This window comes from Euphorbia lathyris, chromosome 2, assembly GCF_963576675.1.
Source record: "Euphorbia lathyris chromosome 2, ddEupLath1.1, whole genome shotgun sequence".
NCBI classification, from domain to species: Eukaryota; Viridiplantae; Streptophyta; class Magnoliopsida; order Malpighiales; family Euphorbiaceae; genus Euphorbia; species Euphorbia lathyris.
This window is the reverse complement of record NC_088911.1, coordinates 10220440-10292528: the sequence shown is the minus strand read 5'-3', so window position 1 is coordinate 10292528 and position 72089 is coordinate 10220440. Positions and strand designations below refer to the sequence as shown.

Here is a 72089-nt window from a genome sequence, read left to right as displayed (position 1 = left end):
TATAAAATAGGCTAATGTACCAGAAATCCTTTAAACTTGGCTTTAAAATTCAATTGGCTCCTGAATTTACACAGGGGAGTAGAAGAAGGGTGTACAAGGAGTTCTTCCGCACAAGATCCCAAATTTAAAAGGACCCAATTTTTTTTATTATACAAATGTAAATAAATAAATTATTGTTATTAATTATTATGTGAAAAATTAAGTGAATGTTAACTTATCCAGAAAATTAATGCTCTAAGAGTCTTAAATGGCTCAATTTTATTTATTATTATACAATATCTAATTTAGGGGGTGTTTGGTAGCTGCTTTTCGACCTCCTGTTTGCCTTTTCACTTTGAAAAGGAGAGTTTAAGGTGTTTGGTTAGAGACCTCCTGTTTGCCTTTTGTAGCCGAAAAGTAGCTTTTTATAAAAGCAGAGAATCCCTGCTTTTTGGAACAACAGCCTTTTCAAACAGCAAACAGCAAACCGTAACAGGAAACAGCAAACAGCAACAGCAAACAGCAGGTAAAACAAACGGACCCTTAATTATTTTAATTATATTTATTATGTTAAAAATCAAGTTAAAAGTATTTTGGTGTTTCATTTTGTAGAAACGTTATATGTAAGTATTAATTTTTTTAATGAATAGGACCCAATTTTTCATTTAGCACAGGGCTCCAAAAATATTTAAGACGGTCCTGAATTTACAAAACATTTCATTAGCTTCTTTAAACTTGTTTAAAGTAGTATTATTAACTACTCAAGTTCACGTGACATAACAAAAGATCATTTGGACAAATTGTAATGTAAGTTCATAATGCCAGTGGATCACTGTAAACAAATTTAGGCAGTCAATGAGTCATTTTAAACAAATTCGGCTAGTCAGTAGATCTCTTTAAACAAATTTAGGAAACTAATAAGATACAATGTGCCTTAAAAGAACGAGACACTCAATAAGTTTAAAGAATCAATCCGCTTTTTCAACTAAATTCAAGGAAGCCTAATATGTATATGTAACAGATTTGGATCACAAGTTTAAGCTTATGAGGCCTGGCCTGAGTCCACAACAACTCAATCCATAAACAAGTCTCCTCTACAATTAGCATTCTTGGAAGGGTTTTCTGTGGTTTATTTTGCAATATACAACAAGATCTGGGTAACTTTTGTTAAATAATATACTAAAAGTTAACTACTGAAAAAATAAATATTGATTTGAAGTGTTAAATATTATTAATATTAAAAATATTAAATGTTATAACGGTTTGATAAATAAGAAAATTGGTATTAAATTTAAAAATATTAATTAATATATATAATTTATAATCATAAATTAAATATTTTGACTTTTTAAAATAAATACTTTTTTTTTTATATTTAGGTCAAATGTCTTCTTTGGAGCTAAAAATGGGATTATCTTTGGTCCTCGAAATTCTCTATTAGCGGAGGCTCTCAGTTTTCGTGAAGCGCTTAGTTGGCTCAAAATTAAGAGATATTCAGCAGTAGCTATTGAATCCGATTCTCAACTCTTGGTTGGTGCTTTTCATAGTAATAGTCAATCTGAGTCTCCTTTCGGCTTAGTCGTTGAAGATTGTAAATCCCTTGCACGGGATATTTCTCTTCTATCATTTTGTTTTGTTAAAAGATCAGCAAACCAGGTAGCTCATAGCTTAGCTAGAGCGTCTGTTTCAGTGCCTGATTGTGGTGAGTGAGGGTCTGTTCCACTACCCTTTATTTGTCCGGTTCTCCGTTCAGAACCGTAATAATATTTTCTTCCATTTTTCAAAAATATCAATGAACACTTGGGGTATATTTGGTTGAATTGTTAATTGATAGTTATTGTTGCTGTTGCGGTTGTTTATTATTAGTTGCTTAATAGTTAGTGTTCGGTAAAGTTGTAATGAATTATTACGGATAGTAATTCAATATTTAATATGGATTTGTTTTAAATTAGTCAACAAATAAAATAAAAAAATAGAAAATATAATACAAATATAAAAAAAGATAAATAAATAAATAAATAACTACATAATATTAGGATGCATAGAGCATTGGTGTAATGTAATGTTCAACTATTCATGGGCCTCAGAGGCCTAGTACCTGTCCAGACCTATATCTAATGGGCCGGTTAGATCCAGTTCCATATAAATTAAAGGAAAAATTACACACAAATTCATCTCTTAAAAATTATTTCCAATTATGTCAAGTCATAATTTTGGATTATGTCAAACTAGTAAAATCAGTACTTTAATATATTTTAAGGAGTAGAATTTATAAATTAGAAGTCTAGAATATATTTTCTAGGGTTTATAATTTATGAATTAGAGTCTAGAATTTTTAAATTATGACATAAAATCATAATATATAAAGAATAATGACATATTAAGAATTAAGTTTGGTGATACGACTTAATTATAATTTTATACTGATATTCATGTAATTCACCCATAATTAAACTTATAAATTTAAAGTCATGATTTATATAATTCTTTATTTAATTATAAGTAAAAAGTTTATTATTGAAAAATAATTTTTAAAATGTGGATTTATACGAAGAAGTGGGTTTGGGATTTGATTTTCATGTCGTAGCTAGTAAATTATTAATGGACTTGGCTAAACGTGTCTATTGAATAAGTGCTCATTTGGTTTGCGGAATAGATTCCAACTTTTAGTTGAATTTTTTGGATGGAATAGATATTCCATGGAATCCTTATTCATTGTTTTCATGGAATAGCTATTCTTCAATTTAACCAAGGAATAGTCTATAATTTACAAAATTATCCTCCATTAAATCTTCAATCTTCTCTCTATCCAATTTCTCAAATCCTATAAATTTTGGCGAATCTATAATTTATATCATAAAAAACGTGAAAAATGGAAAATTAAGGAAAACGTTAAAAATTATAAAAATACAAAAAATATGAAACACGAATAACGTGAAAACGTTACAAACGCGATAAAATGAAAAAAATGCGAAAACATGAAAAAACGTGAATAAATGCAAAAAAAAAAAAAAGCAAAAAAATAAACACACGAAAAAACACAAAACATGAATAACGTGAAAAAGTGACAGTATGAAATATACAAAAACGTGAAAAACAAGAAAAATGCTAAAACACAAAACCGTGAAAAACATGATAAATATGAAAATGCGAAAACGCAAACAAAACATAAAAACGTGAAAAATACGAAAAACATAAAAAAAAGGTGAATAACACAAAAAAGTAACAAAAACTAAAACGGCAAAATGCGAAAAAACGAAAAAATGTAAAAAAAACACCATAACGTGAATAAACACGGAAACGTGACAAAACGCGAAAAAATACGAAAAAACACGAATAACATGAAAAAGTAAAAAAAAAAAGCGAAAAAACGGAAAAGCGAAAAAAAAACGAAAACGCGAAAAAGGAAAAAACGAAAAACTAAAACGAAAAAATGCAAAAAAAAAACACACAATAACGTGAATAACACGAAAACGTGACAAAACCAAAAAAATACGAAAATGTGAACAAACACGAAAAACAAAAAAAACTTGAAAAACAAGAAAAAACGTAAAAAAATGCAAAAAAAAAACATGAAAATATGATAAAACGTTATAAACGCATTTTTACATTTTCATGTTTTACCGTTTTTTTTCACATTTTTGTGTTTTTCGTTTTTTTTTTATTTTTCGCTTTTTTCACATTTTTATGTTTTTCCACGTTTTTCATGTTTTAATATTTTTAACAAATTTTCACGTTTTTTTGCGTTTTTTCGTGTTTTTCATATTTTCCAGGTTTTCGTGTTTTTAATTTTATGTTTTGTTTTTTTTTTTGCATTTTCTTGTTTTCATGGGATTTTTTCTATATTTTTTCCTATTTTTACGTTTTCATAGCTTTCCATGTCTCTACATTTTTTTTGTGTTTTACCGTTTGCACATTTTTGTGTTTTTGCGTGTTTTTTTTGTGTTAACAAGTTTATATGTTTTCGCGTTTTCAACATTTTCCACTTTAATTTCATTTTTTTCTTTTGTTTTTGTGTTTTTAGTTTGCGCTTTTACATTTTATGCTTACCGTTTTCCACCTCTCTTTTTTCGTGTTTTTACAATTTTTTCATTTTTCTATTGTTCGTGTTTTTTTTCCGTGTTCCATATTTCGCATTTTCTGTTTTTTTATATATTTTTAAAATAATATATATTAAATATTTGAACAATTTTTAGTAATAATTAAAATTTTAAAAGAAATAAGAAATTACATTTGAGGGTAATATTGGCCTTCGAATAAAAAATTTATCTATTCCATCATATCTTATTCCACCAACCAAACATAAGAATAATTATTCCTAAAGAATTTTTATTCCATTCCTCACTATTCTATTCTTTTGGAATAGCAATTCTATTCCATTCCATTCTATTCCAACGAAGCAAACGGCACCTTAGTGTAATGCTATATGAAATCCATAACTTAGATTAAAGATGGATGATCTATCCCCGTTAAATTTTATTGTATATAATAGGATTCGAGGTCTATAGTTTAAGCAATCTGCTAACAACTCACGCCAATGTTAATTAGTAATAATATTTCATATTTTATGCCTAAAAGAACACATGTTACAAGGTGCGATTTTATAATTGATCAAACCTTTATTTCTTAATTAACACCAATTATTTATACATCTTTCTTTTAAGGGTTAATTACAAAAATAGGTCAAATGGGAGGCCCATTTACATATTTAACCCATTTACTCAACCTACTACATATCTAGACTGATTTTGTGTGACTTTCCCATAATACCCTCAATATTTATGCGCGGCTGTCTTCCTCCCGTCTGACTTCACAGAGGTTCACATGAACCCTGCGAAGCTAAATATGCGAAGCCTGCGAAGCTAATGTTTGGTTTAGTTGATGATTTTAGTTAACATATGCGAAGTCTGCGAAGCTAATGTTTGGTTTAGTTGATGATTTTAGTTAGCATATGCGAAGCATGTGAAGCTAATGTTTGGTTTAGTTGATGATTTTAATTAGCATATGCGAAGCTTGCGAAGCGAATGTTTGGTTTAGTTGATGATTTTAGTTAGCATATGCGAAGTCTGCGAAGCTAATGTTTGGTTTAGTTGATGATTTTAGTTAGCATATGCGAAGCCTGTGAAGCTAATATTTAGTTTAGTTGATGATTTTAATTAGCATATGCGAAGCTTGCGAAGCGAATGTTTGGTTTAGTTGATGATTTTCGTTAGCATATGCGAAGTCTGAATGTGTTTTTAACAAAATTCGCTAAGTGGTATATAACAAAAAATGGCAAACAACAACGGATTCTAATATTATTTAACAAAAAATCAGAACATAGATGAATACACCAACAATAATTCAGTGAGATTTATAGAATTAGGCATTTTCTCTGCGTTTCCCAATCTTCCGCCTCACGGAACGAGGTTGTCGTTCGCTCTAAAATCGCCCTCATTCTTCCCTTTTCTCTGTTGTTCGCCTTCTTCCTCGTCTTTTCTCTCACTGTTCACCTTCTTCTACCGTCTGTTCGCATTCTTCCTCTTCTTTGCTCTCACTGTTCACCTTCTTCTACCGTCGTTCGCCCTAAAATCGCCCTCTCGTTTTTCTCTACCGCCGTTCACTTCCCTTTTTTCTCACTGGAGTAGGAGTTGCTGGAGAACGCTGTCAAACAACAACGGATTTTGCAGGTTAGATCCCTGTGGAAGGAGGAGGAGCCATTTTGGGTGAAGAGGAAACCGTAAGGAAGAGGAAGAGGAAGATGAAAGATTGGGGGTATTATGGGAAAGTCACACAAAAACAGTCTAGATATGTAGTAGGTTGAGTAAATGGGTTAAATATGTAAATGGGCTTCCCATTTGACCTAGTTTTGTAATTTACCCTTCTTTTAATTGGTGGGGTGTAATGTATCTACTGGCAGAACTGTTGGATAAATAAGAAGTATGAAAGCTTATTTCTAACTTAGATTCTCATATAATTAGTTACCTGGAGTTTCTCTACATAAGCAGACGTTCTACTTATTCTATTTTTTACTTTCTTTCTTCATGTTTAATTGTAATCTTCATTCTTTAAGAGAATTCAATTCTCTTTTCTTCTTTATTCAAGATGGTATTTGATGTCTTACTTTTTGAAATGCAACATCTAACTGTCTTTGATGACCTCAAAGGATAAGAATCGTTAGAAAAGGGGTTGGAGTTTCGACGAACTCTTTTTGATGCTAAAGTCAAATAAGTACTTGAGGAAGCACAAAGTTAGCTTGTAAGTAGTGGGGTAAGAGAGAGAATGTTTGTGATTACGTACCTATAGCTATGATCCCCCAGACTATTTATAGGCAATAAAGTGTGCAGCCGGACACGTGGCAATGTCTGATTGGTCTTCAAACTTTATCTTTCCGTTCCGTGCTAAATACAAATTTGGGAGCGTGCCTTTGGGACGTGTCCCTTTAGCCAGTGCCCAAAGAAGCGTTATTCACCATCAAGTATCTGAATGGGTATGTATTCATGGGCTTTAAAGAACTTAGGCCCAAATGTTGGATTCAGGTCTAAACCAAAGTCGAAGCATTCAGGGCCCATACCACGTATCAGTATCAAAAGATATTAAATAAGTGTTTCTTTTTTTTTCATGATTCTTTCTTCATCTTCTTCCTTTTCTCGATCTTCAATCATTCTATTATGTTCTTCACAAATTTTCTTCCTCAAAATGGTGAACCAATGAATTGATGAATCAAATGCATATTTTTGTTAATTCATTTGAAAATCCTTCGCTCGTCTTAGTAGATTATGTGCATACTAGTCTTGCAAATTATCAAGAATGGATCAAAAGTATAAATATGACACTCATTTCCAAGAATAAACTTAATTTTCTTGATAGTACTCTTGCTAAGGCAACATTTACATATACGTTGTATCTTGCATGAAAATGGTGTAACAATCTTTTGTTAACCTTGTTGAATTTCTCCTTCAATTACAAAAAGTGTTCTTTGGTTTGACACTACAAAAGAAGTTTGGGGAAATCTATAGGAAAGATTTTCACAAGGGGATACTTTTCGCATAACGGAGTTACAAGGTGAAATCTATATAATTAAGCAAAGTTCTTAGTCTATTATAGATTATTTTACGTCTTCATAAGTTTTGTTGGATGAGTATAATGTTGTGACAGTATTGCCTACTTGTGTGTGTCAAGGGTGTTGTTGATACTGTAATTCCAACTTTGTGACGATATCCAACAAAAAGGGGATCAATGGAAGTATTTGGGATGCAATCGAACGAAAGTTAGAAGATCATAAGCAAAAGTGAAGCTACTCAAGGTAAAAATGTCAACTTTTTTATAACACACTTATTGAATCAATCTTACCGCAATTCATTTCATTCGCATTTGTTGGGAAAAAACATGCTAAAAACCTATGTCACATTAGAATAAGAGTAGGAGTAGTGTTAACTTAGATTCACAATCAATCAAAATTGATTCTTATTTATTTTTGTCTATTATCATTAATTGGTTTAATTATATTGTTAATATAATTGGGGATAAAGTGTAAAAATACCCCTAACATTGATAACCAGGAGTAATTTTACCTATAACATATAAAATAGTACAATTTTACTGCTAATGTTGGTAGCAAATGGCAAATTTACCCTTAACGTTAACAAGTTGACAAATAATTCATTAAATTATCTTCCTAGTCATGAATCATGACATCTATACTTCACATGTGTGTTATTTTATCACTCATTAGTAATATATCACAACTATAAGAATAGATGTAATTTTTTTTTGAAAAAAAATTAAAAAATTATATTGTACGAGCTGGATAAAAAAAATTAAATTTTTTTTATCGAATTTAAAAATATTAGTCTCAAATTCTATTATTAAATTATAATAAATGTGATTTTTTTTAGATCCAACCCATATGTAACTGGTGCAGAATAAGGAACAAAATATATATGTTTTATAATGATGTCTGAAATTGATACAATTTGTATTATAGATAAAATTGCTCCTGTCCACCAACTTTAGGGTTAAAATTACATAATTTTAGACGTTAGAGGTAAAATACTCCGATTGTCAATATTAGGGGTATTTTTGTACCTCATCCCTTATAATTGCATAATGTATGTTTTTAACTCCCGAAACAATGTAATGGTACCTTCTAGTCAATTGAATGCAATTAAGTCCAACTATTACAACCGTTTCAATTGAATGTTATTAATCCAACCGTTCCAAACGTTCAATCGAATATAATTAAATTGTAATTAATTTATCAATTGAATGTAATTAATTCCAACATTTCAAAAATTAAATGTAATTAATTAATTAATTAATTGAATGTAATTAATTTTAAATGGTTGTCTTTGAGTTTGAGTTTTAATTTTTCATTCGTTCTTTATCTGTTGTATTTATAAATCTTAAGTTGACAAAAATAACCCCACCAAAATACTACATTATATATTTTTCCAACAAAAAATGGCTCTTATCTCTCAATAATTAGGATATGTTTTTTTACCTTATGTCAATAATTCAAGCTTTGGAAATTATAGAGTACAACTGTTATAATATATGCCCAATATATGGAATTAAAATTTTGGAATTTTCCTTACATATGACAAAACAATGGGTAAATAATAAAATTCATAATTCGAAAATTACAATTAAACCTTTTCTATTCCCATATTAACCTCATATTACCAATGCACCTAAACAAAAGTTAAAGGACCTTTTTGTCTTTTACCATAACGGTCATAATTTACTGCCCCTTTTGAATTTCTCTCTCTGCTTCCTTCAGACAATCACTTTCCTTTCTCTCTCTTTCCTTGTCTTCAAAGTCTTCCTTTCTTCCTCTTCCAATCTCCCATTTCAGATTATCGAAAGCTCTATCATCTTCTTCAATGGCGGATTCGAGATCTTACACAAAACCTCCATTTTTACCTAAGGAGGCTCGATTAAACCCGTCAAAATCCCATTTTAGTTCTCAGGTATCGCACATTCTCTGTAAGTCTATCGTCTTTCTCGTCTTTATTATTGCTATTCCTTTGTTCCCTTCTCAAACCCCTGAAATTTTCAACCATACGTTACTGAATAAGTTTTGGGAGCTTGTTCATTTGCTGTTTATTGGTCTCGCTGTGTGTTATGGCTTGTTTAGTCGAAGGAATTCAGATTTGGAATTTGAGATGACTCACTCGAATGATGATTCTCAATCGTCTTTTGTGTCTAGGATTTTTCATGTTTCCCCAATTTTTGAAGATGGGTCTGAAATTCAGTCTGGGTCTGATGAGAAAAACGCTTATTTGAGTTGGAATTCTCAGATTTATAAAGAGGAATCTAGGTCTAGGTCTAGGTCTAGGGTTTCTGTTGATAATGATGAACAGGTTAAAATTGGGGGTTTTCCGAATTCTGAGATTTCTTTTGAGCAAGATGAGAACAATGTAGTTCAAGCTTGGAATTCTCAGTGTTTCCATGGTGAATCAGAATCAGTAGTTGTAGTATCTCAGGCAAACTATGCAAGTGAACATTGGGGGAAACCTCCAAATGTGGGTGGTTTTCAACCGTTAGGGTTGCCGGTTAGGAGTTTGAATTCGAGGATTCGAAACTCGGATAGTTCTCATCAGTTTAGTAATGGAAGTTTGTCTGATTCAAGCTTGATGGGTTCCTCAAATTGTTCCCCAAAGAGTATAGAGGAGGAGGAGGAGGAGGAGGAGAACTTTGGTGATCAGGGTCCGGTGAATTCGGATCAGAAATTGAATGAAAATGTGTTCTTACCTTCACAGAATCCATGGCTTCCTGGATCTAGTAGGACTGAACTGAGGGAGAGAGTAGTTCCTCAATCGAACCGTTCACATTTTCGAAAATCGAATAGTTCTCATCAATTTAGTAATGGGGGTTTGTCTGATTCAAGCTTGATGGGTTCTTCAAATTGTTCTCCAAAGAGTATCGAGCAGGACGAGGAGGGGGCAGAGGAGGAGGAGGAGGAGGAGAACTTTGGTGATCAGGGTCCGGTGAATTCGGATCAGAAATTGAATGGGAATGTGTTCTTACCTTCACAGAATCAATGGCTTCCTAGATCTAGTAGGCCTGAACTGAGGGAGAGAGTAGTTCCTCAATCGAATCGTTCACATTTTCGAAAATCGAATAGTTCTCATCAATTTAGTAATGGTGGTTTGTCTGATTCAAGCTTGAGGGGTTCTTCAAATGGTTCTCCAAAGAGTATCGAGCAGGACGAGGAGGAGAACTTTGGTGATCAGGGTCCGGTGAATTCGGATGAGAAGTTGAATCCATGGCTTCCTAGATCTGATAGGCCTGAACTGAGGGAGAGAGTAGTTCCTCTATCAAACCGTTCGCATTTTAGGCCTCGTTCGGTTGATGAAGCTCAATTCGAGTCTTTTAAGTCGCATTCTTTGAAGTCGAATGCCTCTTTCTCTTCACAGACTAGTTCAGTGTCTACTTCGCCGGACCAGCTCTCTCCTTCAAGCTCTTCTTGTTCTGATTCGCTGAATTCGGGGACAGAAGAACCGGTGAAAATGAAGGAAACGGAAGCAACATTGTCTCCTCTTGCTACCGAATCACCAAAACGAGAGGCACCATTGAATGCATTTCATTTGAGGAGGTACAGCAGTAGTGGCTCTTTGTTTCAGAAGAATACTCAGAAACGAGCGAAAGATGATTCGAAGAATCCGAGTCATAAGAGAAGGGAAGACGGGCAGCAGTGTTCTTCAAAACCGGATAAGAAATCTACTAACTTTGTTAGGTCTTCATCAAGGGGAAAATCTGTTAGGACTATTAGAAGTGGTGCATACACTCCAGAGACGAAAAGGACTGGCGATACGAGTAAAACTAACACGGATGACAATGTTGGAAAAGGATTCGATGTTGCCAAAGCAATCGATGCAACGAAAAAGAAGAATGTTGAGTCTAATTATAAGGTACCAAAGCCAACATTTGCAGAACACCAGATGCGAGAAAAGAAGGAAGCTCTCGAGAATGTAACTGTGGAGTCGGAACACGAATCAGAGCCTGAGATCGACAATGTTCGAGTGAGGCTACATCACAAAGCTCCTCCGCCTCTTTCTGCGAGCGATTCAGGACATGACCCTAATGAAGTTGATAAGAAAGCTGCTGAGTTTATAGCGAAGTTCCGGGAGCAGATCAGACTGCAGAAAGTGGCATCTATGGAAAGATCGAAGGTTATCCGGATGAGCAGTAAGTATTTACGATGAAACGTAAACAAGATAGAGTTGAAATTTAGTTATGTTTCTGATTGAGCTTTGTGTTCCATATCTACTTCTGTAGATAGAAAACATAATCCAGTTATGTTTCTGATTCAGCTATATAAGACCATACATTTATTTCCGTTTTTTACGTCTAAAATTGACGGATTCGTTTATATAATTGACAACCGGTGTGGATTCTTTGCGTGCATTTGTGCTATGCACGAGTTTTTCGTTACGAATTTTTTACTTACACTTGAGTCTAATCGAATTTTTTCCCTATTTCATAAACGAGAACGGAGATCTCTATCTAGACGAAGACGAGGATGGGAGAAGCAGTTTCACCCTACCCCGTCTCATTTGCAACTCTACTCGAATCTTTTACTAGGCAGGTAGATAGGAAAACCGTCGTTGCAGGGATTGGATTACTTATTACGAGTTAAGTTACTAACACGTTATCCCTCCCAACCAAACGACAAGTCGTTTTTGCAAGTTCTTACTAATAGTCTTCGAACATGACTAGAATTGCAATCCGGCATGAAAACTAAACTATGACCCTTCATTCAAATGTGCTAAACCTATGGGGGATAGCTCGGACTGGACTGGACCGTAAGGCGACTAGTTCAAGCGTTGGTAGAATTCCAACACGAGGTGTGATGAATGAAACATATTGATGGTTGTCCTTCCCGAGCTTACTCCCGTAGGAGGACTACTACGGGGGGAACAAACATATTCGGGATAGGATTTTCACTACTACCAGACCTATAAAATTAGATAAATGAGTACATGTTTGAATTCGTAAGATTTTCACTACTACCAGACCTATAAAATTAGATAAACGAGTACATGTTTGAATTCGATTATACTCTCGATTGCTAGGGGACAAACATATTCAAGGTAGGATTTTCACCGGACCTACAAAAATTGATAAACGGGTACATGTTTGAATTCAATTATACTCTCGAGTGTATCCATTGACTAGCTATAGATTTGGGAAAATATCGGTGCCACGCGAAACAATTTGACATGATTGAGTTTAAGAGGCTTGGAATCCAATAAAATAACGTGAACACAACATATTAACGAGAAAATTTATTATGGTCCCGGTTGATTGAAATTTATTAAAAAAACACGTGATAATTGTATAATTTTTTAGTAAAGTGGTATATATTTCATTTTTTTTATTGGTAAAGTCCATTGCGTTCGGTTTACGATAGAATTATTATCTTTTGACATTAAATAATAAATGGTGGTGGTAGTTAGAGATGAATTAGTTTAGGTCTTAAGTAATGATTTAATTGTATGTAGGGTAATTTTAAAGTTATTAAATCTTTAATCATTGGATGGATATAATTGAAGAAAGAAATTGTGAAATTAGCCTTAGGTTATAAGTTCAACATTTAATATTAATATATATTTAGAAAGAAATTGTGAAATCTTAATCTTAAATTTTAGTACAAGTCAAGTTAATTTGTTTTTTTAGAAATTAATTAGTGATTGATGATGTATGTTGTTAATTGACATGACTTTGATATGATAATACAATTTATATAATGTAAACCGTTTGATACGATCATTATAATTTTTGTGTGTTTTTCTTGTTTATATATAATCATGTAATATATAACCTCTTGAGCCCCTTTATTTGTCGGAAAATATTGTGCTAGAAAATATTTTTTTGATTTTCCGGTGTTCGTTTGGTTAGAAAAAAAGATCAACAGAAATTTTTAGCAACATAAAAGTTTGTGAAAGTGAAGGAAATGTTTTATCATTTTTTAAAGGTCTAATACATAAATAAACCCCTGAACTTGTCTAAATATTGCAACTGTCTCCCGAACTTTCAATTGTAGCAATTTACCCCTCAAACTTGTCCAATTGTAAAACATAACCCCAAATTGGGAATTCCCAATTTGGAGTTATATTTTACAATTGGACAAGTTTAAGGGGTAAGTTGTTACAATTGTAAGTTGGAGGGAGCAGTTGCAACATTTGGACAAGTTCATTTGGACAAGTTCAGAGGGTTATTTGTGTATTATGCATTTTTTTAAAAGAATAAAACATTTTCCTAAACATTTAGAGTTCTGTTTCATGTTTTCTTAATGAAGTTAGCATGCACGAATAAAGAAGAAAATAAAGGACGCCCTTTAACTCACTAAAATATCGTATAGTTAATATATATAAAAGAAAAAGAAGGGGTTGCGTATCAAGTATGAGATAGTTGGCCGAGAAGGCATGGGTCTAGTAGTGCCCATATATGAGAGCTCTGGGAAGTTTTTCGAGTAGGTAACCTAATCCACGTAAGATCCTTTCTCAAGCAAGATGAAAAGCAAACCACATAGAAGAAAAGATAGATTTTGAAATAATTTAAAGAAGAATGTAAGCCAAGTTTATTCCAACGGTTTTATCTTCACACACTCAGAAAACAATATTTATCCACCACTTTTTTCTGTTTTTTGATATTGTAATCGAACACGGGAAAATATTTATTTTTCAACCTAATATTTTCTAAAATACAAATATACTTTATATTGTAAATACAATATTTATATTACAGATATCCATTTACAAATCTGGTAACCACATGATATATACTTGTAACTAATCCAATTATTTATTATTAACAAAAGTTCTAATATCGTTAAACCGAATTAATTATATAAAAATATAGAATTGAATTTATAATTTTTTATAATTAAAATTAATGAGCTTCAAAATGGTAAGAAATAAACATTATAAGTAAAATAAAATTTGGAATATTAAAATAAAACATACGATAAGTAGAGAAACGAGAACATCGAACAAATGTATGAGTCAATTTGTTAGCTTATCGAGGTTCCAATATTTTAGTGACTCTAGGTGACTTTCATATTTTTTACAAATTTAAATTTAACATATATAATTTTTTTTTTATTAATTCTTGATTACACCAAGAGCTAAATATATATATATATTATTTTTTTTTTTTTGCAATTTGCAGAGAATAAAATAATTAACAATTGAAATAAGGTACAGATTTAGTCCTATAATTATTAAAGAATGGTAAATTTCTCCCATAACATACAAAATAATGTAATTTTATATCTGACGTTTACCAAATAATAATTTCAAGTCTCATTAATTAAACATGGACTTTTTTACATGTGAAATTTCATGTACTGGTTACCTTCAAATCTTTAAAATTCTGATCACCCAATAATACTTCAAACGACTCATTTTTTTTTTTTGTTAAAGGGGTTTAAAATTGCATTGTCATGTAAACGTTAATCTTAAAATTATATCGTTTTGTACATATGGACTAAATCCGCTCTCCCTCAATAACCATATGACTATGTTTGTAACTTATCTCTATTATTGTTAGCTGAACACATCAAGTCCCCCTGAACTTGGCTAGAAAAATTGATTGAGCTTTTGAACTTTAAGGAAATCCTAATAATCTCTTGAACTTGCTTGCAGTGACTCATTTGCGCATTATACTTGCTTAAATTGACATATATGTTTTCTGAAATGGTTCAATGATCTATTAGTCACACGAACTTGCTTAAAGTTGGGGGGTAATGAGATATTTTAAGCAAATTTAAGGGGCTAACGAAAGACCCTTAAAGTTTAGGAGGTCAATCAATTTTCTGGCCAAGTTCAAGGGGGTCGTGATGTATTAAGCTTTATTATTAAGAGGGAATTTATGAAATAAATTTGGAGGCTCCTTGTTGTGTTATCGTTGTGGTATATCTCTCCCTGCATGGAAAAACAAAAGAGTTTTGTTTATTATCACATAGATGATAGATCTGGTTCATTCAAAGATCATGAAATCCTTCCTGGACAAAAAAAAGACTTTGAAGTTGATTATGGGTGGACTGTGTTTTTCGCTGTTATGTCAAAAACAGTTTCAAACACTATCTACTATTATTCTATCACGATCTATGATATTGAAGCTACAAATTCAAACTTCTCTAATGCATTTCTAGATTGTAATTTTTAATTATTTATGTCGAGATGTAATATTTTTCTTATTAATGAAACATTTATCATTCTTCTAAAAAAATACATTTAAATTATTAATTATAAAAAATCAAGGCTAAATAATTTATTAATCTTCACCTTTATATGTAACAAATTGTTTTTAGGCCACCTATTTTGAAAAAACATATTATAAGATCTCGATCTTTTATCATAACAATGAACACTAAGAAAAGAATGAGCCGACTTGATATTTTGATATTATAACCACAAAGAAGAGTTTTCTGATTTTTTCTTTTTTTCGTATGGTAAAAAACTCTTGAATCATAGGATTATGAACCTTTGATCATTTTATCTATTTTTATACATTTTAAACCAAACATATCTTAGCTTTCAGGACAATCATAGTGTGATACAAAATGATCACGTTATTCTGTTGTTTTCTATCTTCATGTTTATGCAGAATTTAATGGTTAAAATTCTAAAAAAATATGCAGAATGACCAAAAGGTTAACACTGATAAAAGATAAGAACCTTGTAATGTAATGTGTTTTTGAAAATAGGAGGACTAAACGATATATTAAATAAAAAAGTTAAGATTAATAAATTATTTACTTAAAAATCAATTGTTGAAATTTAATTATTTAATAAATAATTATTTTTTAGAACCTAGTAATTAATTTCAACTATTAATTTTATATTTGATAGTTAAAATAAATAATTGAGATAATCCAACAATTATTTGAAAACATTCCACAATTTTAGAATACAACTGTAACAATTGACGGATAAATTTCATAGTGTACAACCTTTACTCCATTTCACAGTTTCGTGTACAACCTTCAATTTGTCTCATTAATATATATAAACTTATAGGTGATCTCCCACTTTGGTGTATGACCGGTTAAAATGACCTGTCAACCCAAAGTCAACATGCCACCTCATCATTTTTTAATTACTCATTTATAAAATAGGATCCACATATAATGAAATTACAAAAATAACCCCATTATTAAATAAAAAAGCATAATTTTTCCATTTTCCCTTTCTCTCCATCTTCCCCTTTTGCTGGAAATTTCTTCTCTCTTTTAACTCTCTCTCTCCTATTTATCAGATTGTTAAAGTTTGTTTCCATTAAAATCTTGTATCTGACATTTTCATTCTAAAATTACCAAGCTTCATCACTTGATATGTTCTATCACTTGATATGTTCTCTAATTTTTGTTTGCATTCAAATTGTGTCCACCTTGACCGGAATAAACAACTTATTCAGCACTATGTTTATCATCTTCAAACATCTCTGATAAAACAATAGCTACAGCAAGAGGCAATGTATGATTTGGATACTGATTTCTATAACTCATACCCATAAAATCAATTCCATTCAACCAATTGCTATCGAAACCAATAGATATCATTTCAACCCTAGAACAGAACTAGTGTCCGACATTGATACCTGGAAGATCACCAATTTTTTTCTCAGATACTTAACCGAGTTCGTTTCAATCATCCTCTTAATTACCTTTAAATCAGGACCCTAAACTTTTTCTTAACATCAATCTCTTCATCTATAGATTTCTCTTTCTTTGATTTTGGATTTTTCGAAGCTTTTTCATCGGTTCATCTTCATCGCCGCTGCCGGGATTTGCAACCATGACTTCACCTCTAGTCTTATCTTCTTCGTTTCACCCCAAAATTTCAGCTGGATTCTTCTTCTCCACCTCTTCAACATCTTCATTCTCTGTTCTGCCGCAGACACCATTTCTTTTCTTACCCCGACCACCGTTGTTCTCATTTAACAACTTGAGTCTCTTCCTGACTAATTCCTGACTAATTCTTCCTTCTCAGCTCTGTGCTTGGGAACCAAGGTCAGAAAGATCTTCGACTTGAGGGAAAAAAAGCCAGGAGATTAGGGATTAGAAAAGAGTGAAGAGAGAGAGAGAAAGAGAGAGAAACGTTTTCCAGAAAAAGGAAATACAGAGAGTGAAAGGGAAAATAGAGATATTATGTTTTTTATTTAGTAGTAGGGTTATTTTTGTATTTTATTATATGTAGGTCCCATTTTATAAATGAGTAATTAAAAAATGATGAGGTGGCATGTTGACTTTGGGTTGATCGGTCATTTTAACCGGCCATACACCAAAGTGGGAGGTCACCTATAAGTTCATAGGTATTAATGAGACAAATTGAAGGTTATACACCAAACTGTGAAATTGGGCAAAGGTTGTAAAATTTACCCAACAATTGACTATATATATATTCTCTAATTTAATACTAACTAATATATATCCTATAATATTTAGTTTAGCATTGACTTGTTTTACTCAAATTTTGTATAATTGATTCCATATATGATATTTGTGTTATTATTTAATATTTAACTCTAAATTGACATTTAAAAAAAAAAAACTATAGATTGACATCAATTGAAAATTCTATATTATTATTTGGTAATGTTACTATATTATGTGTTTTTTGTTTTGAAAAATAATATATTATGTGTTTATTGAAACAATATCATGTGTTTTAATATGTGTTTAGTTTAATTTAATGATAAAACTTAGATGTAGGCCAAGGTACTTATCAGATTGTTAAAAAAAAAAATGTATTCAATAGGCTGAGTTTGTAGAAAAATGATAATAAACCCGAATCGTTATATAAGTTCGTCTACTTTTATGTCGAGTTTAAAATTTATAAAATCGAACATACAAAAAGTGAGTCTATTTTAGATTGAATTAGGATTTAATTTTCGAATCTAAATTCTGTCCAATCCAAATCCAATTTAATTGATAAAAGATTAAACTAACTTCGGGGCGAGTATTTCATGAGAATCAATCCAACCTGACTCAACCTGGCGAGAGATTATACCATGATACAGTAGTTCCAGTTAGATAATCTAGTTGGAACTTGCAACCAATAAAAACATAATATCTGAATTCAGTAATACACATTATCCATGTTCACACTAAATTAAAAAATTAAAAATCTAAAACTAAAATCAGTCTTGTTCAATCATTGTTTGTTTTTTTTTTTTTTTGTAAAGTTATAAAGCTCGAGTTTTTGAAATGAATTGTTTTTATCAGATATTGTGCAAGCGCAATCATATGGATAAGGAGATTTACAAGCACCCGATTGAAAAGGCTAAAGAAGAACGATATGATTTGAGCAAGTTGCATGATAAGGATGTAAACTCTGTATTATTTAGTAACCTTTTAAGGATTTTTTAGTGTACTTTAAACTATTCTTCTTAGTTAGTTTGAGTCAAATGCACGTTTTGTCCTTATTTTCTATTTTGTATTGATTTTCTAGCTTTTTATGTTTAATTACAATTAATTTTAGTCATTTTATAGTTTCAATTTTAATTGTCGATTTTAGTCCATTTTTTGACTTGGGGTATTCGACTTTTCTATTTAGCACGTATTTCCTTTAATTTTATGTCTTAAGTCTAAATAGATGTAAGATAAATAATTAGTTTAGTTCTTTTTAACTTCAAATTTTAATTAAATAAAGTAGTTAGGATTTAATTAGTTTATTTGAAATTCAAGTTTGAAGTATATTTGATTTATTTTAGAGAGATCGTGAAATGCACCCTTGATGCTAATTCAAAATAGAAGATATTTGAGCTTAATTTTGTAGATTTTCGATTGAAAGAAGATATTAAGAACGATTGCCAAAATCTCCTCAAGCTCGCCAGCTTAACTAGTCAACATAACATGTCAAGCTACTGGCATGTTGTGTCAAGCCAGCAAGTGGGAAGGGATATTCACACAAGAATCCTCAGCACAACATGTCAAAATACCCAACACATCATGCCAAGGATTACATCCTTCTCCCTCTGCACCAACGATCTCAACACGGTGTACCAACTTTACTAACATGTCGTGCCAACGTCCAGTAAACCTCAACATTGCAGATAAGGGAGCCAAAATGCCATGTAGTCAGTTTTCAAAATGTTCCAATTTTTTTTTTAAATATAATTTAATTACTGATGTTCCACTAAGGCTTAGTTTTTCTGTATAAACTTACTTAGAATTAATTTCTAAGTATTTAGATTTTTAGATTTTGTATTCTCTAGTATCAGCCCGAGTTAGCTGTTATTTCCTTCATTGTATCACTCCATTGAAGAACTCTACCAATCCACCCTCTAACAAACGAATGGCCCTCTCGCATTCATACCGGTGGAACACTAATACTAGGTTAACAAGTGTCTAAAGGAAAAATTCTATTTCTTTTTCTTAGGACCTATAACATTTGGTTTTGGTAAGAAATTAAGAAGATGAAAGGGCAAGATGCAAATGTCCAACAAATCAATGAATAAGCAAACGGTTTAAAAAAAAAGTAATAAAAGACGCAACAAAATATTTGATATAAAAGAAAAAAATAGTAATAGATATAATTAAGTGCTTTCTATAAACAAATTTTTCTTAATGTGCCAATTAAGTCAAAAGACCTCCAAAACTCTTCTAATCAATTTCTCTCCGCTTCTACTATTATGTATAATAAGTATAGATATAGATAGATAAATGTTTTTATTGATTGCAAATTCTAACTAAATTGTCTAGTTAGAAATGCCATAACACAGTATAATTTTTCCAACTTAACTAATGAACTAATGGTACATCTGTTCCAAAGTTCATAAACTAAGGTAAAATAAGTATATGAAAATGCAAGTGTTTGTTTGAGTAGTAAATAAAAAGTATGGTTCTTTCAAAAAAAAAAAAAAGAATTATGTATGGTTATTAACAAGAATTAATGGATTAAAATGAGTATATATATTTTTTAAAGACGAACCATTTTTATAAATCAATATGATTGCATTACATTAGAAACAACTAACTTCTCACAAAAGGAGGAGCTGAATTCCAAAATGAATGAGTAAGCCATGAAAAAGATGCATTCGCTAAAGCATCGGCCACGCATTTGCTAAAGCATTGGCCATGTTGTTGGCTACACGTTTAACATGATTAAGCTAAAAAAGACTGGTACTCCCCTATGATTTGACGACATTTGCATAGGACGGCTCCCAGTTTTGAGATGTGGAGATCCTTGCTGCTGAACCCATTGACTACATATTTAGAATCGGTCTCTATACACACCTTGTACCATCCGTACAATTTTACCCAACTCAGAACCTCTTTGATACAAATCTCCTCGAGACTGATACCTCCTAGTTTCCATGCAACATTTGATGCGAACATCCTACCTAGAGCCATCGTCCAAACACAACCTGGCGGATCCTCAGATACCATAGACCACACGAACATCACGTGCACCTAGGGTTGTACCCATCAGGGCGGATCCTAGGAGTGTACGAAATGGCGTATCCCTTTAGGCGTATCAACCTTAATTCTTAAGCGAATGCTCAAGCTTACTTCCTCACAAAGGAAATCACCAACAACCCTGACAATCCATACATGTACCTTTGTACTACTTGTCTGGGCGATTTGTCTATCTTACCCTTTATTTTGTGCCTTGTTGTAACCATATGAGGGGTATTTCTTGTCATTTCAGGAGTTACTTAAACTCCCATTTTGTAAGGATGAGGCAACTTTTATCAATCAACTCTTTCTCTTTGAGAATTCAAGGTTTATACCTTTATCTTAGGATTCACTCCTTCTAGTCTAGCTAGAGAAGAACTGTTTTATTGGTTTGCGATTAAAACCTTCATTTATCGCTTTCAATTTGTATCAGTTGGTATCAGAGCCAATCGTTTCCTGAACCAAAACTTCTTTTGGCAATGGTTCAACCTCGACAACCGCAAGATTCCATGGAGACCGGTGACCGGAGATATAAAGAGCTGAGGGAGCACCTTGCGGAGTAGATCCAAGCCAGCATTGAGCGGCAGAGGCAAACCGACCAACGGTTCCAAGAGTTATCCACTTCTTTGGAAAACTTCAAACTGGAGGTTCTGGCCTTGATCAGACCAGTCGCTGGAGAGTCAAACCAGAGGAGGGAAGGAGTCCCTGAACGGCAACCCCAAAGGCAACCCATGAAGGAAAATAGACAAGTCTAGGCGCAGCGGAATAATAAAATTTTATCTATTTTATCTATTTCCCTTTTCCAAGATCTGTTAATTGTTATTTCATATAAAGAGGGATAGAAAGTGATACCTTCAGTGAAGAACTATCTACGGTTGCAAACGAAGTGCCCACAACTCTTAATCTATGTATCACGAACAACAAAAGAAACAACACAGAAAAAGATAACTAATCAGTAATCAACCTTAATAATAGCAATCACAATGATTGCCTCTAACAGAAATCGATACGAGATCAAAGAGAGAGTAAGAAAGATTGTAATTAGCCGAGACGGTTGCGGAACGATTCCTCTAGCCCTTCTATTTTGTGTTAGCCGAATTATGGGGTTAGGGAGTCTATTTATAGACTTCTCAAAACTCTAATCCCAGTTGTGTTAGGTAATTAAATAATTGGAATCTTATTCGGAATAGGATTCCTAATTAGATAATTAAATAAACACTTTACTATTATCTAAATAATAACTAATTATATCTAGATAATTATTATTAATCAAATTAATAATTAATTACTGTTAGGGATAATTAATTAGAGTTTCAATCACATAAAAACTTCTAATTAATATTATCAGATAATCCTTTAATTTAATTCATAACCATAATCAAATTATAATTATTAATCAAATTAATTTATCCCTAATTAATCTACAAATTTCGGCCCATATATATAGTGTCTCACTAATTACATTTTCGTCCTCCGATTCTAAGTCCCATATGCGACCCATTAGGTTCTTTATTGCCACTAGCCATATATATCCTTTGAAATTATTCATCACGATTAATTTCAATATATATATAACGGAATACCGTCGCGAGCTGTTACTAGCAGAACCTATGATATTCCCCCAGAGCAATTAAGAAGTCAGGTTGATAACTGACGTTAACCTTTCTGTATTAGGTACAGTATAATATGATCCTTCATCAACTATATCCTGTCGGTCAATTCCTTATAACCATGGAACGTGTCAAGGTTACATATAACGAAGAGTCCGGTTTTACTTGTACAGGTTGAATTCACTCTGAAAGATAAGTTAAGTGAAATGTTCATTTCTACTCTTAACTCTATCACCTTGCAAGGATTTCAGTCAATTCACCACAAGCGGCCATTTGGGTATATCTCCCACTTATCGGGAGTGACGAATGCTCAATCTGACATTAACTATTCTGCAATTACTTTGTGTGATACCCAACCCTGCTCTCACACACCCCAGGCTCTCACCTGTTGGATCGTGCTCGCACAGAATCAAAGTACCAGGCTCCATAATCCAGAATCACTAATTAACGAATGTTTGAGTCTGAGGATTAGTTATACCTACTAAGACCAATGAGATGAACAGTTGACACATTAGATAAATCAATCCATACTTTTATCTCAAGTCGGGTCCCAATCCTAATGAACTCCTTCACCGGATCCATGTAACTGTCTAAATATCTAAATATCTAAAGCTTGTGAGATCAGCTTTCTGTCTCGAGGGAAAACATTGTTACATGCAAGTCTCAACAGTGATATGCCAACCCCTATAACATATTACTTGACTTGGGTTGATTTTAAGTTTATTGATCTTATTATAAAGTATAGTCTTACTTCATGCTTGTATGAACACTTTATAACTACTTAAATAAACTTAGGATTACTTTCTTTATGAAAGATTTGTGCCTTTATATATAGTTACATTTTAATGCTATATATCTGATTAAACAAATGACTAAATAAACAATTTATTCATTAATATTTATATCCTAAAACAATTGTCTTTAGGACACTAAACTCCAACATTCTCCCACTTGGACTAAAGCCAATTGTTTCTGAAACATTCCCATAAGCGTTCGTATGACGATCATGAACCTTTGGGGTAAGGCATTCTTTTAAATGGATCTATAAGATTGTGCCTTGGTGGGCACTCTTTTAATTCTCACATCTACTCTTGTTGTTATCTCTCGGAAGAGATGGTAATGACTGAGGTAGTGTTTGGACGTATTATGAGACTGCGGGCCCTTAGCAAGAGCAACAACCCTATTGTTAATCTCATTAACAATGTCAGGTACCACGCCTAGTTCATTAATGAACTTGCATTCCAAACTTCCTTTTAGCTGCTTCTGAAGCTGCTACATATATATATATATATACTCTGATTTAATTTACTGGCTCGGTCACGATTTCCTGCTCGGAACTATTCCAGCTAATCGTACCTCTTTCAGAATAAACTTGTATTCCGTAAGATCATCTTTATCTGTTTGATGACTTATATCTGAAAGTCTCCAACTTTCAAATTTCATCTCCATATACCCGGAACATATCTTCAATCATTTTAAGTACTTAAGAATGTTCTTGACAACAATCCAGTGACCATCACTCGGATTGACCTATAATCGACTGTCATGCTTAAAGAAAAAGTGATGTTAGGTCTAGTGCAAAACGCTTTGAGCACTTTGTCAATGTGTTTAGACTAGGAGGGGTCAAACAGTCTTCTCAATCTATCTCCATAGATCTTAATCCTTGAGATGTAAGCTGCTTCTCCTAAGTCTATTATGGAGAATTTTATCCGATAACCAAAATTTTCACCGATTGCAGTATAGCTACGTCATTCCCATTAGTAAAATATCATCGACATATAATACTAAGTAAACGACCAAGCTCCCACTAGTTTACATGTAAAGGCTTATACGAGCTCCCATTAGCTTACATGTATAGGTTTACAAGACCCTTCTTATAAGTCGTAGGTTCATCGTCTAACACGTGAGCCTCTTCGTCGTCTCCCACTAGAAATCCAAATCTCTTTGGGATTTCATCGGCTCCCACTAGAAATCCAAATCTCTTTGGGATTTGATGAACTCGACCAGACCTATGAGTTAGTAATGTCACCAGTGTCTCATCTTGTGAGACAGATTCGGGTTCCACCATCGCTTCCGCTATGTCAGCTAATCCTTCTTCTTGAACTTCTTCAAGTTCAATCACACTTTCTACTTGTGTTTCTAGAAGAAACTCTTTCTCTAGAAATACAGTGTTTGGATACTATTACTTTCGATCATCCGAATGATGAAAGTAATATCCTACTGTTTCTTTCGGAATTCCAATGAAGAAATATTTATCAGATTTAGGGTCTAACTTAATCTGATGCTATGTATTTAACATGTGCTGAACACCCCTAAATTCTCATGAAAGAGAAACTGGGTTTCCTTTCCAATGAACAATTCAAATGGAATAGAACTTGTCGGTTTTGTGGATACTCGGTTCAAGGTAAATAAGGCGGTTTCTAGGGCGTAGCCTTGGAACATCTTTGGAAGAGAGGTTGTGCTCATCATGGATCGTACTATATCCAATAGAGTACAATTTCTCCTTTCAGATACATCGGGGTGTATACGGAGGAGTCCATTATGAGCGAATCCTATATTCAATTTAGATAATTCAGAAAAATCATTAGAAAGATATTCTCCACGACGATCTAATCGAAGCACTATAATATGCTTTCTTGTTTATTTTTCTTACTTCATTCTTGAAGCATTTGAACTTTCTCAAAAGCTTTTGACTCATGCTTCATCAAGTAGATGAATCAATATCTGGTATGATCATCTTATGAAGCTAATGAAGTGATTGAACCTTTCTCTTACTTGTGTTTGACGTATGACTACATACATCTGAATGTACTAGTCTTAGAGTGTCTGATACACATTCTCCTTTATTGCTAAAGGGTGTCTTTGTCATCTTTCCTTTAAATAAGACTTACATGTGCCCGTTGATTCAAAATCAACCGAGTCTATAAGCTCATCTTGATGCAGCTTAGACATGTGTTTATTGCTTACATGGCCTAGGTGACTATCACAAGTAAGTTGAATTATCTATCCTTTAGTTCTAAAAGTAAAAGCACCATCATGACCCTTCTTCTAGAGAGAGTCTAAGTACTTCCTACAGTTCCTCTTCCAATTCCCTTCTTTACCATATTGGTGGCATTCCCTTCTTGCTTTTATTGACTTGGGTTTAATGCATTTGTTCTTCTTGGAATCTTTAGAGTTGGGAAACTTCCCTTTCTCTCGTGAGATCCCTCAATAACAAATGCTGACATCACTTTCTTAAGATTTGGGCTCAACTGACTTGAGCATATTCAAGAGCTCTTCTAGAGAGGTCTCTAAGTTTATTCATCTGACAGATCGAGATGAACTTATGAATAAATCTCTAGGAGGGATTGTAGAACTAAGTCGACACTTAATTCATTATCCATCACAAATCTAATACTAGAAAGCTTTGGTGATGTAGTCAATTATCTTGACACAAAGTGCCACAACAGAAGAACCTTCTTGCATCTTGGAGCGAAACATTCATCGCTATCTCATAGCGTCCGCATTTGAGTATGTTTCTCAAAACACCTTTTCCAAGTGTATAACCATGGAATACGTATCCATGTTCTCATGTTGCTTTTGTAGCTCTAGTGCCATAACTGCAAGTATGATACATCCTGTACGTTCGTCATCTGATTGGTGCTTCCGGTAAACATCAATCCTCTTAACAGGAGCATCATCAACAAGGACATTGGGTATTGACGTATCTTAATATATACCCAATCTTTTCGAACTTCAAAACAATTTTGATGATGGGTATCAGTGTATCTTAATACATACCCAATCATTTCGAATCCTCAAAACAATTTTGAGTTTGCCAAAATAGTTGGTGAATTTTGAACTATTCAATTTGTTTATCGGTTAAAATATTACGTAGATCCATTTTAGATATGATGATTCAGAGTATTTACTTGAGAGTGAGATAGAGTGACGGATGTTATTCATTTGCTTAATTCATTTACAATTTAAATACGTTGGTCTTTTATGTTTTTAAATTGCTCCCACTATTTTACAAATTAATAACCCTCAATATTAATTCGAAGAATTTCACAAATCCCTTAGTGAGCTAGAATCCTAACTCCTGAAATTTCACCTTGAGTTTGCTCAACAAGCTAGTTTCATTCATTAGGTAGATTCATGCAATCAATCACATCAACCATGTGATTCCTAGGTTATTGGGTTACTAACCACATTAGTAACTGATATGTTTTGTTTATCAATCCCAACCATATTGCCCATTAGGTTAGAACAACATGAGTTTGCTCATCCAATTATTCTAACCCAATTTAAGTATTACCCCATATTCATGAAAACGATTTTCGATAATTCAGGTGTTACCATAAGACCCCGAGCTTCAGTTTGCTCAACAACCCAAAGGCCCCCAGTACTGCCGGCTGAATTATAATATTAGGGAGGGGCAACCGATTTTAATAACTTGCTTATTTACTTAACTTTTAATTAGTGAGGGATTTTATTTTAAGTCTCATAATCTAACCTAGTTTTGATTTGCTTTAGCATACATCAGACACATACAATTTACATTGGCGGTTATGGACATATTATCTAAATTATTCCGTCGAGCCATAAACGGAATAAAAGGTCAACCCTAGGGAAATACTAACTATTACATATTTCTCCTTCAGGTTCTTCTTCTTTTCCTTGGCGCCTTGATTTACAACAATATTTAATTTCTATACTACTTTAGAATACTTCAACTAATTTGAAGGGATTTAGGTGAGAAGAGAAATACAATGGAGAGTAGATAAGGCAGGACTCGCAGGTCCTATTTTCAAAAATACCAAAAGACTAAATAACAATTATAGAGGGTCCAAATATGTCCATAACTCCAAACATGCAAAGACTCAATTAAATATCTTTTCTCTCTCAGATCTATTTCTCTCTTTTAGATCTATCTCCTCTCTTTCAGATCTCTCTTCTCTCTCTAAAATATAGGATCAATTTTATAACTCAATTTCTCTCTCTCTCTCTGCTAGGGTTTTATGGTGAACAGAGTGAGGGACAGATCTAGGGAGAGGGGGGCGGCTGGTGGCGGTGAGGGAGTGGCGGCGGCTAGGGCTTGGGCGGATCGGGATGGGGAGATCGGCGGGGATGGCCTGGAAGGGAGGAGCGTGATGGGCGAGGAAGGGAAGGAGGGTGGGGGGCGCTCGAAGGAGATGGAGCTGGGTGGGGAGATGGGCGGTGCGGCAGGGGGGATTTGGGCCGATGGGAGGGGGGACGTGTGGGAGGCGAGGGAGGCGCCGCTGGATGTGGGGCTGCGGCTGGAGGAGAGTGCTCGGGAGGACTGGGCGGCTGGATCGGCACCTATTTCGGACGCAGGGGGCAAGGCGCCTCCGATCGCAGGGGGCGAGGTTGGGCGCCGGGTGTGCCTGGTGCCGGGTGGAGCGCCGATGGTGCCTGGCGCCGGGTGGAGCGCCGATGAAGCTGGGCAAGGCGCAGGCAGCGCCGGGCAATACGCTAGAAGCGCCGGCAGTAATGCTGAGCGATGGTGTCCGGGTGCCGACGCTGGGACAGGCACTGGAAGCAGGTCCCCGGGCAGTGCCGGGCAGGCTGGGGCGGCGGTAGGGGGGCAGGCTGCCTCGGGTCAGGTCCATATTAATAGAGCGGGTACTTTTGGTGTTGAGTGTGGTGCTCAGGTCCAGGGAAACGCGGTTTCCCCTAGATCTAGGGTTAGTATAAACGAAGTAGGGAAAAGTTCTTGGAAAGATACGGTTATGGGGGTGGTCGAGGAGGAGCCTTATATGGAGGAAGTGTTGATGGTGGGGGAGTCTGATGATATGTACTCTGATTCTGATGAAGTGGAGGGTGTCCAAGACGATTCTCTTTGTCCGGTGATTAGACTCTCCTCAACTGAGAAGCGGGAGCTCAGAGAGAAATGGAAGGTGTCTCTAATAGTTACAGTGCTTGGAAAGAGAATTAGCTTTAAATATTTTGCCCAAAGGATCCAAGCTCAGTGGGCAAGGAAAGGGAAAGTCAGTATTATTGACCTGGAAAATGACTACTATGTCATTAAATTTACCCGGGTTGAGGATTATAATGCGGTGATCAAGGGGGGGCCCGTATATTATTTCCAACCATGTTTTGGCCTTAAGGCCTTGGGTTCCTAATTTTAATCCTCATGATTGTTCTGTTAACAGGATTTTGACTTGGCTTAGGTTCCCGGGCCTTCCCATTGAGTATTATAGTGAAAAGTTTCTTAGCAAAATAGGAGGTCTGGTTGGGAAGGTCCACCACGTGGACAAAACTACAATTGGTGCCATTAGGGGCAAGTTTGCAAGGGTTTGTGTTGATGTTGATCTTGCAAAACCTTTGTTGTCAAAATTCTGTGTTCAAAACAAGGTGTTTTTTTTATTGAGTATGAAGGTTTACATAACATTTGTTATGATTGTGGCATGTATGGTCATTCTCAAGAGGGGTGCCCTAAAAGGGAGAAGGTTGTAGAAGAGATTGTTGAGGATGGTGTGGAGAGAACTGAAGTGAACCAGGGGAATGGAGGGAATTTTGGACCCTGGATGGTGGCAAAAAGGACTGCTAGACGTAGAACACAACCTTCAGTGGTGCAGAATCATCCTCCTGATATTAGCATCAATTTGAAGTCTTCCCTATCTAAGCCTATTGCCTTTCCTAGTGTCAAGGAGAAGCCTATCCCCAAAGCAAGGGAGGAGTCTGGAGCCGTTTCAGCTTTCACATCAGGATCTATATTTGGGGCCCTGACGATTGAGGAAGTTCATGATCCTGACCAGGGGGATGAGCATATTGTTCAAAGCATGTCAGGTTTGGAGTCTGTTGAACCATCTGAGAAGGTGGTTGAATCTGTTAATCCCCTTTTTGTTTCCAAGGACGAAGCCCAGGGGGGGACCCTGGCCCTGGCTGCTCGAAGGATGAAGAAGATAAATGAGGTTAGTATTCCTATTCTATGTGGTGATCCTGGGATTGGGAAGTCGATGGGAGTTAATAAAACTAGTTTGAAAAAGCTAAAGGGTAAACAAAAAATATCCAGAATACTTTGGCTTTACCAGAGAAGAGGGGGCCTGCGGGTACCTCGGCGAGGCTCTTAGGAGCCCCTAATAAATACCTGGCTTAGGTGTGTTGGTGCGGTCAGTTATCCTCCTTTCTATGGATTTGTTGTGTTGGAATGTTAGGGGTGCGGCTAGCAAGGCTACCCGTATCTATGTTAATGATCTAATTAAACATTTTAACCCTGCTTGTTTTGCTTTAATGGAAACTAAGATTAGTGGAGATAAAGCAGATGAGGTGGTTAAAAAGTTTAGGAGCTGGAACTGTGTTAGATCGGAGGCTACTGGCCGAGCTGGGGGGATTTGGCTTTTCTGGAAGCCAGATCGGGTTCATTTCGATATTATTAGCATGGACAAGCAGTTTATTCACTGTAAAGTGAGTGTCTCCGGTAATAATTCTTTTTTAATTACCCTGGTGTATGCTGACCCTATTTTAGCCAATCTGAAACGGCTTTGGGAGGTTCTTTACTCTATGAGTGTCAGCATATCTGAGCCCTGGTTTGTGGCGGGTGACTTTAATGATATTGCTTTTATGAGTGATCAGAGAGGGGGTTCGCATCATTATGTTAATCGATGCCTTCACCATAAGAATAGTATGGATTTATGTGGGCTTTCTGATCTTGGGACCTCCGGTCATAAGTTCACTTGGAAGCGCAATAGTACCTTTGTTCGGTTGGATAAAGTTTACGCTAATGTTTTAGCTCAGACTTCTTTCCCTGAGAGTTCTGTGTTAAATCTCCCGTTCCGCCATTCGGATCACTGTCCTATTTTATTTAGGCTGTTGAGAGGCAATCGTCCTAGGGGGGAGAGACGGTTCCGTTATCAATTGGCTTGGGAGTCTCATCCTAAGTTTAAGGATTTCGTTCATGATAATTGGAAACCTCACTCGAATGTCCTTCAAGCTGCTGAAGGATTCAGGAATAATGTGCTGGGGTGGAATAGAAATGTCTTTGGGCACATTATTAGAAGGAAGAATAAGTTATTGAATAGGATGGAGGGTATTCATCGTAGGTTGGAGGTGAGGTTTGATCACGGTTTGGATGGCCTCCTCAGAACCCTTCAGAAGGAGCTGGAGGCTGTGCTCAGGCAGGAGGAGCTTCTTTGGTTTCAAAAGTCTAGGAAGTCCTGGATAAGAGATGGGGATCGTAATACCAGGTATTTCCATCTTTCTACCATTATTAGAAGGCGGAGGAATAGAATTGATGCCATTAAGGACTCTAATGGTGATTGAGTGTATGAAGATGAGGACATTCGGAGATTGGCCCTGGAATTCTATAAGGATCTGTTTAAAGAGGAGCCTGTTTATCTGGAGAGGGCTCACTCTGTTGCTACCTTTCCTATGATTGGAGAGGATAGCATTCAGGATGCCTTTCACCCTATCTCCCTGAAGGAAATAGACCAAGCCATTTTTAGTATTGGGGCTACTAAAGCTCCTGGGATTGATGGTCTGCCTGCTGGTTTTTACCATAAGCACTGGGAGGTTGTGAAGGAAGGTATCTATAATTTTATCATAGGTGTTTTTAATGGTTCTCAGGATATAGAGCTGGTGAATAGAACCCTTCTGGTTCTGATTCCTAAAATTGAGAAGCCTTCTTCCTTTTTTCATATGAGACCTATCAGTCTTTGTAATGTTCTTTATAAGACTGTTACAAAGATTGTGGCTAATAGAATCCGTTGTATTCTTCCTGAGATCATCTGCCAGAATCAGGGAAGTTTTATGCCTGGTAGACAAATGATGGATAATGTGGTGATTGCCCAAGAGATGGTCCACACGATGAAGATCAGTAAGGGGAAGAAAGACATTGTGGCTCTTAAGTTGGATTTGGAGAAAGCCTATGATCGCATTAACTGGAGTTTCCTAATGGAGAGTTTGGAAAGAGCAAGGATCCCTGACAGTTGGAGAAGGTTAATTAAGGTTTGTATCTCTTCTCCTGTTTTTCAAGTTATGATTAATGGTGATATGTCGGAGGAATTCTCTCCGGGCCGGGGTATCCATCAGGGTGACCAAATGAGTCCCTTCCTTTTCGTTATTGCTATGGAGAGGTTGTCTCATCTGATTCAAGATGCTATTGATAATGGGAATTTCCATCCAGTGGCTATCAATAGTTTCTGTCCCCAGGTTACTCACTTATTCTTTGCAGATGATGTCCTAATCTTCCTGGAAGGTAATGAGGAGCAGTTGAGTGTTATTATGGATATTCTTGATTGTTTCTGTTCGGCCTCTGGGCAGAAGCTTAATGTCCAGAAGTCTAGGATGATGTGCTCTAAAAATATGAACCAAAGAGTCTGTAAAAGATTAAGTGATCTGTCGGGTATTCCTATGACTGGCTCCCTAGGGAAGTATCTGGGTATTCCCCTCCACAGTGAGAGAGTATCTAAGGTGTCTTTTAAAGATACTTTGGATAAAGCTAATATGAAGTGTGCCACGTGAAAAGCCAAGACTCTCTCTCTCGTTGGACGCCTTACATTAATTCAATCTGTTAATTGTGCGACTCCCAATCATATTATGCAGGCTTGTCATCTTCCGGATCCTGTGCTTAAAGATCTTGATAAAATTAACCGTAGGTTCCTGTGGGGGGAAGCTGAGGAGGGGGAGAAAGATCCATCTTGTGCCTTGGAGTGAGGTTTGCCAGCCTAAAGATTCAGGAGGTCTGGGCATTAGGAAAGCTAAAGATAATAATAAAGTCTTATTAATGAAACTCCTGTGGCGAATGTGGCAGTGTCCTACAGCTCTTTGGGTCCAGCTCTTATGCGGGAAGTACCGGAAGGATAAGGTGTTCGGGGGGCCTAAGAAGAGAGTGGTTAATTGTTCCTTTCTTTGGAAAGGCATTAGTGCTGTGTTTGCTGAATTTTGTTCTGGGATTGGGTGGAATGTGGGTAATGGCAGGTCCATCAGTTTCTGGAAGGATATTTGGGTAGGTAAGAAGCTTTTATTAGAGGTTTGTACTTCCTTGCCTCCGTTGGACGTTCAGGACTAGAGGATTGCTGATGTTGTGGATTCTGAGGGTGAGTGGATTTGGGATAAATTTGATTCATACCTCAGTCTGGAATCGCTCCTTTCTATTAGAGGGGTTCACATTAGTAATCAAATTGAGGATCAGGATAGTTACTGTTGGGCGCTGACAAACAATGGGGCCTATTCGTGTAAATCTGCTTTTCAGGCATTCTATCAGGGTTTGGATTCTTCTTCCCCAGGGGTGTGGAAGACGATTTGCGGCTTGAAAGTACCATACCGCATTAGGAGCTTCCTGTGGCTTGGGGCTAGGAATAGGTTGCTTACTAACTCGGATAGAAAAAGGAGGCACCTGGTGGATTCTGGTGCCTGTGGCAGATGCAGAGGGTTTGAGGAGATGTTGTGCCATGCTCTCAGGGATTGTGAGAAAAGTTTAGAGGTTTGGAGAAGAATTCTCCCTAGGGATGTGCTTCCTTCCTTTTTAGCCCATTCTGAAAATAATTGGTTTGTTGATGGTATTAATGGGATTCTTCTGCCTGGGAATCAAGGTGTTCTTCTTTTTGTGGTGGTGTGCCATCAGATTTGGAGGTGGCGGAATGAGGAGATCTTTGGAGGAGGAGTGGTTTCTATGCCAAATGTCCTTGATTTCTTTTCTAAGAAGATTAGTACCTGGTTTGGGAGTTTTGGTGAGGACCCCTTAGCTAGGGTGGTTCAGAGGAAGGAGGTCAATCTCTTAGGCTGGTGTAGGCCGAGTGAAGGTGTGGTTAAGCTCAACACTGATGGTTCTTGTCTGAGAGACGGGAGAATTGCTGCAGGAGGGGTCCTTAGAGACGATGGAGGTAGGTGGGTTTCTGGCTTCTCTCAGAATTTGGTATTGGTTCTTCCTTTTCTGCAGAGCTTTGGGGGATTCTCTCTGGCCTGAAGCTGGCTAAGGATCTAGGGGTGAAGAAGCTTCTGGTTGAGTCAGATAACCAAGAAGCGGTTAAAATGATTTCTGAGGGCAAGTCTGTTTGCCGGAATAGCTTGAATATTATTAAAGGCATTAAAAGGATTGGGTCCTCCTTTGAGTCTATTAAGTTTGTTCATATTTATAGGGAGCAGAACCGCGTCGCGGACCGTCTTGCAATGGAAGGGCACTCTGGTTTGTTGGGTCTTTCTACCTTTTCTTCTCCACCGGGTTTCATTTCTTCTTTGATCTTGGAGGATATGGTGGGGGTCAGTTTTCCTAGGCTGATCCCTGGTTGAGTTGTTTTGTTTGTTTGTTTTTTTTTCTTTCCTTTCCTACCAAAAAAAAAAAGACTCAATTAAATAAACTTAATTGGTTGATTACGTAAACTATTTATGTAATATTTTAGTTAATCAAATTAACCCTTAAATTAATTTTATTATCAATTTAGCCCTTTACTTAACTTTTCTATCAAATTAACCTTTAATTAAATTTTGTATCATTTATATTTTATTCTAATTAAAATATATCAAACATAGACTTAATTAGACTTTTCAAAATATAACTATACAAAATATCAATTATTTGTGTTCAATTATTTTACCAAAATTATTTACCGTGTTTAATTCAACCGTATCCCATACAAATAATTAAACATCAAAATTTGCAAAATCAATTCCAAAACACAAAACTTTTAAGACGAGAGATTATTAAATTATTGTGTTTAACTATTTTACCGAAACTGTTTAATGTGTTTAACTAGTATATCAAGTATAATTATTAAGCACAAAACAGTTTGCAAAATCAAATTAAAACACATATAATTACCATATACTTTTATTAATTATAACAATTATATACCAATAAACTTATATGGGCTGATTCGTTATTCCTAAATTTTAATTTTGTATCAATGAAATAGTTCGTCTAATTAATCGTATCATAATATCTTTAATTAGACAACTCAATTTAATCTATACAATTTAAAATGGACAACGATCAAATTCATGTGGATATATTAATTCTATATATATTAATTTTAGTTTTCTGAAAACCAAAACATTTAAAAAAAATTAAAACAGAAAATAAACGTGAAGGGGACGAAAATCGGTTCGTCCCCATCGCGGATTTAATCCGTGACAGTGGGCGGCACTGCTGCCAAAAAGGCAGCAATTGCCGCCCCAACCTATTCCTTTAATAAAGGAATAGGTGGAATGAACACAGCAGCAAAGCTGCTGTGTTCGAAACATTTATAATTTTTTTTTAAATCTTTTCTTTTAAAAATAAAACAAATTTAATTTATATATATATATATATATATATATATATATAAACAAATTTATATTTATATATAACTCTTTCAAAATATATATTAATAATTAATCGACTAACCGTTTCGTTCAAATCGTTAACAAAATCAAAATTTTCAAAGATTAATCTAATTAACTCTTTTAACAATTCAAACGGTTAAACTCTTAATCCACAAAACACGTATATCACATATACAAAACCTTGTTTTAATCAACCGTTTAATTCTACAAACTCTTTGTTAATTAACCGAATCATAAAACATCTTAATCTCATCTTAACCATTTATCTTTAGATTAATTAACTAAATCAAATTTATTAATTAACCTAACAATAAATCTATTCAATCTGATTGAAAAACCCTTTTATTTACATATATGAAATAACAGATTAACATAGGCTTTGATACCAATGAAGGAAAATAGACAAGCCTAGGCGCAGCGGAATAATAAAATTTCATCTATTTCCCTTTTCCAAGATCTGTTAATTGTTATTTCATATAAAGAGGGATAGAAAGTGATACCTTCGGTGAAGAACTATCTACGGTTGCAAACGAAGTGCCCACAACTCTTAATCCGTGTATCACGAACAACAAAAGAAACAACACAGAAAAAGATAATTAATCAGTAATCAACCTTAATAATAGCAATCGCAATGATTGCCTCTAACAGAAATCGATACGAGATCAAAGAGAGAGTAAGAAAGATTGTAATTAGTCGAGGCGGTTGCGGAACGATTCCTCTAGCCCTTCTATTTTGTGTTAGCCGAATTATGGGGTTAGGGAGTCTATTTATAGACTTCTCAAAACCTAATCCCAGTTGTGTTAGGTAATTAAATAATTGGAATCTTATTCGGAATAGGATTCCTAATTAGATAATTAAATAAACACTTTACTGTTATCTAAATAATAACTAATTATATCTAGATAATTATTATTAATCAAATTAATAATTAATTACTGTTAGAGATAATTAATTAGAGTTTCAATCACATAAAAACTTCTAATTAATATTATCAGATAATCCTTTAATTTAATTCATAACCATAATCAAATTATAATTATTAATCAAATTAATTTATCCCTAATTAATCTACAAATTTCGGCCCATATATATAGTGTCTCACTAATTACATTTTCGTCCTCCGATTCCAAGTCCCATATGCGACCCATTAGGTTCTTTATTGCCACTAGCCGTATATATCCTTTGAAATTATTCATCACGATTAATTCCAATATATATATATATATAACGGAATACCGTCGCGAGTTGTTACTAGCAGAACCTATGATATTCTCCCAGAGCAATTAAGAAGTCAGGTTGATAACTAACGTTAACCTTTTTGTATTAGGTACAGTATAATACGATCCTTCATCAACTATATCTTGTCGGTCAATTCCTTATAACCATGGAACGTGTCAAGGTTACTGTTAGCGATATTTTGCGAATATGCTAATTTCAACCTTGTCACGTGTGGTTAGGATGCGGGCGTGCCAGAGAAATTATTTCTCAATTATGAAAGACGGTTAAGTTTATGGAATTTGCACACCAAAACTTGAAATCTAATTGAAGCGATTGGCGAGGGACGCAATGATTGAAAAAGTCCCTCTTGGGTCTCTAGCGCCGTTATAAAAACTTTGCTAGATTAATTATTTTATTTAAGCTAAGCGTATGAATTGAAGACGTGTAAAATAAAGAAATTGAAAGTACGAAATTGACACGAGATTTGGTGAAAAAATTAGTATTTATTGATTTGATATGTTCAACAAGCATGAAATTAGATAATGAATTACAATTGAAAAATTTCTATACTAAACATATAGACAATCAATTGAATTGGGAAAAGACAAATCAATACAAAGAATTGAAATGCAATTAAAATAAAATTAAAATTCAACGACAAACTCGGAGCCACAATAGCTATCTCGGCTGGACGTTGAATTTTGATGTCGGCTTGAGGTTCTTGGAGCAATGCGGTCGGTCGGGTCCGTATTGTGTACGATCTTGGCAATGTCAAAACGTGTGGTAGGCAAATGAGGCAGATTTAACCTTTGATTTTGGTGGGCTCGTTTGAGTGCTTAAGAACATGGAATTGGACGAGTAAATAGGCTAAATTTAACTTTGGGACGTCAGGAACAAACTTCTATAAGGGATCGAAGGCTAAAACGGATTCTAAGTAGACGAAATTGGGAGTTGAAAATAACTGGACGAATCTGGAAAAATCTGGAAAACAGACTAGCTAAAAGAATTTGGGCTGTAAACATTGGCTTGTAACTATAGTTTCTGATCATGGAATTGGGAAAATAAATATACTAGATTGAAATTCAAAACGTCAGGAACAACTTTGTTGAAGGGATCGAAAGCAAAAAATGAATTTAAATGGAAGGAATCGGGCTTTGAAAGTACTTGGACGAATCTGGAAAATTAATTTGAAAACAGAATTCTAGCTATTAATTGAGCAAATTAAAGGATTGAGAATGCTAAATTGAATTGAAAAAACTTGGAAAGAGGCTATTGGAACTTGGATTAAAGTTAAAGGAAGCTAAAAGAAGGAATTAAAACTAAGAACTTGAAGAACAAAAAGAAGAACTTGAAGAACTAAGAACAAAAGGAACTAGAGATTAAGCATTGGAGCTTTGAGGGGGGGGTTTTTGTTGTGTTGAGTGTGTTTTTTTTATGAAGAATGGAGGGTCTATTTATAGTTTTTTGGAGTGGCGTTTTGGTAATTAATTATGGCATTTTGGTAATTAATCATCAACTGCCCCTTATTTTTCTCTCTAACCTTGCCCACTACCTTGCCACATCACCCCACTTCCTCAACTTCCACAAACCACCACTAACTACCATGCCACATCACTCCACTACCTTGTGGTTGGAGAGATTCTCAAAGCTTGGGCCTAGGTGTGGGGGTGAGCTCGTAGTTGTGTCCGGGCGCGTTCGGAGAAGTCGGTGACCGAAAACGGGCTCTGGGCGAGAACTAGCCGCTAGCTTGCCGAGACAAAGAACACGCCCCGCGTAAGTCTGGTTACGCCCCGCGTAATGGAGCCTCTAAACCTGATGCGTCTTGTTGATGCGTTTTACGCGTGGGGTAAAGGAAGGTACGCCCCGCGTGGTGGAGTCTCTGAAGTGGAACGTCTTCGGATGTGTGGTATACGCCCCGTGTATAGAAATGCACGCCTCGCGTACTTGAGGTGAGTTTACGAATGTATTTTTATTTTTATTTTATCATTATTATTTTCTAGATAAAATATAAACTATATCCTAAAATCAAAACCCAAGCATTCTATATACATAAAATAAAATTTATTTTATTTTGGGCCAACAGTTACATATAACGAAGAGTCCGATTTTACTCGTACAGGTTGAATTCACTCTGAAAGATAAGTTAAATGTTCATTTCTACTCTTAACTCTATCACCTTGCAAGGATTTCAGTCAATTCACCACAAACGGCCATTTGGATATATCTCCCACTTATCGGGAGTGACGAATGCTCAATCTGACATTAATTATTCTGCAATTACTTTATGTGATACCCAACCCTGCTCTCACACACCCCAGGCTCTCACCTGTTGGATCGTGCTCGCACAGAATCAAAGTACCAGACTCCATAATCCATAATCACTAATTAACGAATGTTTGAGTCTGAGGATTAGTTATACCTACTAATACCAATGAGATGAACAGTTGACACATTAGATAAATCAATCCATACTGTTATCTCAAGTCGGGTCCCAATCATAATGAACTCCTTCACCGGATCCATGTAACTGTCTAAATATCTAAATATCTAAAGCTTGTGAGATCAGCTTTCTGTCTCGACAGAAAACATTGTTACATGCAAGTCTCAACAGTGATATGCCAACCCCTATAACATATTACTTGACTTGGGTTGATTTTAAGTTTATTGATCTTATTATAAAGTATAGTCTCACTTCATGCTTGTATGAACACTTTATAACTACTTAAATAAACTTAGGATTACTTTCTTTATGAAAGATTTGTGCCTTTATATATAGTTACATTTTAATGCTATATATCTGATTAAACAAATGACTAAATAAACAATTTATTCATTAATATTTATATCCTAAAACAATTGTCTTTAGGACACTAAACTCCAACAACCCACACCACCACAGTCACCCCTACACCGATTGCCCTTGGCAAATGTGCAGCCTCCACAGATGGGTCCTAGGGATCCTAAGGTAAGAAGACCCAACTATGTTCTTGTACATAACACAGATAGTGATAGTGATGATTTTGAGGGTATTGGGAATGATGGCACCTTTAGAAATATGAGGGATGTTGGTCCCATAGGCAACCGACATGTGGGTGTTGCTAGGGCAGACCCAGGTCTAGGAAACTTTGATAGAGACGATGCTTTTAAGCTAAAAATAGACTTACCATCCTTCAGAGGCGAGTTAGATATAGAAGGGTTCCTGGACTGGTTATCTAAAGTTGAGCGTTTCTTTGAGTATGTTGGGATTCCTGATGAAAGGAAAGTGATGCTGGTGGCGTATCGTCTGAAGGGTGGTGCATCAGTGTGGTGGGACCAGTTGAGGGAAGAAAGGAGAAGAGGGGACAGAGATCCGATTAGATATTGGCTACGAATGAAAGCGATGCTGAGGGAGTGGTTCCTACCGTCGGATTATGAGCAGTACATTTACAGTTCCTACAAAGGATGTTCTCAGGGAAGTCGAAGTGTCCATGAATATACCTCGGAGTTCCTGAGACTTTCGGCAAGGGCTAACTTGTCAGAAACCGAAAGTCAAAAGACCTCTAGGTATCTAGAAGGGTTGAGATACAACATCCAAGATCGTATGATGGTGATCCGAGTGCAGGATGCCATGAATTTAGCTCTTAAGGCCGAATCCCAACTGACCGGGAGATCCAGGAGATCCGCCACTACTGAGCATACGCCTAGAGGAAGAGATAATATAAAGTTCTATGACAAAGGCAAACAAGTGGCGAGTGCTAGTGGGGCAAAGGTCAGCAACGTGGGAAAAGGACATGGAGGAGATACTAGACCTTACAAAGAGGTACATATACTGCCTAAGAACAACAACCCATACGCCATGCCAGCACCTTTTAAATGTTCTAGGTGCAATGAGCCAGGTCATAGGTCCAATGAGTGTCCTAGGCGGAAGAGCGCCAACATGGTGGAGAGATATGGGGATGACTATGAAGAAGGGGATGAAGTGTTTTGTGAGCCCTTATATGATGAGGATGACGAGGAGCATGAGGAGAGACACGCCATTCATATGGTAAGGTGTTTGTTAGTCTCCATCCAGGTAGAGGGAGATAAGAGGCACCAACTATTCAGGACTCGCTGTTTTGTGAAAGGAGAGCGATGCAATGTTATAATAGATAGTGGCAGCCAGGAGAATATTGTGAGCAGCAACATCGTTTGGAAATTTGGGTTGTTGGCGGAGGCGCATATTGACCCATATAGAGTTGGATAGATCAAGAACGTGGGTAAGCTCCGAGTAGATCAGAGGTGTAAAGTGCCCATTGAGATTGGAGATTATATGGATGAGATCTATTTTCATGTAGTTGATATGGACGCTTGCCACCTCTTGTTGGGAAGACCATGGCAGTTTGATAGAGACGCCATCCATGCAGGAAGAAGGAATACTTACATATTTATAAAAGATGAGGTGAAGTTTGTACTTATGCCAATGATGAGAGAGCCAAAGGTCAACGAGAAGTCTACATTGGTAGTCTGTCCCACACATAAATCATTCGTTAGCGAATGTGAGGAGAGCCATATGGTGTATGTTGTAATGGTTAAGGCGAATCATGAAGTATTCCAAGAGGGAAAAAGAGAGATGCCGAATAAAGTGACCCGCCTACTTGGCGGGTACCAAGATCTGTTCCCTGAAGAGTTGCCAAGTGGTTTACCACCTTTGAGGGACATCCAATATCATATCGATCTTGTGTCTGGGGCTAGTTTACCAAGCCTCCCGTATTATCGAATGAGTCCAAAGGAGAATGACATCATAAGACAGAAGGTGGAGGAACTCATTGAGATGGGATACGTTAGCGAAAGTATGAGTCCATGCGCCGTTCCAGCTTTACTTACGCCCAAGAAGGATGGGTCTTGGCGGATGTGTGTAGACAACAAGGCTATTAACAAGATCACCATCAAGTACACGTTCCCTATCCCAAGGCTGGATGATATGATGGATCAACTTGGCGGATCCAAAGTCTTCTCCAAGATTGATCTCAGGAGTGGGTATCATTAGATACGAATTCGAGTCGGGGATGAGTGGAAGACTGCCTTCAAGACCAGAGATGGGTTGTATGAGTGGCTAGTGATTCCATTTGGACTGACTAACGCCCCCAGTACATTTATGAGGCTAATGAATCAGGTGCTTCGCCCGATAATTGGAAAATTTATAGTTGTGTATTTTGATGATATTCTGATTCATAGTCAGACCTTGGCCGAACATGTGGAGCACTTGCAGATAGTGTTTGACTTATTGAGGAAATACCAGTTATATGCCAACACCAAGATGTGATTTTGTCATGGAAAGCCTGGTTTTCCTTGGGTTCGTGGTTAGTGGCGACGGAGTCCAAGTTGATGAGGAGAAGATGAGAGCTATCAGAGAGTGGCCTACACCTAGAAATGTGGGGGATATCAGGAGTTTTCATGGGCTAGCAACGTTTTATCGATGATTTATGAAAAACTTCAGTTCTATAGTAACCCCATTGACGGAATGCTTGAAGAAGGGAAGAGGGTTCGAATGGGCGGATGCTCAAGAGGACAGTTTCGCCTTGATTAAGGAAAAGTTAAGCACAACACTCGTACTGGCCTATCCCGATTTTGATAAACTGTTTGAATTTGAGTGTGATGCTAGTGGAATTGGGATTGGTGGCGTCTTGATACAAGAAAAAAGGCCTATTGCATATTTCAATGAAAAGCTCTGTGAAGTAAGACAAAAGTGGACGACCTATGATCAAGAATTTTATGCTGTGGTTAGGGCGTTGAAGACATGGGAACATTACTTGGTGGGGAAAGAATTTATCCTCTACACTGACCACCAAGCTCTTAAATACTTGGGAAGTCTGAAGCAGCTCCAAAGCTCCATAAATGTCTGATGGTCCGCCTTCATAGATAAGTTCCCTTATAAACTTATCCATAAGGCTGGAAAATAGAACAAGGTGTCGGTTGCCCTAAGCCGGAGGGTGGCACTATTAAAGATAGTGAACCTGGAGGTCGAGTGTTTTGAACACATCCGAGGAGAATACAGGACGGATCCTAATTTTGGCAGTATTTGGAAAAAGTGTCAGCACCAGTATGAGTATGGGGCGTATCACTTAATGGACGAGTATCTTATGAGGGGCAACCAAGCCTTCAAAAAAACAAAGCAACAAAATCAGAATCTCGAATTCACATACACGTTGGCATTACAAATAAGTAAAATGAGGAGAAACCTTTAATTTTAAAAATGAAAAAAACAAACAAAAAGAAAACAGGGGGTTGCTAATACCACTTTTAAATAGTTGAAGGGGCAAATGAGCCGTCCCGTAAATTTAGAGGGTAAAATGATTAAAAGTGACAAGTTCAGGGAGCTGCATATGGTTTAGGCCTAATTATATTATATTGTTTGATTTTTTTTTTTTTTGAAGTGCAATACGAAGGATGTAATACTTTAAAATAGATAATCTCCTTAAAAGTCTTTGTGTTGTGTTTCAAAAAAAATTCTTTCAAAAAAAAATATAATATAATTTTATGTTTAATTACAATAATATTATTAAAATATAGAGATATTTTTGATGTTCCAAAATATACCTTTTAAATTATTTCCATTTAAAAAAAAAAAGAATTATTTCCATTTATTATAACCCTAAATTAGGAGATTTTTTTTGAAGAGCCAAATTAAAAATACTGTACCTTTTATATTATTTCCAAATACATAATTTTTTATTATAAAAGTAATAAATAATTTTATATTCATTTATTTTTACCGAATACAATAATGTTATTAAATTAAAGGCATTACATCATATGAGTCCTCAAACTAAAGCTTCAAAATCAATTAGCACCTTAAACTATCAAAATCATCAAATAGATCCCTAAACTAAGCAAATATCATCAATTGAGTCCTCATCTTATTTTAAAATCAGAAACTGTGACTGTTTGATATAGACTGTAAAAATCTCTGTGTTAGTTGAAAATGAGTTTAGAGAAGAAAGTTTAAAACTATTCAACCGAATGATTTTTTACGAGGCCTCAATTGATTATTTTTGTTTAGAATGAGGATTCAATTGATGAAATTTTTATTAGTTCAGGATATGATTGATAATTTTGATAGTTTAAGATCCTAATTGATTTTAAAAACTTAATTTAGGAAGTCAAATGAGTATTATGTCTAAATTAAATTATATCTCAAAGAAAACATTATTAAATTATAAGTTACCTCATTTTCATTTTCGATTATATAATATTTATGTTTATTACCATGTAGATAATTTAATTTCCTTAAATTTTTTATGACAGTAAACGTCCTTTTTGGGTTTGTTGATCGAAAAGGAAATCGTCAGTGAAGAATATTTTAGAATAAGCAATTTTCCATTTCTGTTCCGTTTAGAATCTTACATTGATTTTCTTCCAAATCTAATTCATTCTCTTACCATAAATCTCTCGTTTTCCTTTCATTTTCCCGGTTAGGTTTTCATATATATGTGCATTTCTCTGCCCGTTGTGGATTCACAAATTCCTGCTTCTGTATGGTGTCGGAATTGTTCCTGTTTCGTGGTTTTGGTGAAATTGCTGTATCTGAATTGGCGAATTGAGGTTGAGGCATGCTTATTCAGGAATTGAAGGAAGGGGAAGTGGAGGCGGAGGTGGAGGGGAAGAGCCGGGAGGAGAAATTTTCATCTGGTTCGGATGGTTATAGCAGCAGTACTATTTCCGTTTTGGATGCGAAGCGGGTTTTGGTTGGAGTAGGGGCTCGTGCTTTGTTTTATCCCACACTGTTGTACAATATTTTGAGGAACAAGATTCAATCTGAGTTTCGGTGGTGGGATAGGGTTGATGAGGTATAATATCGTAAACTCAAATTATTTGTTTGTTTTTGTACATTCTTTATGTGTAATTGCTCGCTGAATGAATTTATTTGGTTATTATCTCAAGTTTTTCCTGCAATTGCTAAGGGTTCCTTGGATAATATGCATAAAATGATGATGAACAGGGGAAAATTGGATTTACAAACGGATAAAAACTCCATTGTTGTGGTCATTTAGACCTAAAAGCCTAACTTGTTTGGGTTTCAATTTTCTACTTTCAAAATTGTTTTGTGTCCTGTGAATTTGCTGTTCTTTTTGGATATTTATGTTGGGGAAAATGCTTTTAACTATGGTAATAGTTTTAGACAGGGAAGTGGCTGAAAAAAGTAGAAAGAGGTTTGGATCATAAGTTAGTAGATTGACGATTTTAACTGAAACATGCTTATTGTTGGAGGGAAACCTCTAGGGGTGGTAACAGGGCGGGGGACGGGGATGGGGATGTATTTCTCACTCCATCCCCCACACTTGCAGGGACAGATATGGGGAATCCCTGTTAAAGGTTTCTGAGATTTTTTCATCCTCTCCCCTCCCGGGCGGATCCCTGGGTAATGGGGAATCCCCTAGGGGTGGCAACTGGGGTTTCATGTACTGTTACTGTAATGCTATGTTGCTTGTCTGAATTGGAATTAAAACCAAACTGCATTACCAAAGAGTAGAATCCTTTTATTTGATATGAATAAAGTCGAGTGGCATTACAGTTAGAGATGAACATGATTTGCAATTAACGTTTAATATCACAGTAATCGAGCAAATGTGGTGTGTGATACTTTTCTGCCTCAAAATGTTGGTTTTGGCCTGCCCTCTTATAAAAACCTACCTTACCTTGTAAATCTATTATCTTCCCCCCTTATTTGTCTGATTGCAGTTCTAAAAAGTGACCGGAAGAACCCATATTGATAATGTATGTTGCTTGGAAATAAATATTTTTGGCATATATTTTTATTATTTCTTCGAAAAGTTTGACCATTTGTTCAGTCCTTACATCTTCTTTGTTATTTTGATCCATCAATCTTTATTCATTTTTCCCTTCTTTCAGTTCATATTATTAGGTGCTGTTCCCTTTCCTACTGATGTTCCTCGCTTGAAGGATCTTGGAGTTGCTGCAGTGGTTACCTTAAATGAACCGTATGAGACTTTGGTACCAACATCATTGTATCATGTGAGTTAATGCAATATTAGTTCGTCTCAACATCATCTGCATGTAATAACCTATAAATATGGCGTAAACGTATAATAAATTAGTGGTAAAAGTATGTTTTTCATAGCTGTATTTTCTTTATGAAGATAACGGTTTTATGGGGCATACTTCTATGCTGGTTTAGATTGGAAAATATTTTTATGCCTACAGTTTCCTTCCAAATAGAATGTGTTCTCAGATCAATAGTTTCGGTGCCAGTACTATTCCCCGGCGTTTTGATCTGACATGAATAAAAATTAGGGCTGTTAATTTCTTACACGACAACATAATTTACAGAGAACACACTTGGCACGACCCTTTTGATGCATTTATATCATATATAATTATGTGGAGTATATAGATCATAGATCACATTAACATGATTATGACATGACAACCTGTTTTGACACCCCTAATAAAAATGCATGCTTTTCAAGTGCTTATAGGTTTATGATAATATGTGCAGGCTTACAACATTGCTCATTTGGTGATTCCGACTAGAGATTATCTTTATGCTCCATCACTCACTGATATATGCCAAGCTGTGGATTTCATTCACGGTATGCATGTTCTCTATGTTCAGTTATTTGATGTGCTACTGTTTTTTATTGATTTTCTCCTCTCGTGTGGCAGAGTAGTTACGAATATGATTTATCAATGTCCTTCATTCACTATTAATATAATTATTGTAGAAAATGCTTCCACGGGGAAGACAACATATGTTCATTGTAAAGCTGGTAGAGGGCGCAGTACGACTGTTCTTCTCTGTTACCTTGTATGTATACACCCATTATTAAACAAATTCACTGGCTGTCTGGCTGACTATATAGTACATAGTATATACACTCTAATTTTAATTTTAGTTTTTCCTTTTGTTCCTTCTCTGTATAACAGGTGCAGCACAGGCATATGACACCAAGTGATGCATATGATTATGTGAGGTCTATTAGGCCGAGAGTACTTTTGGCCTCTTCCCAGTGGCAGGTGTGTAGACTTTTTGAACAACAACTAATCTTATTTTTCTAATACCAAAGTTGTCAGATAATTGACGTTATAAACCATGTATTTTTTCGGGGTAAATTACATTCATGGCCTTGAACTATATAGCACTACTAACATTAGAGCCCCTAAACTTTAATTTTTTGACATAAAAATCCTTGAATTTACATTTTATGTATCATTAAAAGTCCAAATCAACAACAATCAGTTGAAAATTAACAAAATGATAAGGGTAGAATAGGTGTTTGACCATAATTTTAGGTGACATGGATACAAAAAGAGGGAATGATGTAGTTCAACTTGTCCAAGTCATCAATCCGTTAATTTGTTTTTTTATGGATTTTTGTTGATTTGTGTTTTAGTATTACAGAATGTTAAGTTTAACAATTTTCATATCATGAAATGAAGTTTAGGGGCCATTAATATTAGTAGCGGTATATTTCACACCCATAGATGTATTTTACCCTGGTTTTTCATGTAAACGCTACTAGTAAGTTGTGTCAATAACTTGATAAACAGTTGCATATGTAAATGGCCAAGCTTAGTTTTTGGAAGAAATGAAAGTCCGGAGTGTCCGACTCTAGTACATTAACCTCCTAGAAGTGTGGTGCTTCCTAGGGTTGGAGGAATGGATAAAAGGGAGGATGGATAAATGTATTTCCCTACGATTGGAATATTAATAAATAATTATGTGTAAATTTGCTTATTTGTCCCTTCTAACTTAAGATAACTATTATTTTAATATAAAAGAAAAAGAATAGTTAAAGGATAAATAAGTAATAAAATAATATAAAAAATTGTTTTCTTCCCACAATCCTTCAAAATTTGAAGGATTAAAAAATGGAGGCCCATATGCGGAAGGAAGGATGGGGTAAAATACATCCGTGGCCCCTAAACTATATTGCTACTAACATCATGTCCCCTAAACTTCATTTCTTGACATAAAACACATTGAACTTCACAATTTTGTAACATTGAAGTCCAAATTCATAAAAAAAAAGAATTAGCGAAATGATGACTTGGACAAGTTTAACTTCATCATTGACTCTTTTTATCCATGCCATAAAAAATCATGGTCAAATATCTATTTTACCCTCAACATTTTGTTAGTTTTTAACGGATTTTTTAATCTGGAGTTTAATGTTATAGAATGTAAAGTTCAAAAAAATTTATGTCAAGAAATGAAGTTTAGGGGTCATAATGTTAGTACCAGGGCTGTGGAAGCAATTTACCCGAATGATGGGTATCAGTCCGCTCCTTCCTAGTTCCCTTCTTACCAAACACTCTGTGCGTAAGCTGGTTTGTAATTTTTGAACTCATTCTGTGGGACATTTTCATGAAACAGGCAGTTGAAGATTACTATCTTCTCAAGGTGAAGGAAATTGGCACTTTTGGAAAATCCCTAAATTCTTCTCTAACCAAAGAAGACACCAAGGAGAATGTAGCAGCCTCGGATGAAGATCCATTTGTGGTTGTAACAGATTCTGATCTCGACGGATACGATTTCGATTGTGAATCAGTTGTAATGGATGGTGAAAAGAGGTTGGGAGAATCTAGCCTGGTTTGCAGAGTTCAGTTTGCTAGTCAAGCAGCTGTTTCCAGACTTTCCTGCCTCTGGCTTGGTTACCATTCAAACCCGAAAAGCTCAAGAGAGAAGCTTGGAAGCTCTGTCGAGGAAGAACGATTGACAAGTCTCAATGTCGACATCCAAGTTCATTGAGATATCAATATCTACTAGAGCAGTGTTGTGGTTTGTTCATTTTTGTGCCAATTTTTTCACAGATTTTCTCATTCATTGCCAAGTATTCTTGTTTTGCAATGAGTTTGAAGTGGGAGCTACGAATAAGATTGTAGCGCCCCATAGTTTGTTGTGTTTGATATGTGTTCCTTTTAATTAAGGGTCGGTTTGGTTCAACTCTTATTGCTTACCGGTAGCTAGTTGATAGATTTTAGTTGATTTTTCTTTGAAAATAGTTACCGTACAAATCAGAAAAGCGTGAAAGCTCCGTGGAGGATGATAAGTCTCACTGTTGACATCCAAGTCTATTGAAATGTCAATATCTACAAGAAGACTGTTGTTTTCCTTTTCATTTTTGTGCCAATTTTTTCGCATCCATTTGCTGAGTATTCTTATTTTGTGATGAGTTAGAAGTAGGAGCTACGAATAACATTGTAGCGCCTGGTCGTTTATTGTATTTGATTGTAGCGCCGGGTCGTTTTTTTGTATTTGATATGTTCAATATGTTCGATTGTTGTTGTTAGCTGATGGATGTTTAGTTCATTTTTCTTTTAAAATAGTTATAGCTTTTGTTATCCGCTAGTTGGTGTCGTTGTACTTCACTGCGTTGCCCTTTTTAAAGGTAAGAATTTTGAGAATGTATCGTTTTGACAAAACTAACTTTCTCTCATTTGGCTTTATAGAAACTAAGAAAACTATGTTTGGCATGGATGATGACTTTCTAGTTAACTGAAAGTCATAAATATATTCGATGAATTTATTAGTTCGGGGTTAGATTATCTGAAAATTACTAATCACAAGGGCTAATTTAAGCCAAATCAAAATATACAGATTTATTAAGAAATCCAGCCAAGTAAAAGGGCTAAAACATGAATTTCTTAGGGTTTAAGGATTGATTCCCTATTCATTTATTTTCTCTGGTTAACTTAAACTTTTACACATTGAGCTTCCTACTAAGAGCTTAATGGTGTGAAAAATAAACATTAGGGATTTAATACTTAAAATTTTAAAAATTGAGAGGCTTAATTAAGTGTTTTGACCTTTGTTTACTATGTATATATTTTATTGTTTTTTTAAGGATAATAAATAATTAATGTTTTCAGTTTTCCCCCTAAATGTTGGAATATTTATGTTCAACAATTAAAAATAGTGGAATGAAAAGTAAAAAAAAATTGAAATAAAAAATAAAAGGTCTATGTCTTTAGAAAATACCATATGGATTAACTGAATTTAGTATTCTATCTACAAACTAATATATAAACAGAATTGATAGAAAAAAATACATCACTTTATACTAATTCACGTCGTATACAAACATTTTATATTAGCTAACTTATAATAAATTAAATTTCTATAATTCATTTTTGTTTTTATTGTTATAAGCAAAAATTAACCCCTTGATCTTTATATTTTTTTTTATTAAGTCTATGATCTTTAATTTTAATGGTTTAATTAATAGAGCCGTTAGTAAAAGCCTCAAAGTTATATATGGGGTAAATTACAAAAACAAAAAAAAAAAAAAAAAGCTTGTGGTTTTACATATATTCTAGAATCAGTTCTTATGATTTTTTTTTTTTTTTTGCAAAATGAAAATTCTGTTTATCGCCATATGTGATCGAGAAATTTCAGCTTACCCCATTAACTTAGCTAACGTGGCAAAGGAAAAAAAGTTCGAAAAGATTGGAAGACCTATAAAAGCCCCTTTTCCCACTCTTTTGTTTTCAACTCATTTCTCTTCATTTGTAACCCTTAAAAAATACACTTATCCATTTTTGCTGCTTTGATGGTGTTTTTCTTTGATTATATAGCTAAATCATGTTAACAATAGACATGTACATGGGTTTGGTTCGGGCCTAACAATACTCGATTCAAATCCAGTCATGTCCCTTATTAATTTAGGCGGGTTTGGACTGAGCTATGTTTGAGTTTAAAAATCAAGGGTCAAATACATGAATATCATAATTAAGTACAAAATTACAATTAAGTCATACCATCAAACTTAATTCTTAATATGTCATTAATCTCTATATATTATGATTTTACACCATAATTTAAAAAATCTAAACTCAAACTCAAATCATATATTAATACAAATGTATTTAATTATGAATATCTCAGTAGCAGCATTCTTAATGTGTGCGTGAGAATGCGCAAGGATCTGATGTGTACTATTGTTGTTGTCTTATGGTCTATTTGGAAAAGCAGGAATGATCTGATATGGAATACGCGCTTTGTACCTACTGTTATTACTGTTCGTACTGGTTTGAATTTCCCAACAAATTGGAAGAAGTACCAGAAATCATTTGAGGGAGCTGCTGATGTTCTGATACGGCTTCCTTCTACTGGCCCAACGTCGTCTGTACCTGTTGGTCAAATGTCGGATGATCCTATTGATGCTGATGTTGGTTCAACGTTGGATGTTCCTACTATGGCTGCTGCTATTACTCATCGAGCAGCTTCTGCTAGTACTCGCCGAGCATCTGCTGATGGTCAACATCCTTCATATGTTGCTGATATTGCTCGTCGAGCATTTTCTGCTGGTGCTCGCCGAGCATCTACTGCTGGTCGACATTCTGCTCATGTGGCTGCTGCTGCTCGCCGATCACCTTCTGCTGCTGCTTGCCGAGCACCTACTGCTGTTCGACATCCTTCTCATGTTGTTGTTGTTGCTGCTGCTGCTCACCGAGCACCTACTGCTGGTCGACATCTTTCATATGTTGTTGCTGCTGCTCCTTTGTTCTTTGCGTCTGCTACTGATATGGTTTCAACATCGGCTGCACCTGCTGCTGCTGATGCTTCAATGGGCATTATACCTGATAATGCTGCCGATCCAATGCATATTGTACCTGCTGAAGATGCTGTTCGAAGGGGTAGGGAGAGGCAAGATGTTGGTTGGACGAAACCTAGAAGAGGCCAAGTAAAATGCAACTGCGATGCTGCTACTTTTCTGGATGCTGATAAAATTAGTATGAGAGCGGTGTTGCGGAGTTCAGATGACACTTTTATAGCTTGCTACAGTGCTTGGAATGATGGTTGATATAGTTGTAAATAAATTTTTAAAAATGAATTTCTGTGTAATTTTCCCAAAAATCAAATATCAACTCTAGCTCATATAAACCCACCCTACAAATATATACAACAATTTTTAATTATAAAATATAAAATTTATACTTAAAATTAAATATTTAATATATAAATTTATTAATTAATATTAATAGACGGGCGGGCTGGTCCATGCTATTTTTATCAATCTCAAGATCGCTTAAAAAATAGACGGGTTTTAACCTAAGATAATTTTTTATTGTCTAATCTCAGTCCAAGAAACACGGTTCAGGATGGGTATCCAGACCCGTGGCAGGTTTCTTAACAATAAGATCATAATGTAATCATTATTTGAAACATAGTTATTCTATGCTAAAATAAACCAAACATCACCTATCAATTTTAATTGTGATATTAAAAAGTATAGGAGTTTCTTAAAAAAATATATATAGGAAAATAATACCATTTCTAAATATTCATGACATTTTAAGATTAACATTTAATCTTAAAAAAAATACTAAAAAAAAAAAATTCACCTAAACTAAAATATTCATGATACCTATCATATTGAGTTTGTGTAATACATTTATAAACATGTAATTTTACTATCTCTATCTCTACTTCTACTTGCAATTTTATTATCTTAATTAAGGTAACATAAAAAAGTATGAAAAAATATAATAAAATTTTAAATATTGGTAAATTTTTGAGTTAAAGTATCAATTTAAACCTAACTAAAAAAATTAGGGTGTGTCAAGCAAATGACTGTTTAATAAATAATTAGCCCGCTAAATTAGTATCGTGTATACAAATGTCACCTATACTTAATTGAAAAAGGATAAAAAAAAAGAGATAAGCTACAAAAAGTACTTATAATGTTAACAACTAAGAGCAATTTCACTCCTAGCATCTAAACTGATATAATTTTATCCTAATATTGGTAGACAAGAGCAATTTTACTCATAACGTTGACAATTTTGATCAATTTCAGACATCATTATAAAACACATATATTTTGTTTTTTATTTTATACCAGTTGACTATCAGTTGGTTCTAAAAAAGGTTTCACATTTTTTATGATTTAATAATAGAATTGAGATAAAAAAATTTAAATTCGATGAAATATTTGGATTTTCGTATAAAATATAATATGATTTTTAATTTTTTTTTTAAAAATCACTTTTATTATACAGTTGTGATCTGCTGCTAATAAGTGATACATGTAAAGGTAGAAGACATTATTCATGACTAAGAGATTGTTTGGATGATGATATTTTAAAGTAAGTGAGAGTAAGTGTAATGAGGTAACATTGTTTGTTTCTTTAGATGTGTCATTGAAAGGGATAGTAAGCGAGGGTATGTGATGATGAATTTTGGGTAATTTTTCTTACACCCCAAATTGGGAGTTCTTATATTAAGCCCCTGATATTCCATGTCACTTGGAGGACTTCCAATCTACATTTCGACACGTGTATTGTGATCTCACGTGATAATTAAAATATTGGGCCTCTTATAATACATATGGCAAAATATGTATGAGAGACCTTGTATTTTATATGGAGAATCGGGTGCTTCAAATAATTTCTTCCAAATTAGAGGGAATCATATGGTACGGATCTTTTTTTTTTTTCCAAAATTACCCATCGTCTTTTGTTTTATTTATACAAATGAATGGTCTTCCATGTCACTTGGAGGACCTCCAATTCACATTTGGACACGTGTATTGTGATCCCACGTAATAATTAAAATAGTGAGGTCTCTTATAATACGTATGACAAAATATGTATGAGAGGCCTTCCATTTGATATGGAGAACTGGGTGCTTCAAATAATTTCCTCCAAATGGGAGGGGATCATATGGTATAGATTTTTTTTCCAAAATTACCATCGTCTTTTATTTTATTTATACAAATGAAAGGATTATATATAATTACACTGTTAAACCATCACTTACTATCTTCCATCAAAATACAACAAGTTATTTCATACACCTCACTTGCTTTACTTTACGTTACCTTATTTTAATTACACTCTATCCAAACAAGGTCTAAGGAGACAATTTACGGAATTATTTCTTAATTTGACCCAACATCATGTTAGTGGTATATTTGCTATTTATTCTCAGTGTTAAGGGTAAAATTGTACCATTTTAAACTTATGGATAAAATTGATCCCGATTGTAAACTATTTGGGTATTTTAGCAACTTATATAAAATAATTTAAAAAGAAAAAGAAAAAAGTAAAGAGAGTATAAGGAGGAAATTGATATTTGGATATGTTCATTTCTGGTACAAATCCAAACAAAGGATAACAGAAAAAAAGGCCTGTGTTTCATCCATAGAAGCCATGTTGAAGACTACGCAATTCTCATCTCCTCCTTCTTCACTTTCCAGTTCATCTCTTCCTTGTAAGTCTCTCTATCTCTCTCTTTAGATTCTGTTTATCGCCAAGTTCAATTTCTTAGAGCGACTCAAATTGGCTTATGCTGCATTACTAGTACAGTTGCAGGTTTATCGGCAGTTCCTTTTTTCTGTTCTCTTTCTCTTTCTCTGATCAAAATCTTTCTAATTAATCATTGTGTTCGATGAAGTTACAGATTATGTAATTGCTAATTGCTTTTCGTTCTCTGTTTCTCCTTTTTGTGTGTGAGAGAAAATGGGACAATAGAATTTGAAAATTTCCTTCCATGGAATTTCTAGTAATTATCATGATTTTTTAGGGTTTCCGGATTGTTATTTTATTAGTCAGTTACAATATGAAACTGAAATAGAAAACATTATTTCTAAAAAATATAGCTAGAAAATGGCAATGAAAACTGAAACTAACACAAACAAGGAAATGCTAATGAAGAAGAGCAACATAGGTTTTTGCAATTTGGATGTGTTGTATGTTGTACAAACACTCCTCTTGTCCATGTCCCTCTCGTGTGGGTGTGCCTTTTCGTTTAAAGGCTATTTTATGAAGGTTATGTTTTATAAATGACATTTCTGGTGTCTGTTTCCATGTTGGGGTAACATAGGCTGTGTGCTTACTTAACTTTTTTTTTTTGTCATTGTAATACTAATTTAAGTGAGGGTGTACAAAACCGGTGTTTAAAATACCAGCTTAAAATGCAAAGAACCCAATACTTCAGTGTCAGATATCAACATATGACATGTTTGACATCTGACACTAGAAGTGGTGTTAGATATCAAAACAGTTGGTGCAACTTTCTCAGTTGCAGTCAAACACTAAACAACCAGTATGATTTACATTTACATTTATGCCCTCAGACAACCCATTCAGGAGCATGAGGCCCAAAAGAACATATAACCAAGCCTTAGTTAAGGAATTTTCTCAGAAAAAGGTAATTTTCTAGGGAAAATCTTGTATTTATGAGATCGTTTGCACAAGGACAAAGCATAGTTGTTAAAGGCGCGCCTCAGGCGAGTCTCAAGGTTCTGTGCTTAATAAGTCCTAGGCGAGGCTAATGTTTAAAAGGCTCACCCTGTGTGCGTCGTTTGGACGTCGCATGCTCTCCTCAGGCGTGCGGTTTTTAAATTTTCTTTTACTGCTCTCATTAAAGTAAAAGGTTGATTAATCTCAACCACTTATCCTATTTACTAAACTTAAATCTAAAAACCGTCGATCTAAGTAAAAAAGAATAAGAAGAGACGTATACAGGAGAGGAGCTCCTTCTGTAGTGCAAGACAAGAAACCAGCAGATGTCTACTGCAGTTCTAGTTTCTTAGTCTATGTTGTCAACAATTAACTTGGTGTTTTTGATCGTTTAATAATACGTTTTTATGTGGTTTTTTGTTTGTTTGTGTGGTTAAAATGTGTTTTTTCGATCATCATAAGATTCATAACTTGTGCCTTAACTACTTACAAAGTATTAGTGACATTAGTATGAAATATTGATAATTAGATTTTGTATTATTTTCTTATTCATTTTCTGTGCCTTCTATTCATCAGGCACGCCCCTGAGCCTTGCGCCTAAGCTCTAGGACCCCCTAGTGGCTTAGTGCACCTTGCTACTTTAACAACTATGGTAAAAAGTTACTTTCCTTTTTTACTTTCTCGCAGATAAAACCCTTTCAGCTTGTGTAACGCTACGGCAAGTCTTTGCTTCAAAGAAGCATACAGTTGATAACTCCAATGATGACTGGTGAGACCCTAAAACTTGTTTCTCTCGATTGATCATATACTTCATATGCATTATTTTGCAAATCAGAATTATTTGTATGTTCAGGGTGAGGAATGGAGATGTATTACGTTGTGAAGAGAAATTGAGGCGAAGGTTTCTCCTTTTGTTTTCTGCATCTTCCTGCTTTATTCCAACTTTACCTTCAATGGGGAAGACAAAGAGTAAGAACCCATATGACGAAAGGCGGCTCTTAGAGCAGAACAAACGGGTACAGAGAGAAAACAATGCGCCTGATGACTTTCCTAATTTTGTTAGAGAAGGTTTGTAGATTTCAATCTGATTTTGATATTTGATATCTATTTTTGCATAGAAACTTTGATTTTAAAGCGGTTCACATTCCCAAACGTTTCAAAAACCGACATCAAAACTCCCAGAAACTTGTGGGAAACGTTTGGATCAGATTTCCGTCATTTAGGGAACTTTGAAACTCGTTTCTTAAGATTTGTAAACTCGTTTTCTATGATATAATGTGTTTCTAATCACATGTTTATTAAATCTCTAATATTTTTTAGATCTTCTATAAGCAGAGCCGAGCTTTTGCCTGCTCATGCTCGGCTCGTCAGAAAATTGACGAGCTCGAGCTCAACATCTTGTTCGTGAGCTTGTTCACAAGCTTGATCGCGACATTTGCTCGTAAGCTGCTCGTTAATTTTGTTCACGAACTTCGCTCACGAACGACTCATTAATTATGTTCATTTGAAATTCTTTAACACAAAACTATTACGTTGTTTTACATTTCCCCCTTTATAGAATTACTATCATTAAAAAAATAATCGAACCAAGCTTGATTACTAGCGTGTTTATGAACATTATAATCGAGCTTGTTCACGAACCTATAATTGAGCCTGCTTGCAAGCTTTCGACCGATTTTCGCAGTGTTCAAGCTCAGGTCATTTATAGATTGAGCCGAACATGGTCGTACTTTTATCAAGCCGAACTCCCTGAGCGGCCCAACTTATTTACAACCTTATCTTTATAAGCTTTCAAAATGAAAAAGTCTCTTTTTTCCATCTACTATGCGAGTTTTATATCTTTTTAATACATAAATATACATAAAACTAAACATACATCTTTATAATTTTATAAGTTTATACATATATCCATATATTTTTATTGCTTGCATATTTTACAACGTTTTCGTTTTCTATATTTTATACAAATATAGTTGCAATCAAATTTCCATAGTTGATACGAAATAGATCTTTGTTTTCCTTGTTACAGTCTTTGTGGTACATCTATGGCTCCGAATTATTAGGCTACTAATGTTATAATTCCTTTTCGTGACATAAAAGTCTTTGAACGTTTTGTTATTTAATATTGAAGTTCAAAATCGATGAAGTTCCGTTAAAACGTTAAGCTTGATATTCATAGTTGCTGGGAACTTAATTAATGTCATTCAGGTTTCGAGGTTAAAGTCGTGGCGTCGGAGAATTACGTGAGGCGCGACTCCGGGCTTATATACCGGGATTTCGAAGTCGGTAAAGGTGATTGCCCAAAGACTGGTCAACAGGTTTTTCTTTCCTTTTCTTATTAAAGCCAATTCCTTTCCCTTTTTCATCATGGGATCAGAGGGTAAATTGCAATGAAGGTAACTGAAGTTTGGAGTCTGTTTTATAAAAAATATGGAATTTCATTTATTACAAAATCAGTGAACTTCATATTTGATTTCAATAAAGTCATTCCGGCCAATTATGTACAAAAACTCATCAAAATGTTGTTGTGGCACAAAAAAAAAAGTTGATTATATGTCAAACAAGAATATGCAAAATCTTTCTGTCATGGAACCGTTTTAGCTAAAAGCTCGAGCTGATAGTTAAAGGTCCACTTCATATTAATAGCTGACATTTTTCCATGTGTCAATGTAGAAGTCTGGCATATCCGACATGAATTGGGAGTCAACTGTTTTCGTGCTATGAAGCACCGCCGACTCGGGGGACACGTGTGTGGCGGGACACAGCAATTTTCCATATAATTAATTTTATATATTACATAAAAAAATATATAAAAAAAGTAATAAAAGTACACAAATTACAGTCCAATTATTTCCCTAAGTATAGATGGTAAATTTGTCATTTTTCAGTCCAACTTTAGGAATATTTATAAGTGTAAATATGTCATTTTTAAGCATATAGAGGATAAATTCTGCTTGGCTCCTTACTCTAGACTAGAGGGATAACCTCTTGGTTTTTTTCTGTTTAAAAAAACTGGACACGGCGGGACACGTTTTTGCCGTGTCGGGTGCGAGTCCGGCCGTGTCTGGCGAGTCCGACACCCCCACTCCCACCCCAGGAAAAGTTGGTGCTTCATAGTTTTCGTGTCACAATGAATGTTCTAATTTATTTTTGTGCATAATTTGCTCAGAGATTTTATTTGAAATTAAGTAAGTGCTTTTATGGATAGAAAATGAAATTCAACAACCTTTATGAAATATACTCCGAACTTCCGGTGCATTTTACCCTGGGATCCGATAATCTGCTAACCATTCCTGGCATTCTTAAATATAAGTTAGAATCTTAGTTCTTGGTTGTCTTTCCTAATGATATCCTTGTGCTAAGGGTGTACAAAACCCATAACGACATTTCGATCTCCAAGAAAGTTAACGAATCAAGGTCGAATAAAGAAGAACCCTTGCAAAACAATATTGTAAAGACTGAACAGTTGGGGTATACATACGCAAAGAAAAGACTAAATATTCGAAACTCATGTAATTGTCCAAAACTAAAAAGAACAGATTCCTAATAAAAATTCGTACAACTTACTATAACGATTTTGGTTCGCATAATCCGTTCTGGTAGAGTAAGATGCGGAGTAGAGCAGAATGCTCATAACAAATCACTAAACTTGAGTAGGACTTGGAGTTAGCAAAATTTATACATCTCATATTAAATTTTTATGTGTTTTTACGCCATTCATTGATTTCTTGACAATTCGTTTTCTGGTATCCCGTCTTGGATATTAGGAATTCCGGGCAAAGCCAAGACATGGATGCCTTAATTTATTTCATATTCTTGAGCTGCATCTGTGACTTGTCAATGAAACTTTACAGGTGACTTTCCACTATATCGGCTACAATGAATCAGGCCGACGCATTGACAGCACCTACTTACAGGGAGCTCCGGCCAAAATCCGCTTGGGAACGGGTGCCTTAGTTCCAGGTAAAAACCCCGAATTCTGTAAATTACTATACTCCTGTAATGTTTGCCTAATTTTCTGCCAAAAAGGAAGCAGTTTACAGTAACAGTAAATTAAAAACTCAGGATTTTTAGAAGGTATTCAAGACATGAAACCTGGGGGGAAAAGAAGAATAATCATTCCTCCAGAATTGGGGCCGCCGGTGAGTTTATACTCTATGAACAATCATTATTTTGAACTGATTTGCAGTGTCATAATCATGTTATGTGATCTATATGCTCCACGTAATGATTATATATAATACAAATGCAACAAAAATGGTAATCGTGTCAAGAGAATTGTCTATGTAGACCGTGTTATCCTCTCCTCCTCAATGATCAATCATTATTTTGAACTAATTTGTCGTGTCATAATCGTGTGATCTATATGCTCCACATGATGATTATCTATAATATAAATGCAACAAAAAGTGATAACTGTTGTAGATGGTGTTATCGTCTCCTCCTCAATGAACAATCATTACTTTGAACTGATTTGTTGTATCATAATCGTGTTATGTGATCTATATGTTCCACATAATGATTATGCTATAAATACAACAAAAATGATAATCGTGTCAAGAGAATTGTCTATGTAGATCGTGCTACTGTCTCCTCCTGAATGAACGATCATTATTTTGAACTGATTTGTCGTGTCATAATCATGTTATATGATCTATATGCTCCACATGATGATTATATATGATATAAATGCAAAAAGAAAACGATAACCGTGTTAAGAGAATTGTCTATGAAATCATGTTATCGTCCCCTCCTCAATGAACAATCATTATTTTTAACTGATTTGCCGTGTTATAACCGTTTTGTGTGATCTATATGTTCTATATCATGATTATATATGATATAAATGCAACAAAAATGATAACCGTGTCAAGAGAATTGTCTATGTAGATCGTGTTATCGTCCTCTCCTCAATGAACAATCATTATCTTGAATTGATTTGTGGTGTCATAATCGTGTTATGTGATCTATATGCTCCACATGATGGTTATCTGTGATATAAATGCAACAAAAAATGATAATTGTCTCAAGAGAAATGTCTATGTAGATCGTGTTATCGCACCGAAATTGACAACGGTACTAAATTTCACAACGTTTTGTGTTTCAAACAGGTAGGACCTTCAACATTTTTCAGTGCAAAACAGTTTGAAGTATTTGATGTGGAACTTCTTGGCATCAAAGATTGTGAAAGGCGGACTATAGTAGGATTTTACTCTGATGTTGTATGTAGTTGACATGCTTTTTCCTCTAATTTCTGATGTTTTTGGTTTTGTAACAATTAATTTAGAAATTTGGAAGAGCAAAAACAAGTTTTGGTCCGTAGGTTTTCGGAATGCAAAATACATTTTTGGTCGATTCATTTGTTCGTTATAAAATCAGATAGATCAAGAAACTTTTTTCTGTCAAAATTGAAATAAACACCAAATTTATATAATATAGAGCAATGAGAGAAATAAACACGAAACTCACAAAATACAACGAGGCAATTACAACTTATCAACGAAACAAGAGAAATAAACACCAAATTCACAAAATACAGAGAGACAATAAAAACTTATCAACAAAACAAGAGAGATGCGTACAATAAAAATAACAAAAACAATCAATGTAACAAAAAATACTACAGTGTTTATTTTGTTATTATATAAGGTTTTATTTTTTTTGACTGAAATTAAATTAACTAAATGCTACTGAAATTAAGTTAACTTAACTTAACAATAATGATAATAATAAACTTATAAAAAAAAAAAAATAAAAAAAATAATAATAATAACAACAACAATAGTAATAATATTGAAAAATATTATTAAGGGATAATATGTAAAAATACCCTAACGTTTACATCCAGGAGCAATTTTACTCATAACGTCTAAAATGATACAATTTTACCCTTAATGTTGGCAGCCAAAAACAATTTCACCCCTAATGTTGATAAATTGGGTGAATTTCACATATCATTATAAAACATATATATTTTGTTCCTTATTTAACACCAATTGTGCATTCGTTGTTTTTAAAAAAAGATTTCATATTTTTTTGTGATTTAATGCTAGAATTGGAGATTAAATTTTTTAAAATTTGACGAAATATTTGAATTTTTTTGTCAAACTCGTACAAAATACAATATATTTTTTACTTTTTATTTTATTTTTTCACATCTAATCATGTTTGTGATTTGTTACTAATTAGTGATAAAATAACGTAAATATAAAGTTGATTCAATTTATCAAAGTTAAAGATAAAATTATACAATTTTAAATGTTAAGGATAAAATTGCTTTAGTAAATATTATGAGTATTTTCATAGGTAAAGTCATTTATTATTGTAGGTAAAGAAGTCATTTAATATTTTAGGTCAACTTTTCGCCTGAAAATAAAATCACCGCCTCTCCCTTCTACCCCCATTCTACCGCCATCCTTTCTCTCCTCTCTCCCTTCCGCCGCAGCCCCAACCCCTGTCTCCGCCTCTCTTCCTTCCGCCGCCGCCCCAACTCCTGTCTCCGCCTCTCTCCGCACAAGGTAATATTCACGACTTCTGAACCTTCCCTCCCTACTATCTCCTGTTTGCTAATTTCTTACTTGCTCCTTTCTCTTTATGTTTCAAATTCCTAATTTCTTACTTTGCATATGCAATTTTGTGAATCCATCAAAATGCATTAATGGAATATTTATTGAGTGGTCTTTTTTGTGCATATAATAGTAGAAATAACTCTATGGAGTTTTAAAAAGCAAAGTGATTAGGAAACCAACTCTGAAACTTCCTTTTGCATTGATGAACACGCACTGCTAATTATTTTCATTTCATTATTTTTCCTTTTTTAATCTATGCTCTAATACACTATATTAATTTTGTGGATTGCTATACGTCGCCCCTATAAATTATACGTCGCCCCTATTAATTTTGTGGATTGCTATACGTCGCCCCTATTTTTCCTTTTGCATTGATGAACACGCACTGCTATTTATCTTTTAGAACGTAAATTTAATTATACGTAAATTATGTATTGACTGGATAGAAAAAACGTATATATAAATTATTGATTGGAAATAACAAAATACGTATTAACGAGTGCAATTAATTTTTATTTCTTAATTTTTATTTATTTATCTTTTAGAACGTAAATTTAATTATTCATAAATTATGTATTGATTGGATAGAAAAAACGTATAGATAAATTGGAAATAAAAAATACATATTGAAGCGTCCAATCAATTTTTAATATTTATTATACAACAACAACAACAAAGCCTTAGTCCCGAAATGATTCGGGGTCGGCTAACATGAACCATCCTATAAAACCGTGAAATTAAGTCGTGTCAGCGACACAAATTCGCTCCCTCCACTCCGTCCTATCCACTACCATATTTTCCTCAATTCCCAGTAAACTCATATGATCATATCACTCTCGATCACCCTCCTCCAAGTTTGCTTAGGTCTTCCCCTACCCCTCACCACTACATCCCTTTGCCACTCTTCGGTTCTCCTAACCGGCGCATCAAGCGCTCTACGTCTCACATGGCCAAACCACCTTAGTCGGTTTTCTCTCATTTTATTCTCAATAGATGTGACCCCTACTTTTTTCCTAATTATTTCATTACGCACCCGGTCCTTTCTCGTATGACCACACATCCATCTCAACATACGCATCTCCGCCACCGACATCTTATGGATGTGGCAGTGTTTCACTGCCCAACACTCCGTACCATATAACAATGCTGGTCTAATTGCCGTCCGGTAGAATTTTCCCTTCAATCTATTAGGCATTTCGGGATCACAAAGGAAACCCGTAGCACTCTTCCACTTTGACCAACCAGCTTTAATCCTATGAGCAACATCTCCATCTACTTCTCCATCCGTTTGAATAATAGATCCTAAATACCGGAAGCAATCGGAGGCCTGAACAACTCTCCCATCTAGGGTGATTGTCCCTGCCTCCCTACTCCTATGGCCGCTAAACTTACACTCCAAATATTCTGTCTTACTTCGACTCAACTTAAAGCCTCTAGATTTTAGAGTTTGTCTCCATAGTTCCAACTTCCCCTCCACTCCTTCTTTCGTCTCATCAACCAACACAATATCATCTGCAAACAGCATGCACCATGGTATACCATCTTGAAGTGAACTTGTTAGTTCATCCATAACGATGGCAAAAAGAAATGGACTTAGTGCGGAACCTTGATGCACTCCAATCGTAATAGGAAACTCTTCAGTCTTCCCAACACTAGTACGTACACTCGTGTTAATATTTATTATAATTAAAAATAAATAAATAAATAAACCTGTTTTCCCTAAATGAAAACGAGTTCAGGACCCGTTTCACCTAGGTAAAAACGGGTAGCCTACCCGTTTCTACCTAGGCAAAACGGATAGCCTACCCGTTTCTACCTAGGCAAAACGGATAGCCTACCCGTTTCTACCGGTCCATGGACCGGACCGTATGGGCTACCCGTTTAGAGCAAATTCAACGAAAAGAAAATTCGTTTCAAGTGAAATTCGTTAAATGTCAGATTATTGGTAAATACGAAACTTAGATGTTCAAGTATTTTAACTTGTTTTGAAGGCATGATTTTTCTTCGTTTTGTTCTTCACCGGTTGAGAGAATTTCACTTTTTTGAATGAAAAATGAAAAGGGCAAAAATGTCAAATAGGAGGCGACGGTAAGTAAAATAGGGACGACGAATAGCAAGCAAAACCCATAATTTTCCAGTTTCTTTTTTGGGAATTAGTCATGTTGCACAAACACTTGTATTCAGTAACATTTCCGCATTTCATGTTCGTTTCATGTACTTATTGTGAAAATTATGTTCAGGAATAAAAGAGGCATTTTACTTTTTCATAAAATCTCTGAAAAATACTTAACTTAGAACACTTATATCGTTTTCTAGACCAGAATGTAAAATATGAAAATCCTTGGTTTTTAATCTAACTAGGTCCAGCTTGGTTAGTTTTACAGAGATTAATCCGCTTAACACAGACATAATTATCATTTTTCTATTGATGTAAAATATATAGATCATACAACATGATTATGACACGAAAACTCATTTGATATTCCTATTTCTAATCCTTAATTGTAGTCATAATGCCTTGTTTGCTATAAGACCTTAGGCCTAATTAATGGAAACATCAACAAACTGTAAGTACAAATCTTAGAAGCAAAGTCACGTTTGAAAGATAAAGACCATCTTGTAATTAAATGGTTAGGAAGGAAAATGGAATTTTTACTTGCAGGTATGAAACTTTACTTTTCTTTTTACGATTGAATCGAATTGAATTATAATACCAAGTATGTATTTTGAAATATAAAATTTGTTTATTACAGAAGAATACTAAGCATGGATTAGCATTAGCTAAGAATGAGTTGGTGAATGTTGATTTGTTGCGTAGAGTATTTGGTGGTCAAACTGCTCATGGTGTTGGTGGTTGCTTTGCATCCGTGATGGCAAAATCCCGATCATATTTAACAAATAATGTTGAGGATTTGACCGTCCATGAAGAAGAAGGTTTTGGAGATAGTGAAATAGATAAGAATGAAAATAATGACATATTATTTTCATCATCTGGCGCCGAAAGTCAATGCCCTCCAAATTCTGTTGTGCGAAAAGTATCTCGTAGCACCTCCTCCAAACGAACAAGTGAAGAGATTATAACTTCTTCTGAATTTAAAAGAAGGCAAACTAGTTTTGATACTATTATTGAGTTATTGTGTGGTAGTGGTATTGGTTCATCTAGTGGTTCTTCAAAGATTCAAAGAGTTAGTGATGTTCTTTCAACAATGGGAGTCTCTGAGAAACGGGGTGATAAGTACTTTGTGTCTGCTATTAAGTACTTAAGTGAGGAGAAACATGCTGACTGTTTCTTAGCACTCCGAAATGATAATCAGAGGTGGATTTATTTGAAATACCTTGATAGTGGATCATGATGAAGATTAGTTTGGTGATAATGTTTATGTTTTGTGTTGTGTACTTTATTTTAAATGGTACTTTTTGTTGTGTACTTTATTTTAATGGACACTTTTTGTTATTTACTTTGTTTTAATTGGTACGTTTTGTTATTTACTTAGACGAGCAATTATGATTATTGCATTAGAAGAAATGAGGAGATCACTCTAACCACCTACAGAATCATCAACACCAAGACAATGGAGGAGAAAATGGTGGTGAATATATATATAGGTTGTTAAATTAAACTCCTATGTCGTGTAAAGAGCAACAGCAACTACGACTTGATAAAGATATATTTGCAAAATTAGTGAATTTGATGGTTGAAAGAAATTTGTTAATAGATAGTAAATATATAAATGTGTTTGAGCAAGTTGACACTTGTTTATACATATTAGTCAATGAAGGTTTTTAATGTGATACAAGTGATACATTTAGACATTCTATATCTATAATAAGCAAGTATTTTAGGAAGGTGTTGGATGCTTTGGTCATATTGTCGTTCGATATGCCGAAAGCATCATGATTTGTCAGAGATTTCTTCGGAAGTAGGAGACAGCGTGCTATTGGTCTTATTTTAAGGTAATGTTCTACATCATATTTGTATTTTTTTAAACACCTTGTAATTTTAATATTATTTTTAAAAGTTGGAATGTATTGACTTATTACTCATTTGATAGAATTTTCACATTTATTAATGTGAGATGAGAGTGTGAAAATATTTTTTAACTGATTCAAAATATGGTTTTCCGCATCCATCGAAAGGTAAAGTTATATTTATAATTTTTGATTTCCATAACGAAATGGAGGAACGCTAATGAAGAAGAGTTTCTGTACAACATAAATCTTACCTTTCTGTTCTATTTTTTTTTACCTGTTTATCCATAAAAATCAAACCAAACCTAAATATGTGTATATGAATGCATAATATGAGTGATACAGTTCAGCTCAATTTTTTACATTTTTATCCATAAAATCGAACCGAACCTAATTAAAGAAAAATAACTAAAAGTATAACCGATTTCAAACCGAAAAGCTAAAAAACCCGAACCCAAAACCAATTTGATGAAAACATGGATTTTTTTCTATTCACAAAAGAGAAATTTGAGAATTTTAATGTCTTTACATACATTCACTTATTCACATTTATACAACATCTCTATTTCTAAATATTTGAGGATTTCTACATATAAATGTTTTCATACAAATGATCATAAAATACAAATGACAATGGGAAACAGATTACCAGAAAATAATCAATGACTTGCTTCCCCAGGAGCTATCTGGTAAACTATTTCGTCTGAACTTTGTTTGGCATTATACTGCCCGTAAAAAGCATAAATTCCCAACATAATTATGCTGAGAACAACAAACCTCACCCACGCTTCATGATGCAGCTGCGTAGGGTAAAAGGATAATTCAATCATCACTAATCGCATTTTAAGTCCAAATCTCGACTGAAGCAACTAAAAGGAGACAAGGTTGGTGGAACTCGAATTCGTACGCACCTGAGCAAACAGGAAGATGTTGAAGAAGATGCTAATGACTGGCACGAACGGAACACCAGGACAAGAAAACCCAGGAGGATCTGTGTAACCCTGAGAAAGATAAGTGAACAATATGAGAACCAATTGTTTTTTTTCCGATAAGTTAATATAACACTTCGGGTAAAATTTCAAAATTTACTTTGATTTTTCGTTCATGGCATTTATGGCCTAACTATGATTTAAATAATGGAAATACACCTCTAACTTTTCAGTCTCAAACAAAAACAAAGTCCAATGTAGAATGAAAAAGGACGAGATCATATGTACAGTGGCGACCTACTACTGCCACATGAAACAAAACGATAATATAAGTCTGTACTCGTCTACAAGACACTCGTCCCCTTGTAATTATTCTCGGAAGAACTGTCCCTAAACCACTGAGGACAGTCCAGCAGTGTTCACATGGACCTTAATGACCAAATGAATTTGGTCATTAGTCGTTAGATCTAGACTTATTAAATTTAACCCTTAGGATGCTTTAAATCCCCACCTTAGGATTCTAATAAACCTAGATCTAATGGTGAATGACCAAATACTACATGGTCATTAAAGTCAATGTGATCAAAATCGAAGGACTGCTCTTATAAGAAGAGACAATCAAGCGATTTATAGTTATTACTTCAGAAAAGGTTACTTTGTCATTCATTTTCAACAACAGCATAAAGTCAAGATTTTTGGTGTGCAAAAGAAACGGAAAAAGAAAATAAATTTGACATTACAATACTTGAAATCAAGACATGTACCACATTTAATTCATCATTCATGACAGCAAATTTAACATAACTGCAAAAACTACCAGGTACTGTATGCATGCTGCTGGGAAGGAATAGCATTTATAATAGAGGGAATACTCACTTGGCGCATATAAAGAGCCGCAGTTGCAAGTACTGCTATAACAACTGATATAATCAGAAAAACAAATGAAGCTCCAAAACGATAAAATAGTCCAGCACCAAAGCCACAGAACGCAACTATGAGGATGCAAATGACACCTTCCGCAAATGCTGAAGTCCATCTAGAAGAAGCTTGAATTGATGTCTTATCCTTCCAGCGGAGGGTCACAACACAAGCTGAAACAACAGAATAGCCTGTCTGCAAAAGTTAACCACTAAAAATAGTCAAAACACCCCCAGTTAAATTCCTGATAACTAGCAGAACAAATTAGCAAACATGCAGTCTCAGAACATGTCACAAAAAGTCTTGATAATTGCATTTGCATCCATGTGTTTGCAAACTGTATGCATTTCAGAAAGAAAGTAGTTGTATGCCAAAGTTATTTACAGTATAATTTTGGTGCAAAAAAGGATCAGAATGACATACCAATGAACCGACTGAAAGAATGTGTGAGAGCACATGGACATTAAATAATCCCCCCAAAATGCTGGCGACAATACCAACCCAAATTTGGGAGTGAACAGGAGTGTGGCGAGTTGGGTGCACTTTAGCAAACATAGCAGGCAATAAACCATCCCTTCCAAGTCCAAGGTATAACCGAGACTGTGCATAACACATTGTCATTCACAATTGTAAAGGCAGTAAGATAGAATCTTAATATGTGAAAGAGTTGAAGTGATATACCTGAACATAAAGACCAACTAGAAGAGTGGTTGTAAGCCCAGCAACGGCACCCACACTGATTAGAATAGAAACATACTTCAAGCCCTTTGATTTAAAAGCTTCTGCCAGAGGAGCATCTTCGCCAAGGTAGTAGTAAGGCACCATTCCAGTAATCACCAAACAGACCCCAATGTACAAGACGATGCATATTACCAGGCTTCCTATGATGCCCAGTGGCAAATCCCGCTGAAAAAATCAGAAGAAGTCAGAAAAAAATTAAAATAAAAGGATTGAAGCATACAATGATTCTGAAACATAACACATTGAACACTTCCATGAACTGCAAAGTTAGCACCTAAAAGAAACTAAAAGAATTGAACACTTCCATAGACTGCAAAAGTAAGCACCAAAAAGCAACAAAAAGAATAAAACGTGCCTGTGGTCTTTTTGATTCTTCAGCTGAATTTGCAACCGCATCAAACCCAACATATGCAAAAAATACTACAGTTGCTCCCGTCAATATTGCTTTAACACCCTTTGGAGCAAAAGGGGACCAATTTGAAACATCAACCTCAAATGAACCCACAAAGATGACAATTATAACAATGACAATCTGCAGCAGGGGAAAATTAATTATTACTTCCTGTTTGGACCTTCAACACATAATGTTTAAATACAACTGCTTCAGAAATTAAAATGCTATCAAATTAGTAAAAGATTGAACCTATGCTGAAAGTGAATTAGGTTTAAGAATGGAACACCTTTGTCACAGTCATGATAGAGTTCACAATTGAAGACTCTCCAACACCCCAACACAGAATTACAGTAAGAAGAGCAAGTAGAATTGGTGCTAAAATGTTGATAGAAAGTGTTCCTCCAAAGAATTCCTGACCACCATGTCCAATCCATCCTGGAATATGATCTTTAAATACAGGAAATAGCTCTAAAACTGTAACTACATAACTAGCCAAACTCCGGGCAATACTAGCAGCGCCAATGTGATAATCAACCATCAGCTGACCAAAAACAAGGAAAGCAGTGATTTCATTGAAAGCTGAATAGGTGTACAAGTATGCTCCTCCAACAACAGCAGGAAATCGAGAAGCTAGCTCGGCATAACAAAGTGCATTCAATATACATGAGAATCCAGCTAGTATGAAACTAATCGTCACGCCTAAAATTCAAGACCAAAAAATCATAACAATGAGTTAATCGCAAAACAGCATTTCATAAATTCAACTCGATGGACATTAAGAATCTAGAAATCAAATTATTCAAAATTGATGAACATTCAGATAAGAATTTCATTGAAGCTCAAGTGGAAGAACGGTCAAATTCAAGCGACCTTCAACTCGACGGACATTAAGAATCTAGATATCAAATTATTCAAAATCGATGAACATTCACATAAGAATTCCATTAAAGCTCAAGTTGAAGAACGGTCAAATTCAAGCGACCTCACAAAATCAGAACTCCGAAATTCATGAACAAAGTGAAACAGTAAGAATTCAGGTTTAGAGAATGATACCAGGTCCAGTGTCGCGAGCGACAGTTCCTGTAACGACAAATATACCGGCACCAATAGAAGCACCGATGCCGAGGAGGAGGAGATCGAAGAGACCGAGACGGCGAATGAGGCCATTATCGGAAGCTCTACCGAAAACAGTATCGCAAGAAGAAATTAAAGGTTTGGTCCGGCGAGCCGATGACCAACACTGAGAAAACCAGGACGGAGGAGCTTGGGTAGAGTTGGGTCTAACTACTTTCTGGCCTCCCATGAATAAAAGCTCTCTCGTCTTCAATTTCAACCTCCGGCAACCGGATTTTATTCTCTCTCAATATATATGCGCATGCTCGTCACGTGCTCCTATTTCTTAATAAAATATAGAAGTAGAAGTATAAAATGAGGTGTGCAAATACATCATCCATGTGTCGTTTTTTAAACTCATGTGTCTCGTTATAAATAAAGAAAGTCTTAAAGTGCAATTAATTTTGAAAAATCTTTCACAATCTATAATTTAAAAATCAGATATGATGTGCAAAAAGCAAATATTCCAAAATGGGCAGTCATAAGTAATTTTATTCATAAAAGTTATTTTTTTTTAAGAAAGAATAAACTTTTATTAGCTGTATTCAGCAGCAGAAAGAATGGTAACAAGGAAAGGAGGGTTTGTAAACCACTCCTCCAGACTCTGAATTAGTTGCCCGAGCTAAGCTATGAGCGGCACAGTTCGTTGAACGTTTGACGAAAGAGATATTATCTAGCTCATTTATTAAAGCAATACACTCGAAAATAATATCAGAAAGGTATGATAAAGCATGATTGCCATCGCGGATGGTATGTACGACTGTGATGCAGTCCGTTCTTAGTTCCACATTGCTGATCCTGTTGGTTTTTAACCATAATAGGGCCTCTTTTACTGCGATGGCTTAAGCCACGGCTGGTTCAAAGAAACCCACCAGTGCGTCGTGTGATGCATACGTACAGATCCCCATGTGATCCCGTAAGATGAACCCAAAAGAGCAGTAGCCTTTATCAGAGAACACCCCAGCGTCGATGTTGCATGCAATAGTTCCTTCTTCTGGACTAGCCCACGCCTCTTGTCATGTGTTTTGTGCTCTTCTGTTCTGTCCTCTTAATTCCCAAGCTATACGCCATTCTGAGGTTTCACAATCGGCTCGCTGAACTGGATCGGGACCCGAAAGGAGAGTTTGATTCCATACTTTGCTGTTACGGTTCTTCCACATCCACCAAACCATATATGCTTCCCTATACGCGTCTCCCTCTCCTCTAATTAATCTGTCCATCAATGTTATGAAATCCATGGTGCCGTTCATCCAGTTACCTCCATAAAATACCTCCCAAGTTTGTTTTGCATAGACACACTGGCTAAACGCATGATTTTCATCTTCCTCATCCGAATTGCAGAGAGGGCAAACGGGGGATAGGCTGTTGTGTCGTAGCAATAGGTTCCGCATAACCGGTAGGCATCCTGACATCAGCCTCCAAAGAAAGTTCTTAATTTTCGAGGCAACAGAAAGCTTCCAAATACAATCCCAACAACTATTTTTGGAGTTTATTCCGTTCTGAGAATCGCCCACTGCTAACCTGTATCCAGATTTTACTGTGTAATTTTCGGACTTCTCATGACCCCAGAACCATTTGTCTTCAGATTGGACGCTGCGTCTCGGGATGGACAGAATCAGTTTCTGATCTCTTGAGTTGAAGCTTGCCTGAATTAATTACCGGTTCCATGAGTTATCCTCCATCAGGAGGTCACAGACGTTGCCGGTTGGTAAGTCAGGATTGCGAGCTGATGTGATCTTCGGGTTTTGAGCATCAGGGATCCATGGATCCTCGTCTATTCGTGTCATCCTGCCATCATTGATCGTCCGCCTCAGGCCTTGATTGATGAGCTGTTTACTCGCATGAATGCTCCTCTAGATGAACGAAGGATTATGGCCTATCGGTGAATGCAGGAAATCAGTTGTAGGGAAATACCTGGCCTTGAGCATTTGAGCTGTTAATGATTGCGGATTTTGGAGAATACGCCATGCCTATTTCACGAGAAGAGCGATGTTAAAAAGATGAAGTTGTCTGAATCCAAGACCCCCTTGCCGACGTGGAGCACAGAGCTTGTCATAGCTCATCCAGTGAATACCCTTTTCTGAACTTGAGTCATTCCTCCACCAAAAGCGATTTAGAAGGCGCTCCACATCTTCGCAGAACTGATTAGGTAGAAGGAATACACTCATTATGTAAGTGGGGATTGATTGTAATACCGCTTTGATGAGAACTTCTTTCCCGGCTCGCGAAAGGAATTTCTCTTTCTAGTTGTTGAGCCTTGATCGAATTCTGTCCTTGAGGAATCCAAAGGTTTGTGTTCTGCTGCGACCCACTATGACTGGTGCGCCTAAATAGAAACCCAACTCATTCACCTCAGGAATATTCAATGCTAGACATGTTGCTTGCTTATCAGAATCATTTGTGTTCATACTGAAGAATAAAGCTGATTTTCTAGTGTTGATGCACTGACCTGATGCTTTCTCATACGTCTGAAGGCAGTGTGCTATGACGGAAGACTCAAGGCTGTTAGCATGAAAGAATAGAAAGCTGTCGTCGGCGAAGAATAGATGGGAGACACTGGGAGCCAACCTTGCAATCCGACAGTCGTGGATAATTCCAGCATTTGCCTTTGCTTATAGTAGAGAGGATAGTCCCTCGGCACATATCAAAAAGAGGAATGGTCTGAGAGGCTCTCCTTATCTAAGCCCCCAAGACGGTGTGATTGGTCCGACCTCCCTTCCATCCTGTAGTATTTTATATCTCACTGTTTCGACGCACATTCACATCCAATTGATCCATGTTTCGTTAAAGCCCATCTTTTGTAGCATATCCCATAGAAATTTCCATTCCACTCGGTCATAAGCCTTGCTCATGTCCAATTTTAGCGCAGCAGTTCCGTGCTTTCCTTGCCTTTTATTCTTTAAGTGGTGGATCAGTTCGTATGCAGCTACAACATTGTTCGAAATCAATCTACCTTTTATGAAAGCGCTCTAACAGCCGGATATAACTGATGGGAGGATCACCTTGAAGCGGTTGGCTAGCATTTTTGCAATTATCTTAATATTATGCACTAGTTATATATTGATTGGTTCTGAAAAAAATATTTTTTATTTTTTATGATTTAATAATAGAATTAGAAATTAATATTTTTAAATCCGATAAAATATTAGAATTTTTTTTATCAAACTCCTACGAAACACAACATATTTAAAAAAAAATCATTTTTTAATTATATGTTTCTGATATGTTAATTAGTGATAAAATGACGCATATGTGAAGGGTAAATGATAAATTAATGGCCGATAAAGCAATTTTATGAATTATTTTCCAAATTTACCAAATTTATCAATGTTAAGGGTAAAATTGTTCTTAGTTGTTAACGTTAGAGGTAAAATTACATCATTTTAGAAGTTAGGGGTAAAATTACTCATGGCTATAAAAGTTAAGGGTAAAAAAATCCTTAACGTTAATAATCAGGAACAATTTTATCCTTTACCGACTAAAATTGTGCAACTTTACTTTAATTTTGGCAGTCACTAACAAATTTATCTTTAATGTTGGCAATTTCAATTAATTTCAGACATTATTATAAAACAAAGATATAACTTATATCTAATGTTGGCAATATAACTACTTATTCTATATTAATTACATATCAGTTGGTTCTGAAAAAATATTTCAAATTTATGTGATTTAATAATAGAATTTGAGATTAATATTTTTAAAATCGATGAAATTTGGATTTTTTTTTGTCAAACTCATACAAAATACAATATAATTTGTTGTTTAAAAAAACAAAATAACATGTATTAGTGATAAAATGACGTACATATGAATTGTAGATAACAA

The 72089-nt window shown here is 35.1% G+C and overlaps 5 protein-coding genes across 5 annotated transcripts; 4 read left to right on the top strand and 1 right to left on the bottom strand.

Annotated features, from left to right (window-relative positions):
• The first annotated feature begins 8736 nt into the window (after positions 1–8736).
• On the top strand, positions 8737–11412 carry LOC136216571 (uncharacterized). The gene has a single exon (XM_066003113.1). The coding sequence runs from the start codon at positions 8844–8846 to the stop codon at positions 11166–11168; it is 2325 nt and encodes a 774-aa protein (XP_065859185.1). The 5' UTR covers positions 8737–8843; the 3' UTR covers positions 11169–11412.
• A 31314-nt stretch (positions 11413–42726) lies between these two features.
• Positions 42727–47732, top strand: LOC136216565 (phosphatidylglycerophosphate phosphatase PTPMT2-like). Its single transcript, XM_066003109.1, has 6 exons — positions 42727–43268; positions 44332–44454; positions 44939–45032; positions 45165–45247; positions 45367–45456; positions 46817–47732. The coding sequence occupies exons 1-6, from the start codon at positions 43032–43034 to the stop codon at positions 47189–47191; spliced, it is 1002 nt and encodes a 333-aa protein (XP_065859181.1). The 5' UTR covers positions 42727–43031; the 3' UTR covers positions 47192–47732.
• Positions 47733–52524: 4792 nt separating this feature from the next.
• Positions 52525–58983, top strand: LOC136216564 (peptidyl-prolyl cis-trans isomerase FKBP20-2, chloroplastic). The gene is made up of 7 exons (XM_066003108.1): positions 52525–52657; positions 54316–54397; positions 54482–54696; positions 55837–55946; positions 57483–57591; positions 57694–57770; positions 58740–58983. Exons 1-7 carry the CDS (start codon positions 52597–52599, stop codon positions 58860–58862), a joined length of 777 nt encoding a protein of 258 aa, XP_065859180.1. The 5' UTR covers positions 52525–52596; the 3' UTR covers positions 58863–58983.
• Positions 58984–59980: 997 nt separating this feature from the next.
• On the top strand, positions 59981–63651 carry LOC136217130 (uncharacterized). Its single transcript, XM_066003715.1, has 2 exons — positions 59981–60146; positions 63016–63651. Exon 2 carries the CDS (start codon positions 63068–63070, stop codon positions 63548–63550), a length of 483 nt encoding a protein of 160 aa, XP_065859787.1. The 5' UTR covers positions 59981–60146; positions 63016–63067; the 3' UTR covers positions 63551–63651.
• Positions 63652–64672: 1021 nt separating this feature from the next.
• Positions 64673–68516, bottom strand: LOC136216561 (cationic amino acid transporter 9, chloroplastic-like). The gene is made up of 8 exons (XM_066003104.1): positions 68202–68516; positions 67435–67847; positions 67110–67286; positions 66695–66919; positions 66437–66613; positions 65972–66208; positions 65078–65167; positions 64673–64966 (listed from the first exon to the last, which is right to left on the bottom strand). The coding sequence occupies exons 1-8, from the start codon at positions 68449–68451 to the stop codon at positions 64826–64828; spliced, it is 1710 nt and encodes a 569-aa protein (XP_065859176.1). The 5' UTR covers positions 68452–68516; the 3' UTR covers positions 64673–64825.
• Positions 68517–72089: the final 3573 nt, after the last annotated feature.

Coding starts and splice junctions, on each gene's coding strand:
- LOC136216571 (XM_066003113.1), top strand. CDS start 8,844: ATGGCGGATTCGAGATCTTACACAAAACCTCCATTTTTACCTAAGGAG.
- LOC136216564 (XM_066003108.1), top strand. CDS start 52,597: ATGTTGAAGACTACGCAATTCTCATCTCCTCCTTCTTCACTTTCCAGT. Junction 52,658..54,315: donor TTCCAGTTCATCTCTTCCTT/GTAAGTCTCTCT, acceptor ACTTTCTCGCAG/ATAAAACCCTTTCAGCTTGT. Junction 57,592..57,693: donor AACGGGTGCCTTAGTTCCAG/GTAAAAACCCCG, acceptor TTAAAAACTCAG/GATTTTTAGAAGGTATTCAA.
- LOC136217130 (XM_066003715.1), top strand. CDS start 63,068: ATGGCAAAATCCCGATCATATTTAACAAATAATGTTGAGGATTTGACC.
- LOC136216561 (XM_066003104.1), bottom strand. CDS start 68,451: ATGGGAGGCCAGAAAGTAGTTAGACCCAACTCTACCCAAGCTCCTCCG. Junction 66,614..66,694: donor TAGTTGGTCTTTATGTTCAG/GTATATCACTTC, acceptor TGTTATGCACAG/TCTCGGTTATACCTTGGACT. Junction 64,967..65,077: donor ACATCTTCCTGTTTGCTCAG/GTGCGTACGAAT, acceptor TACCCTACGCAG/CTGCATCATGAAGCGTGGGT.
- LOC136216565 (XM_066003109.1), top strand. CDS start 43,032: ATGCTTATTCAGGAATTGAAGGAAGGGGAAGTGGAGGCGGAGGTGGAG. Junction 44,455..44,938: donor TACCAACATCATTGTATCAT/GTGAGTTAATGC, acceptor TAATATGTGCAG/GCTTACAACATTGCTCATTT. Junction 45,033..45,164: donor AGCTGTGGATTTCATTCACG/GTATGCATGTTC, acceptor TAATTATTGTAG/AAAATGCTTCCACGGGGAAG.